This window comes from Ochotona princeps, chromosome 16, assembly GCF_030435755.1.
Source record: "Ochotona princeps isolate mOchPri1 chromosome 16, mOchPri1.hap1, whole genome shotgun sequence".
Classification (NCBI taxonomy): Eukaryota; Metazoa; Chordata; class Mammalia; order Lagomorpha; family Ochotonidae; genus Ochotona; species Ochotona princeps.
This window is the reverse complement of record NC_080847.1, coordinates 51,875,119-51,933,783: the sequence shown is the minus strand read 5'-3', so window position 1 is coordinate 51,933,783 and position 58,665 is coordinate 51,875,119. Positions and strand designations below refer to the sequence as shown.

Sequence of the window (58,665 nt, the reverse complement as noted above, 5' to 3'; positions counted from 1 at the left end):
AGAGACAGAGATGAAGATCTTCCATCCGATGATTCACTCCCCAAGTGAGCACAACAGCCGATGCTGTGCCAATCCGAAGCTGGGAACCTGGAACCTCTTCCAGATCTCCCACACAGGTGCAGGGTCCCAAGGCTTTGGGCCGTCCTCGACTGCTTTCCCAGGCCACAGGCAGGGAACTGGATGGGAAGCGGGGCCACCAGGATCAGAACTGATGCCTATATGGGATCTGGCACGTCCAAGGCGAGGACTTTGGCTGCTAAGCCATTGCATTGGGCCCCTTTCCATGAGCTTTGAAAGGTAGACTTGAGCCCAGCCTAGCAACTAAATTTTTGCCTTGCATCCACCAGGATCCCATATGGGTGCCAGTTCGTATCCCGGCAGCCCTGCTTCCCATCCAGCTCTGTGACTGTGGCCTGGGAAAGTAGAGAATGGCCCAAAGTCTTGGGACCCTGCACCCATGTGAGAGACCTAGAAGAAGGTCCTGGCTCCTGGCTTCAGATAGGCTCAGCTCCAGTCGCTGCAGCCACTTAAGGAGTGAACAAACAGACCAAGATCTTTCTCTCTGTGTCTCCTTCTCTCTGTAAATCTGCCTTTCCCCCCCAAAAAAAAAAAAAAAAAAAAAAAAAAAAGGAAATAAATCTTGGAATGGGAAAGAAAGGAAAGGGGAGAAAGAGAAAGAGAAACAAACAAAGGAAGGAATTGAGAGAGAGAAGAAAGGAAGGAAGAGAGAGAGGGAAAGAAAGAAGAAAAAACTTATACGGGCCTGGCATGGTAGCCTAGTGGCTAAAGTCCTTGCCTTGCCAAGATCTCATATGGGTGCCGGTTCATGTTCCAGAGGCCCTGCATCCCATCCAGTTCCCTGCTTGTGCCCTGGGAAAGCAGTGGAAAATGGCTCAAAGTCTTGAGACCCTGTACCCATGTGGGAGACCCAGGAGAAGCTCCTGGCTCCTGGTTTCAGACCCGCTCAGCTCTGGCCACTGTTCACTCTGGGGAGTGAACCAGCAAATGGAAGATCTTTCTCTCTGTATCTTCCTCTCTCTGTAAATCTGCCTTTCCAATACAGATGAATAAATCTTTTAAAAAGAAAGAAGGGAGGAAGAAAAGAGGGGAAGAAAGGAAGGAGGGAGGGAGCGAAGGGGAGAGAGAAATAAAGAAGGAAAGAGAAAGAAAAAGGGAAGGAGAGAGAAAGAAAAAGAAGGGAAGGAGGGAGGGAGGGAGGAAAGAAAGAGAGAGAGAGAGAGAGAGAAAGAAGGAAAGAAAGAGAGAAAGAAAGAGAAAGAAAAAAGAAGAAAAGAAAAAGAAACTTATACTCATTTCTGGTAAACTGCAGGTACATATGACACATAACTTCCACCTTCATGGGAACACACATGAGGATGTTAGGGGGACGGCAAGCTGAGGTAACCGAGGGGTGCCACCTGCAGGGAGCCCCAGCACAGCACTGATTACATAGTAACATGTTTCTTACCTACTTTAAAACTCATGCCTATGGAGCCCGGCGGCATGGCCTAGCGGCTAAAGTCCTCGCCTTGAACACACCCTGGGATCCCATATGGGCGCCGGTTCTAATCCTGGCAGCTCCACTTCCCATCCAGCTCCCTGCTTGTGGCCTGGGAAAGCAGTCGAGGACGGCCCAATGCCTTGGGACCCTGCACCCACGTGGGAGACCCGGAAGAGGTTCCAGGTTCCTGGCTTCGGATTGGCACAGCATCGGCCCGTTGCGGCTCACTTGGGGAGTGAATCATCGGACAGAAGATCTTCCTCTCTGTCTCTCCTCCTCTGTGTATATCTGGCTGTAATAAAATGAATAAATCTTTAAAAAAAAAAACTCATGCCCACAAAACACTGCTCATCCTGCAAAATCACACACCACAAGATACAGTAACTCCCTTCGAATAACTGCCTATGGGAAAAATAAGTATTGGGAGGGGGTTAGTGCAAATCACACTGAAAAATAGTATGAGAGAGACATCGGGACCCTTGGGACCCAGAGGTGGCCCAGTAGGAATCCTCAGCCCTCCACTAACTACCTGCCCCATCTCTAGCCTTCTCAACTACTCAGCGTGCTTCCTCGCCTTAACAATGAATCAATAATACATCTCACAGGGTCAGTGTGAAGACTAGAAAGATTGCTAATAGAAGCGTCCGCAAAAAGCGCTCGGCAGCCACCCACCTCCTTAGCCCTCACTCAGGCCGCTTCCCATCCCACTCCTCCCCTAACAGACACCAGACCACCTTTCCAGCATTATTTGGCCCAGCTAAAGGTCGTGTCTGACACCCTCTCCCAGTCTCCAACACCACACACACCATCAAGGCTCCATCACCTACACACCTGCGGCAGAAGAGAAACCCTGGAGGGCTGACCCAGGGCGACCACCTCAAGGCGCTGGGTCGATCAGAGGGGACCCCCCACGATCTGAGCAAAGTACAGGTGCCCCCAGGAAAAACCTAAAGGAAAATGCTTCCTGGAAAGCGATGATGATCGGAGGGGCTAGCGGGTTTGCCACCTTGAGGGAAAGACAAACCCGCAAGATGGGGAACTAACTGATGGAGTGGGAGCTGGTAAGGGGAAGGGGAAGCGCAGAAAGGGTCCTTGGGATCCGGAGTCCACTGGGAATGGGGGTCAGGGAAGGGTGGGGGTAAACCTCAGGGAGGGAAATGGGAATAAAGGGGGGTTCAGAAAGAGCATCCAAGGCCCCGGTTACAGAGCAGGACCCTTCACCCCTAGGCAGGGATGGCCAAGCCGGAAAAGCTATTACAGAGGAGTCCCAGGAAGCGAGGAAAGGAGACAGAGAGCCGGGCTCTGAGCCGACACAGCACCGAGAGAACCGAGAACGTGAACCCCCAAAAACAGGCTCCCCAAAACAACAGCGCCCACTCCCCAAAATCAGCAGGGCAGACAGGCGGAGAAACAGCAGGACACAGAGACCAACAGAGAGCGATCAGAAGAGATCGGAAGGAAAGGGGCGGAAGGAAACTGAGGCGGGACCCTGCAAGGAAACAGGGAGGACAGAGAGGGTGAGAGCGCAAAGGGAGAAAACACCAAAGGCTGCCACGGCCACAGTGCCACAGTGCGCCTGCGCTGAAGGGCAGCCGGCCAACGCCCAGGGGCGGGGCCGGGCAGGCCGTTCCTGGCAAGTGGGCGGGGCGTCGGCAATACTCGACGCCCCATTGGCCAGTTCCTCCAGAAGGCGAAGAACAGTCTGGAAAACCAAGGCCTTGGGGAAGCAGGGCATCGCGAGCGCGAGACTCAACTCGAAGCTCTATTGGCTGGCCCGTTGGGCGCGTGCAACCTCCGACAGCCCTAAGGGGGCGGTCCGCGAGGCTGGATCTCAAAGCCCATTGGCCTCCCACCTCGGCAGCCAGAGGCGGCGGCAGCTCATTGGTCGCTGAGAGAAGGGGTGAGAAACACTCGCGAGCGCAGCCGTTCCTCTCGTCACTTGCTTGTCCCTTCGCTCGGAGGGGGTGTCTCCTCTGGCCGAGTGTGACTCCACGGGAAGCTGTGGTAACCGCGGCGGGGCGGGCTGCGCGGCCCCTTCCAGGCCCTTCCTGTCCTTCCCCAGGCTGGGGTCGCACCCCTCGGGGTGTGGGCGCCAGGCTCCCCTCGCCCGGGCCCGCCCTCTCCCTGGGGCCCCTGGCCGGCAAGGGGCGCGCGGGCGCCCCTGCAGAGGGGCAGCTGGGGGGGACTGTGCAATGCGTGGGGCGAGTGAAGGAGAGTCCCTCGGGTGCAGGAGTGAAATCCCACTGGAGGCATGCAAGGGGTGGGGGGTGGGGGGCAGAGGAAGAGTCCAGGTAGAGGGTGCAGGCAGGTGGGATGCCAAGAAGAGAGTCGTCCAGATGAAGGGGGGACAGAAAGGGGACGTAGGAATGGATGAGGGGTGGTTCCCCGGGGAAGGGATGCATTTGAAACTAGGATTTGCCTCGGTGTGTGCAGGTGAGCCAAACAGAGTGACTTTTGGATGGGGTGAGGGGCGTAGGGAAGGGAGGATCTAGGAAGGGGTGCACCCCGGAGGGCTCCCCGGAGGCAGGAGGGCGGTTCCGTTCTGATCCCCCATGCTCCCGCCCTAGACCCATGGAACCCACCGAGATGCCCGCCGTGCGCCCCGCGGCCGAGCCCCCTGCCGCCCCGAGCACCGAGCTCGTACCCCGGAGGACGGTCAGCCGCTCTCCCACCTGCGCCCGCTGCCGCAACCACGGCGTCACCGCCCACCTCAAGGGCCACAAGCGCATGTGCCTCTTTCAGACTTGCGAGTGTCACAAGTGTGTGCTCATCCTGTGAGTCCAAGGCCGGAAGCGGAGAAGAGAGGGGTGGGGGACGAGGCGAAGGGCTCCCCCTCCCAACGGAGGCCAGCCTGTGACTTCCCGTCCCCAACCCGCTTCCAGGGAGCGCCGCAGGGTCATGGCGGCCCAGGTGGCCCTGCGCAGGCAGCAGGAGGCGCAGCTGAAGAGGCACCTAACTCAGGGGCTGATGAGGAAGGGGACAGCCCCCCACAAAGCTCCCAGCCGAGCCAAGAAGGCAGCGGCCCCAGCAGGGCTCTCCTGTGAGTGTCTCTGGCCAGGGTTGGGGCAGGGATGCGAGCCTGGCCCTTGCCCTTGAACTCCTGTGACTTTGGCCCATGCACCCCCTTCCTGGGAGACTGCAGGGAGAAGTGTGGTCGAAAATGGCCCTCAGGAGGAGCTCCGCCCCCAGGGTGGGGTGGTCAGAGGAAGGGCTCACTGGAGCCCCTGCTGGTCCCTCACAGCTGGAAAGGAGAACATTGCCCCCCAGCCCCCTCATGGGGCAGTCCCGCTGACGCTGACACCGCCCGGGAAGGTAAGGAGAGCCTGGCACCCGAGCTGCTGCCCACACCCCTACCCTGCATCCCTGGGTGGGCTCCAGCCCCAGCCCTGGCTTTGCCACACCTCTTGGGTGAATCCTGTCTGTCCCTTGGCAGGGTGAGAGGGTGGCACTCAAGGCTGCCCCTGCTCTGAAGTTCTGGGGTGCAGCCCCAACCCCAGAACATGCCCAGCCTGTGCCTGCTACCCTTGCAGGAGCAACCTCGGGGGCCCTTGCTGCTGAGCCGACCCCCAGAAGCCTTGCCTTTACCCTGGACTCCACTGCCTCCGGGCCCCTGGGCTCCCGGCCCCTGGCTGCCTCCCAGCCTCGCCATGCCAGCTCCGGTGGTGTGCCGCCTGCTGTGCCAGGAACCTGCCATCCCGCTGCACCCATTCCCTGGTGAGACGATATTTGACATCCCTGCCCTATGTTGGGGTCGGGGTTGGGGGCATGACCCCCGCTCCGTGTGCTCCACTCTCTCCTCCACAGGCTTTGACTCTGGCACCTCCCTCCGGCTGCCCACCCATGGGCCCCTCCCACCCTGCTCAGGACCTTGTTCCGTACTGACGGTTCCTCTTTCTGGGGAACCTCAAGGGCCCCCCAGCCTGCCCCGCACGTGAGTGGGGGGCTGCTTATCCTGAGCCCAACCCTGACCTTAAACAAAGGGCAATCAACTCCTCTTACGTTCATTAGCAGGGTAGGAGTTCTGCTGAAATGGGGCGCCATGTTGGGGAGTGCCTCAGGGGACAGGAGAGGAAACTTCACAAAGGGGAGGAAGGAGCAGGACGAAGGAAGCACAACCCCAGACCCTCGGAGTATCCTGTGGTTTTGTAAAAAGTGACCTGGACAGGTTCCTACAGTCCTCACTGAGACCCCGGGGGCTGGGGGCTCCTGTTCTCAGGACTCACAGCCAGTGAGAAGGAAGTCAGGACTGTCGGAGCGCCCTGCACCAGACCCACCAGGCGAACACCCGCCCCGGCCGCCTGCAGAGTCTGTCCACGGGCCGACCCCTGGTGTCTTTGTCCTTGCTTCCAGGTGCTCGACCCTGATAGTCCAGTCCTGTGGTTCCCCAGACCCGCTTCTGCTGCAGCCACAGGTGCAGAACCAGGACTCTGGAGGAGGCAGAGCCTGGGGAGGGGGCGGGAGGGGACTGAGGGAACAGAGTTGGGGTTCCCAGTCTGCTTCTCTCTCTTTGCAGGCCCCTGTAGCCCCTCGCCTGGCCTGGACATCTGCCTCCTCAGAGCGGCAGCTGCAGCGGGAGGCAGCTGAGGCCCTTGTGGGCCTGAAAGATTCCTCCCAGGCTCCCCGCCTGACCCCTTCTGTGCCCCCCAACCCCACCTGGATCTCCTTGCTCCACCCCTGTGGACCACCAGGTAACCTGCTCCCTGAGAGGAGAGGATGGGCAGAGGCTGGCAGGGCAGATGGAGGTCACTGATAAGCCGGGATTCAGCAGAGACGAGGGGCTAGCAGGCTGCAGGGCTGTGGGTCCTGGCCCTGTGTTCCTGAGCCCGGTCCTGGGACTGCAGCAGGTCCACCGCTAGGGACTTTCTCTAGTTCACCACTCTACCAACTTCAGCCTTGGCAGCAAACATCCAGTACCTTGAAGTCCAGGAGAGGGGGCTCAGGGAGAAAGGAGGAAAATGCCTATGCCAGAGGCATATGGCAAGACAGGGACAGAGCCTGGACCCCCACCCAGAGCTTTCTCTCCGGCTATGAGCTGCCTGCCCACACGTGGCGAGGGGCTGAGGAGGGCAGCGCCTGGCCTAGGAGGAGCCCAGCAGCTCCCACCCCAGTGGGGAAGCTGGACGCCTTCCCGCAACCCCCAACCTGGAGAACAGGGAGGGCATGGCAGGCCCGGGCCAGAGCAGGCAATGCTGCTCTCATTTTCATTTGTCCTACCTTGGTTTGTTGTTTGTTTGTTTGTTTGTTTGTTTGGCTATTATGCTATTATTTGAGAAGCAGCAGAGCAGAGAGAAAGCGGGAGAATGCTTGCATTCGGTGACTCACTCCCTAGATGCCCGCAGAGCGAGGCTGGACTGAGGCCAGCAGAGTGCTGGGAACTCAACCCAGGTCTCCCACGTGGGTAGCAGGAAGTTGGAGTTGGACAATGGAAACTGGAGCCAGGACTCGAACCTCCACACTCTCAAATGGGACTGTGGTATCTTACCCACCTGGACACTTGCTCAAGCCCAGGCATGTTTCTGGACCAGGCAGGGATGTGTTCAGGGCTCTGCATTTTCGACAAATATGATGGTTTAGATGAGGGATTAGAGGAGTTAAGTCTTAAGATGTGGAATTCAGTGAGGACATGTTCCACACAGAAAGCCAGGTCAACAACCAAGAGGCCTGGCTGGATAGGGTGAAGAGATGAGGGTTGGGACAGGGACGTCCCACCCCGTTCAGCTTCCCGTGGATACAGTAGATAGGCAGTAGACAACGTGCTGCACTCACAGGGAGCCTCTTCCTGGCTTCAGCCAGGCCTCGCTTTGACTGCTGTGGCCACTGGGGAGTGGACCAGTGGATGAGAGGCCTTCCTCTCAGTCCCTCTCTGTCACTCTGCCTTTCAAATACATGAACAGTTCTTTAAAAGCGGACGGAGTAATTGTGGGGATACGTGACCTGCTGCTGCCATCTCTCCCTTCCTGCAGCTCCAACAGGAGGACGCGGATTCCAGCCAGTCGGGCCCTCACTCTGCCCCAGCTCAGCTCCGTCCATGGCTCTGCACATCGGCCGCCTCGGGTCCATCTCCCTGCTGAGCTAGAATCCTGAGCAGAGGCCGCCTGGCGGGGCAAGAGGCCCGAGCCGCAGGCGCAGGCCAGGGGCAGGGAGTGAGTGTAGTACACATTCGGTTTAAGCTTCGGGGTGCTTCAGTAGCTTTCAGTTCCTTCCATAGTGTGGGCATTTCCTTGACCCAGGATGCATGTTCTCAAACTCAGCCTTACATCCTGAGACCTTTTAAATTCCCAACAAAGAGTTGTGCAGTTTAAGGCAACCAGCACCTGCCTAGGTTTTTGCGTGAGTTTGTGTTCCAGGGTATGTGTTTGACACACGATGCTGTATCTGTACACTCCTGCCTGTCTCCATGCATGTGAAAGCGGGAGAGTATTTCGTTTTGCATACCGGTTTATGTGAGTCAGAAATAAGTCTTCATGCTTTTTAAAAAGCCAGTGAGATTTGGGGGTTGTTATCACAGCGTAAATCAGCCTATCCTGACTGACAAAAAGGACTTGTTCAATCCATTTCTCAAAGTAAAAACCAATTATTCATTAACAACCTGAAATAAATATTTGTTCCTTAACTGTATGCCATCTAGTGCTTCTTGAGCCATCACACAAGTGTGGAGAACTGTTGGGTGATTTCAAGTAGAGGCGTCCTAGAGACCCCCAACCCTCATCCCTGCTTGAAGGGGGGAGACAAAAAGCTGGAGGGATTGGTTAATCACTGATTTCCCCCACACCCTTTTGTTTTTAAATTGACACATTATATTGGTACATATGGGACAATAATTCAATAAATGTATACATGTGTAATGATAAAGTGAGGGTGATTTGCAGTCCTTCTCACAGACACTCATCACTTCCGTATGTTAAGAAACTTTGGTCTCTTGAGCTATTTTGAAATAAATCCTAAGTTGTGATAGACTATGGTCACCCCATTGAGCCAAAGATCCTAGAACTGGGCAGGCACCACAGTATAGCAGGTAAAACAGCCGCCTGCAATGCCAGCATCCCATCTGGGCACCAGTTTGGATCTTGGCCTGTGTGGCAGGGCTAGATCATAGTATTCACCAGTGAGTATCAGAATAAGGAACTAGTCACATTAGGCTGAGAGAACCAGGTCTGGAGGCAGATTCTGTGGGGGATATGTGGGTATCACTGAAATCTTCCTCTGCTTTGCTTAAGAGCTAGGGGTGGTGATGGGCTGATCTAGGCATGTCTTGGAACCCACCCACCACCACCACCCCCGACATTCATGGGTACTGGGGTTAGGATCAGGCTGGGCTGGTCCAGACTGCAGCACCCTCACGTGCACCAAGAATAGGATGTGAAGTGAGCCAGACCACAACTCATACAAGGACTAGGATGGAGGGGGCAAACTATGCCCAGTAAGAGCCTAGCACCCACCAGTACATGTGAGATCTGAGTCTGAGAGTGGGGGAACTTGGGAAGCTGCCTTGTGGGATATTGCTCCCACTGGTGAACATGTAATTCAGGCCCGGGTGTTGGTCAAGGTAGCTCCACCCATCAGCAAGTGTGTGGGTTGGTTCTGGAAGCAGGTAGACTTGGCAGGGCGAGGCCAACCTTAGCTCACTGGCATCCACAGGAGCCAGGCTAGAGTGTGGGGTCATGCCGGGCTAGGATATCATATTGGTTTGCATGAGCCAGGGATGGGAGCAGACTGAACAGGGCTAGGCTGTTGCACGCACCAGCAAAAGTTGGGACTTGGGGCAAGCCAGGACAGGCCTGGCTGCACCACCCGATGGCAAAGGTCAAAACAGGGGAGGGACTATGCCAAGGTAGGTCAGAACAACAACCAGCACATGCAAGATCTGTGGCTTGGAATAGGCCTGGTTGGGAAGCTAAAAGGAGGGCCCAGCTGGGTTGTGGTTCCCACTAGTGAGCATGAGAGCCAGAGTGGGGGCAGCGATCTGGGCTGGACATGACTGCAGTTTCCCTCAGCACGGGTGTGTACTGGGTCTGGGGGGTGCCAGACTGGGCTGTACTCCGGCACCCACTGGTGCTTGTGAGAGCCAGGGAGGGTGTAGGACTGACTTGGCACCACTGAACCATGCGAGAATTGTGTCTGGGCATGGTCCAGGTGTAGCTGGGCTGTAGCATTCAACAGTAAGAGCCGGGATAGGGGTGAGCTAGTCAGGCACCTGTTGAAACCCATCTCTGGGGAAGGCAGTTCAGAGAAAGGATGGACACAGATTTAATCGTACGTGGAAAAAAAAAGCAGACAACACACATTGGGACCCTGGTTCAGCTTGAAAGAGAACACAAAGACATAGAAAAGCCCTCCCATGGGCCAGGTGTGATGGCCTACTGGCTAAAAAACTGGCCTTGCACTCACCAGGATCCCAATGAGTACCAGTTCTAATTCCAGTGTCCCCAATTCCCATCCAGCTCCCTGGGAAAGCAGCTGAGAATGACCCAAAGCCTTGGGATCCTGCACCCGCGTGGGAGACCCGGAGGACATTCTTGGCTCCTGGCTTTGGATCAGCGCCCGCCGTTGCGGTCACTTGGGGAGTGAATCACTGAATGGAGGATCTTCCTCTCTGTCTCTCCTCCTCTCTATATATCTGACTTTGCAATAAAAATAAGTCTTTAAAAAAAGAAAAAGAAAAACCCTCCCACAAAGCAAAAGTAGATCCTAGTGAGCAGTGGATAATGTTCTACAGAAAATTTACAAAGATAGGGATGATGATTTGAGCAGGAATCCAGAGACAAACAAGGCAAAGGAGACACAGCATGTTGAGACTTTTGGGAACTGTGATGTGGAAATACTAAACGTTTCCAGTAAGGGATTAGTGATGAGCTGTCTATATAATTGAGGCAGGTAACTTTTTGCACATCCTTCTTGTGAGAACAATGAATTCTCCATTTCCTACTGGAGGAGTTATTTACATAAAACATGTTTCTTAAACATTTCCTGGGGCCCGGCGGCATGGCCTAGCGGCTAAAGTCCTCACCTTGAACGCCCCGGGATCCCATATGGGAACCAGTTCTAATCCCAGCAGCTCCACTTCCCATCCAGCTCCCTGCTTGTGGCCTGGGAAAGCAGTTGAGGACGGCCCAATGCCTTGGGACACTGCACCCGCGTGGGAGACCCAGAAGAGGTTCCAGGTTCCCGGCTTTGGATCGGCACAGCACCGGCTATTGCGGTCACTTGGGGAGTGAATCATCGGACAGAAGATCTTCCTCTCTGTCTCTCCTCCTCTCTGTATATCTCTGTATATCTGACTTTGTAATAAAAATAAATCTTAAAAAAAAAAAAAAGATGGACTATGCCAATCAGTGGATTCTTCAACAACCTCATTGTGCTTGGAGTGGCGAGATTGGCAGTGATTCATAACTGTTGAACTATCAAAACCACTTGAGCAAGACCCTCGGAGCATGCCCCACATCAGGGACCTGGGGTGGGTAGGAGACTTGGTGGGGCTTCTCCCTTAAAATCCCATTTTACATCAGATATATGAAGGAAACAATATGGAACTAACAATATTACCCATTTTCCTGTAGCGCTTGAACCTTTTTACCCTAATTAACTATGTAAAGATTGTCAAACATATAATAAAAAATGGAAAAAGTAAAAAAAAATGGAATATGAAGAAAAAATAGATGGTTTCATTCATTCCATGGTCTTTTTCAGAAAGGGTTATATCACACATTCTCATGTAAAATAATTTATGACAATGCGGTTTGAATATATTTGTGTGTGGATGTAAATGTTTATAAATTTAAGCCACATTAGACAAGCATCTTTGTGTAGTCCTAGCAAAATTCCATCGACTTCTTTGTTCGATAAAACCGGACTTGTTAAACTTTTTAATATTTGAGGAAGACTTTTCTACACTAAAAAAAAAATTGTCACACGCATTTAAGTGTTTCCTTTTTGGCATCAAGTTATCACTTCATTGGACCCTAAAGTATCCCTGGTGTGTTGTTCTGGTTGCTGGGATCCACTGGGACTAAAAGACCAGAAACCATCCAATGGGCGTGCACCTGCGCCCGGCAGAGCGAACATTCCACACCAGGGTTGCTGCAATGTGTAACTCGCACTCGCTTTAGGCTGCAAGAGGGCAAGCGGACTGCCTGCAGCTGCACAGGCGGGCGGCGAATTCAGCCAAACGGACACGGTAAAGCCAGAAGCTGAGTGGACACCGCCGCCCGACCAGGAGGACGAGCTTCTCCGCAGGCCCCGCCTCTGCCTCTTTGTCTCTGCCCTTAACTCCTCCCCGCCTGCAGGCCCTCAATGCCCACTGAGGTCGCTTCCACTCTGCCGAAGCCATTGCCGCCCTAAGAAGGGCGGGGCTTCCGCCTGTAGGTCACGCGAATACTGGCTGTAAGGGGAAGACACTGGCAGCCAAGCGGCGTCCTCCCCACCAACGTCCCATAGGCTTCCGCAGCACTTCCGCCCTAACTAGTTTCACTTCCGGTCCGGAAAGGGAACAGCCCTCTAGAGACGCCGCTAGCGGCCACCCACCCAACCTCCCCTGCACTTCCGCCCGTCTAGTCTTCCCCGCCACGGCTCCTCCTGGCAATGCACGCCGCGAACACATCCAAGTTCCCCTAGGTCTCAGGTAACAGGAAAGACAAAAGGGATACACAAGCCTCCAGGGCGGCCTGGCCTTTCTCCTTCCCGCTCTGTGACGACACGCCCGCCCAGTTAGGTGGAAACGAAGCCGCCTCCGCCCTCAAGGAGGCGGAGCCACGTGCCTTAGCCCTGCTCTCGCGAGCTCTGGGCCTCTCGCGAGATTCTACGCCCGACTTGTGCGCCCGGGAAACCCCGTCGCTCCCTTTCCCCTGGCTGGCAGCGCGGAGGCCGCACGGTTAGCGGGCGCTCCGGGCCGGGGTGGGCGCGGGGCCGCCGGGGCCGGGTTCCAGCGGGCGGGAGCGCGCGCCTGCGGGTCCCGAGGCGGCCGGCGCGGGCCGCCCCGCCCCCCGGAGCCGCGGCCACGTGCGAGCGGCGGGCCCGGACATGCCCGGGCGGCGTGGTGCGGAGCCCGGGCGGCTTTGGGGGTGCGGGGCGCATGGCTTGGGGGACGTCCGGAGCCCCTGGGGCGCACGGCTGGGAGGCGCCCGGCGTGGGGCGTCTCGCCGCCGGGCTGGGGCGGGCGGGATCGGGCGGCCGCGGGGTGGTCATCCCGCCTGACCTTGCCCCGTAGATGCCCGGAGTTACCGTCAAAGACGTGAACCAGCAGGAGTTCGTCAGAGCTCTGGCAGCCTTCCTCAAGAAGTGAGTGAGGGGGACTGCGGCATGGGCGAGGCTGGGGAGTGGGGGGTTGCAGCGCGCCCCGGTTTCTGACTTCTCTTTCTCTGCCTACGCGGCCCAGGTCCGGGAAGCTCAAAGTTCCCGAATGGGTGGACACGGTGAAGCTGGCCAAGCATAAAGAGCTTGCCCCGTACGATGAGAACTGGTTCTACACGCGAGCCGGTGAGGCCTGGGGCCTGTGCGCGGGGAGGGGGCGATCCTAGCATTCAGGGGAGCCGTGCACCCCCGTGGACCAGCAGGCCGGGAGGGAGAGAGGAGAGTGGGCTGGGTGCTGGTCCCTTGGCGGGGTGCCCGAGGCCTGCAGAGTGGTGCTGGCCGTGTTTGAGGCCCTGGGTTCTGGGTGCAGGTGGCCCCAGGATGCACACCTCTCTTGGAGAGCCCAAGGCCCCTCTGACCTCCGTGGGCTCTGGCTGGCTGTCCCTCTGCAGGAGGCATCTAACGCCCCCAGGCTGGGATCTGGAATGACTGCCTAGATCGCCGTGGCAGGGTGCTTGGCAGCCCGTGCCCCTGCCCCCAGCCAGGGTCTGCAGGAGGTGTGGAGAGTGGGGCCCTCGCCAGGGTGCAAGACAGCTAGAGCTTTTGTTGTTTGCTCCCCAAGTGGTCACAGCTGTTCCACCTGGACCGGGCTGGCAGAGGGACCTCTTCCATGGCTCCCAGGCGCATCAGCAGGGAGCTGGATGGAAAGTGGTGTAGCTGGGACGCCAGCCGAGGAGTGGATTAACTTTGAGTGGGACTGCCAGTCTGGAGCGAGCAGTGGGAACCAGGCTGCCATGACCCCGGCAGCCATAGTTGGTCTCCCGGGTGCAGGAGCATCCAGCCTACCGGGCATAGAGGCGCAAGAACCACCTAGCATAGGGCTAGAAGTTCAGTTGGTAGCAGGCTGGCTTTTACCTGATGATTTGTGGGTCCTGCAGAAGGGCCACATGCCTGGCTTGGGCTGGCTGCCTCAGACAGGAGGGGTTGCCCAGGCAGTGGCCCCAGGCTGGCAGCACTTTGCCCACTAAAGGTTTTAGGACAGTGTTGAGGACACTAGCAGGTTTGACTGGGTCACCCCAAGGATGGGCAGTGCTGAGGTTCAGGTGCCCCCATGCCACACACACACACCCCTTCCTAGGACTGCCCAGGGCTGGGCCATTCCCAGCACATGGTGTCTCTGTGTATCTTCTCTGTCTGGAGTTTTTGGGAGCCATCCTACTCTCCTGGGTCTGGCGTTGGAACAGGATGGCGGGGTGCATTTCCATATGGAAAGTGCATGGATTTCACTGATTTGCACTAAAATGAACTCGGGAAGCTTTTGAACTCGCCTTGTGTTTTGAGTTTGATTTCATTTTGAGAATATGCCAGGGAAAGCTTTTCCAGCCAGGGTTCAACCCCCCACCCCCGGGAAGCTGCAGTGGCAGTGCTGAGGTCAGCAGCTTCGTCTGGGTGCTGGCAGGGGCAGGGGCCCAGTGCTAGGCACTCCTGCACTCCCAGCCATTAGCTGGGCCCATTGCAGTGGTTTAGTGGCTAAATTCTCACATTGAATGTGCCAGAATCCCATATGGGTGCTAGTTCTAATCCTGGCAGCTCCACTTCCCATCCAGCTCCCTGCCTGTGGCCTGGGAAAGCAGTAGAGGACGACCCCAAAGCCTTGGGACCCTGCACCCGCGTGGGAGACGCAAAGGAGGCTCCTGGCTTTGGATCATCTCGGCTCTGGTTATTGCAGCTGCTTGGGATATGAACCAGTGGACAGATCTTTGTATTTTCTTTATCTGTAAATCTGCCTTTTAAAAAAGAGGCAGTCTTAAAAAGCAAGTGGATCAGCTAGGACCCAAACCACTCCCTATGGAATGCTGGTGTCAGTGGGTTGGTTGTCTTTAGCACAACAACCCTGTCCCTGCTGGCCTGCCTCTAACTGCTGAACAGTCCTTAAAGGACTCCACTGTGGGGCCGCCTGCTGAGCCCTGGAGTCCAGGCAGGTGCATGGAGTGACAGATACCTCCTGCATCCGAGCCGCTGGCGGTCTGCTACAGCATCTCCCTGTTGGGTCGCCCACCTGACGGGGGAGGAGCGGGCCAGAGTGGACCAGGACAGATAGATAGCCTGTGTCCCCCGTGGAGTTCCTTGCTGCCCATCCCAGCAGGGGCAGGACATGAGCAGTTGGGCTGGACACGGGCAGTGTGCTGAGCATGGGTGGCCCTGAAGGAGGGCCGTGCTGTAGGTGCGCAGAGCAGAGCCTGCCTGCAGAGGCACCTCATGTGCTCCCCCACCCCCAGCTTCCACAGCCCGGCACCTGTACCTCCGGGGCGGCGCTGGAGTCGGCTCTATGACCAAGATCTACGGGGGCCGGCAGAGGAACGGCGTCATGCCCAGCCACTTCAGCCGAGGCTCCAAGAGTGTGGCCCGCAGGGTCCTGCAAGCCCTCGAGGGGCTGAAGATGGTGGAAAAGGACCAGGATGGGTAAGCGGGGAGACCCTGCCTGTCCCAGGTGGGATGGGGCCGCTGCCCTGGGCCCAGGAAGGTGGTCCAGTGACTGTCTCCTTCGTTAGCCTGCTCGTTAGCTTTTGCCAATTGATTTTCTTCACAGCTTTTGATCTAATGCTTGTGCAAGTGACATGTGGTCAGTTCTCAAGGGGCCTGCATGGTCCTTGGCTGGTGTCAGCTGGTGCTTGGGCAGCCTGGTCGGGGGGCGGGGAGACTGGGAACAGGTGCTCACCTCGGTGCACCCCCCACAGGGGCCGCAAACTGACACCTCAGGGACAGAGAGATCTTGACAGAATCGCCGGACAGGTAAGGTGCCTGTGGGCTCCACCAAAGCACTGCCAGAGCCCACCTCTGCTCGGTCTCTCCTTGTGCAGGGGTGGGAGGCAGACAGGGAGGGCTGAGCCTAGCTGCTAGACCTCTCCATGCCTGCTGCTCCCTCAAGGACTCCCCAGTGTGCAAGTCTGGAAGGGAGATACCTGCACGGGGCGGGGGGCTGTAGGACGTACTCCCCCAGGATGGACCCCACCCCTGACCTTGTCTCTCCTCCAACAGGTGGCAGCTGCCAACAAGAAACATTAGAACAAACATGCTGGGTTAATAAATTGCCTCATTCGTAATGCTGGTCTGGCTGTTGATTGGCTGCTCTTTGGGGCACTGCCCCTTTATAATGGGGTGTGGGTGCTGATGGCTGTGATGTGGGTAGTCTTGAGGCCCAGCCTTGGCAGTACCAGCGGCGTGGGCAAGGCCCCTGTGTCTCCCCTGCAGCGTGTCCTTACAGAATGTGGAAAATGAGAACGGAACACCAGTTACAGTGCTGGCCCCAGCTGGAAAAGTGGAGGGAGCCGAGAGCTGCCCCTGCATGCACCCTCCTCAGGGATACTTGTGCTGTGGGGAACAGGGCCCTGCCCAGGCTCCCAGCACCTGGGGGGAATGCTGATCCCTGCTGGTGACAGCTAATTCTGAACTGACCATACTAGATTTACTCCAGGTAGAGTTTGGACAGCATAGGGGGGGGGCAGCTGGCCAATGAGAAGAGCCTGCTTGGGGGTGTGGCGGAGCCCTCCCACCAGCTTGGAGGTGGAGTGGGTGCTCCCAACTGCATTTGATTTGCCACCTGGCCCCAGGTGGAAAGACTGAAGGAAAGTTCAGTGCCCAGGACTGCTCAGCAAGCTGGGAGTGCAGGCTGGCCCTTCCTGCAGCCACTGGGGGGCAGTCAGACCTGGGAAAGGATGCAGCTGCAGAGGGAAGACCAGGCAGCCGGTGTGGGTCCAGGCCTGAGCTGGGTGGGGACACTGCTAATGCTGCAGCAGTGCACCCTCGGCGGAGACACTGCTCAGAGGGGCAGGCAGATGGCAGAGCTGTGCTCACCATAGCGAACCTGGCGCAGCTTGGGAACAGGCCCTGGCTGCACCCTTCCCTGCGCCCCTGCTTGGAAGGGCCTGTGTCATCACCCTGCATGTGTGCAGCAGCCAACTGTCCACCCCACAGGGCAATCATGTAAGTGCCAGGGAGCCTTTGTGATGTATCCCAGCTGTGCTGGCACCTCATGGGAGCTTTGGTCAAGTGCCAGATGCCCATTTTCTTTGAGAGGCAATAGTGCTTGCAGCACTGGCATTGCATATAGGTAGTTCATGAACCAGCTCCCTGCTAACAGCATGGAAAAGCAGAGGATGGTCCAAGTGGTTGGGTTCCTGCGCTCCTGCCTACCAGCTTGGGCCATCCTTGCTCTGACCAGTGTCATTTCAGGAGTGGACCAGTGGGTGATCTTTGTCTCCCAGTTCTTACAAGGAACACACAAAGGAACAGGGCCCAGTACGGTGGTCTGACAGCTAAAGCCCTTGCCTTGAACGCACCTGTGTTCCATATGGGCGCCGGTTCTAATCCCGACTGCTCCACTTCCCATCCAGCTCCTGCTTGTGGTCTGGGAAAGCAGTAGAGGGTGACCCTAAGCCTTGGGACCCTGCATCCATGTGGGAGGCCTGGAGGAGGTTCCTGGCTTCAAATCAGCACGGCACCAGCTGTTGCGGTCACTTGGGGAGTGAATCATCGGACGGAGGATCTTACTCCATGTCTCTATATCTGACTTTGCAGTAAAAATTTTTAATGGAATGGGAGTGGGGGTTAGGGGGAACTGGAAGGGATACATTTCCTGCATGGTGGGAGGATTGGAGACTGCCTGGGAAGCTGACAAGATGGAGGATGGGGGAGAACCAGGTCGAAAGAGAAATAAATCTTAAAATCTTAAAAAAAAAAAAAGGCAGAGAGCTCTTTGACCTGCTGCTTCACCATCCCAACGGCCACAATAGCCCAGGCCAGAGCAGGTCTCCCCAACGGGGGCAGGGGTCCCAACACGGGCTGCCATGTGCTGCTTTTCCCAGGAAGCTGGGTCACTAGTGGGGTAGCCAGTGCCCACCATGCTACACTGCTGGCCCTTGGGTTATCGCTGTGCCATCTGCCACCCAGCTCCCTGCTAGTGCTCCTGGGAAAGCATTGGAGAATGGACCACGTGTGTTCCAGGCTCTTGGCCTCACAGCCACTGAGGAGTGAGCCACAAGATGAATGATCTCACTAAGCCTTTCAAATAAATCTTTAAGAAGAAAAACCTCCCTGCTGTGAACTTTGAGGTTTGTTTTTTTTTTTAAGATTTATTTGTTTTAATTACAAAGATATACAGAGAGAAGGATTTTCCATCCACTGGTTCACTCCCGAAGCAGCTACAATGGCTGGAGCTCAGTCAGTCTGAAGCCAGGAGCCAAGAACTTCCTCCAGATCTCCCAAGGCTTTGGGCCAGCCTCACTGTTTTCCCAGGCCAGAAGCAAGGAGCTAGATGGGAAGCGGGGCCCATATAGGATCCCAGCGTGTACAAGCCAAGGACCTTAGCTGCTAGACTACTGCACCGGGCCCAGCCCTTTGTTTTTTAAGATTTATTTTTGTCAGGCTCGGCAGTGTGGCCTAGTGGCTAAGGTCCTTGCCTTGATCCCATATGGCCGCTGGTTCTGGTCCCGGCAGCTCCACTTCCTCTCTATCTCTCCTCCTCTCAGTACATCTGACTTTGTAATAAAAAAAAATAAAATAAATCTTAAAAAAAAAAATTATTTTTGTCGATTGCTTCTCGGCCTTTTGGCTAAGATCAAGTGTAAGATTTATTTTTGTTGAAAAGGCAGACCTACAGAGAAAAAGATCTTCCATCTGCTGGCTGCCTCCCCAAATGTCTGCTACACCTGGAGCTGAGCTGATCCAAAGCCAGGAGCTCCTTCTGGGTCTCCCACCCAAACAGGTGCAGGGTCCCAAGGCTTAGGGTCATCCTCTACTGCTTTCCCAGGCCACAAGCAGGGAGCTGGATGGGAAGTGGAGCAACTGTGACATGAACAGGGCAACCAAATGGGATGCCAGCACTAATAGGCGGAGGATTAGCCAGTTGAGCCACTGTGTCGGCCCCCACATGGGTTTTCCATGTGGGTAGCAGGGATGCTAATGCTAAAATTGTCATCTGTCAGGCCCAGCACAGTAGCTTAGTTGCTAAAGTCCTCACCTTGCACGTGCCGGGATCCCGTATGGGCACCGGTTCTAATCCCAACAGCCAAGCTTGTGCCCTGGGAAAGCAGTAGAGAATGGCTCAAAGCTTTGGGACCCTGTCCCCGTGTGGGAGACCTGGAAGTGGCTCCTGGCTCCGGATCAGCGGAGCACTTTTGACCACTTGGGGAGTGAATCAACAGACAGAAGATCCTCCTCTCTGTATATCTAACTTTCCAATAAAAATAAACCTTTAAAAGACATGTACACATAGTAGCAGGAGGTTGGACTCAAATCCAGTTTCTTGGGATATGGAATAAGACATCACTAGCCATGTTATTTTTTTTATATTTGTTTTTGTCTAGACTTATATGACAAGAAGAGACACAGAGTGCAATTTTTATTCCACGGGCTCAAATCCTCGAGCCCCAATACCCACAAGAGGGGCCTGCGTAGTTCCGAGCTCCTGGCTTCAGCCATCCAGGGAGTGAACCGGTGTGTGGGAGACCTCTCCCATCTTACTATCCTTCTAATCAGTCTTAAATGCCAGGGCCTGGATGGGAGGGAGGCCTGCAGTCGGCCAAGGGCCACCTGCTTAACCTCTGGGGCAAGCCCCGTGCCTAGTGCTGTGCCCGTGTGGCCCCTTTATCTCCTCTTGGGACACTCAAGTTTGCAATGGCCAAGGAGGGCCAGAGGCCTAGGGGCAGTGGCACCCAGGCCCCATGGCTCCCTCTGGCTCACCTCGGGACAGGCTGTGAGCAGCCCTACCCCGCCCAGGCAGCTGCCCCTGAGGGAATTGCGGCCACCACAGGTGCAGCAGGGAACGGTTCCTCCCCTTTCACAACCCGGGAGCCCAGCACAGGGTCAACAGAGCCCATCTCCGCAGGGCTGGGCCGGAAGCAGGGTGGGGCTTGGCGTGGGATCTGGTACTCCAGGACTGCTGCCGCTCACACCAACCAACGCACGGGGAGAAGATGCCTGGGGGTCCCCATGTCCACCGAGGCCTGCCTGCCCCTTTCTTTGTCCTCTTCCTGTTGTCCCTGACCTGCCTGGGTACGTGGCCTAGGGCCAAGATGCGGGTACTGGGTGGGTGGGTGGGTGGGTGTGTGAGTGGAGGTTGGGGCACGGGGCGGGAGGAGGAGGATGGGCAGCCGAGCAATGCACCTGCAGCAGTCCAGGCCTGTCGCTGCATGCAATGCCCTGGACACAGGGGCCGCGTTCCTGAGCCAGTCAGGGTGAGGCCGCGGCAGCTCAGGGCGCCCACAGCACCGCTGCCGCAGAGAGACAGCCACACAGGTCAAAATAAGGAACTTCTGAGGTCGCCCTTGACAGAGCACAGGCTGAGGCAGGAAGGGGCTCTGGGGGGAGGGGAGGAAGGCCACCCCCCGCCCCCGTGGAGAAGCCAGGGCCTCTCTCTCCTCCCCCTTTCTCCTCACCACACCCGAGCTGATGGCCCGGGGCCAGCACAGGCTGTGGCCACTCTTGATGGAGGAACCCAGGGCAGAAGGTGGTCAGCTCCACTACACCCCTTCTAACTTCCCTCCCCCACTCCCGTGACTCCAGGAGGGCCCTGGAGCTCACATCTGGGTGAGTCAAAAGCCCCATGACCCGGGAAGTCAATCGCAGGGCCTTTCCCCACCTCCTCCTCTCTTCCCCAGCCCCTCTTCCTCAGGCCATGGGGACTGGCCTGGAGCACCGACCACTGCAGCATCCCATCTCTTTCCTGAGATGCCCCAGTCTCCACCTGACAAAACCCCCTCCCCTGACTCCCAGCTTGACCCCTGGGTGCACACATAAGCTCCAGAGGATGAGGGTCAGATCAAGGCCATGGCAGGGAGGGTCCAGAGAGCCAGAAATGCCCCCTACTTCACGGAAGCCTAGGTGAGGCCAGGCATCCTGCCTGACCTGAGGGACCTCAATCAAAGTGGGGCTCAACAGAGAACCTGCCTCTAAGGTTGGGTGATGACCCAAGATCAAATTCAGGGGCCAGCTGTCACAAGGACAGAGGGAGAGGGGCCTCATGCAGAGAGGACCAGGACCAGGACCAGGCAGCTGACCCTACAGGGGGCTGTCTGGGCTGGGTACTTCCAGGGTATAGCAGGTCAGACATCCACCATCCGGCTGTTCCCTTCCTCACTCTTCCTGGGGCATCTGTGTCCTTTCTCAGGCTCTGCACTCCAGGGCAGGGCAGAGGCTAGGCCAGTGATGTCAGCACACCCCAACTGACTGCTTCCTCCTCCCCCCATGCAGGCCCTGAGTGCCAGGGGCTGTGGGTGGACGAGGGGCCTCCATCCATAACTGTCTACCTTGGGGAGGAGGCCCACCTCCCCTGCAATAACAACGGCAGCAAGGACGCCAACGTCACATGGTTTCACATCCTGCCTGGCAACACCTTATGGCCCCCAAGTGCCCTGGGCTGGAAAAGCAACAATGACAGCGACTGGGTCATCCCCAAGGTGGGCAAGGATCACAGTGGCATGTACCGGTGCAAAGTGAAGGACCAGAACAGGGAGAAGGAATCTTTCGGTACCTACCTCCGTGTGCGCGGTAAGCAGCGCCTGACCCGGGGCTCCCCTGCCGCTGTGGGCACTGGGAGGTAGGCACACAGCCAGGGAGGCTGCTCAGCCCAGAACAGACCCTCCCCTGGGCAGACATAGGGGAGGTGGGGGAACCTAAGCGGAAGCCCTGCTCCCTCCTCACAGAGCCACCACCTAGACCCTTCCTGGACATGGCAGAAGGCACCAAGAACCGCATCATCACCGCCGAGGGCATCATCCTGCTGTTCTGTGCCGTAGTGCCCGGGACACTGCTGCTGTTCAGGGTGAGCCCCCCAGGGCACCCCCTACCCTGCCAGTCGGACGCCGACTGCTCCTCTAGGTCCAGGAGAACAGGTGGCTTACCCAAGACCCCACCCAAAAATGCACAGCTCGGGGCCCACATGAATTCATACCATGAAAGAAGTCAGAATGGTGCTGGACCCAGGGCCAGCATTCACTCTCCCTGCCTCCACCCCGTCATCTCCTCCCCCACAGTACCCAGGAGTGCAGCCACCCTCCAGATAAGAGCAAGGTGGGGCTGCAGGTTCAACCTTCACTTGCTGCACTCACATCCCACATCAGAGCACCTGTTTGGTCCTGCTTCCTGCTAACGTGCCCCAGGAGGCAGAGGAGGATGGCTTGGGATTGCCTGGGTCCCTGCCACCCCCAACCCCCATGGAGCTCCACACTCCTGGTTGTTGCAGCCGTTTGGGGAGTGAACCAGTAGAAGTAATCTCTCTGCCTCTCTCTGCCTTTCAACTAAGTTAGAAGGTGGAGCTGGTATCTTCCCAGCACTTCCAATCCATTCACCTGCCCCTCTTTAGCCACACTGCCCCCGAGGGAGGGCTGTCACTGGACAGGCAGGAGGCACGCCAGCTTCAGACAGCAACCTTCCCAGCACGCTGTGAAAAGCACTCTCCCCTCCCTTCTCCCTGCAGAAGCGGTGGCAGAATGAGAAATTCGCAGTGGATGCCCAGGATGACTACGAGGACGAAAACCTTTACGAAGTGAGTTGGAGGGGTTGGTCCTTGGTGGTTTGCCTATGGCTTCTCCCAGGGTGCCCGACCCCAGGACATAGGGTGCTGACACCCCCTGCTCCATGTCCTCAGGGTCTGAACCTCGACGACTGCTCCATGTACGAGGACATCTCGCGGGGCCTCCAGGGCACCTACCAGGACGTGGGCAGCCTGGACATCGGAGACGTGCAGCTGGAGAAGCCGTGACGGCGCAGCGTCCCCCGCGCCCTGCGCCGCCCCCTCCGCAGCGCCGCACACTCCACACTCTCTTGGGTTTTTTCCTGGGAACTTCCTTGAGTCACCGCAGCGTCCCGTTCCGTCTGCTTCCCTGCAGGCCTCCCCCTCCGTCTCTCCCATCCGCTCAGGCTCCCTCCCCCGGCGGGTAATGAGCCCTTAATCGCTGCCTCTTAGGGGAGCTATCGCTGCAGCCTCGTTAGCGTCACCCCACCCCCTCCCCACTCCGACAAGGCCACTTAGCGATAATAAATCCGTCCCCACTGGCACACCTCAGAGGCAGTCGTGAATCTCGGCAGTCCAGCACCCTCCTCCCCCAGCCCCAGGACACCCCTGGGACCAGACAGGTCCACTCGTTCCCACCCCCGGAGTCCGAGCACCCTTAATGACTGCTGCCCATTTAAGCCCTGGAGACGCAGACGGCCCGGCCCCGCAGGGCCTGTCCCGAAGGGGCTGGTCCTGAAGTCCCCGAACGGGGAAACATCACCTTCCTTGTCGGGGACATTCTCACACGGGCCTGGGGCCCTGACGTGGATGGTGGGAGGGGGACCCAGGAGCGATGACAGGGTGGCTGGGACAGGGAGAGGAGACTGATGGCCAGAGAGATGGTCAGGACCAAGACCAGGGAGAGGGAGCAGGAGGGGGGAGCGGGCAGGTGGGGAGGGGCCAGGGGCGGAGGTGGACAGCCTGGAGGGCCCCCCAGCAGCGGGGCGAGCCTTGGGGACGGGGACCCCACGCGGGACAGGCCGCCCAGCAAGGGCGCACGGTGGCGCACGGTGGCGCACGGCGGCGCACGGCCCCTCCAGCCAGCAGCGCGGAGCCGCCCAAGCCTCAGGGGTGACGGCGGCGGACAAAGCGGAGCCCGGGCCCGGGGGGCAGGGGCGGGGTCGGGCGGGGGCCCGGCCGGGGGGCGGGAGCGGGGCGGGCCGCGCCGGCTGCGGGCGGCGAGAAGGGGAAGGAAGCGGAGGTGCGGCGGGCGGGCGCGGGGCGCGGGCAGGAAGCGGGGAGGGGCTCCGGGAAAACGCCCCGACTTCCTGCCCCGCCGCAGCCAGGAAGCGGGAGCCGGGACGCAGGCCCCGGGATCGCCGAGCCCGACCCGACCTCGGGCGCCGCCGCCGCCGCCGCGCGGACTCAGGTACCGACCCCGGCCGCGCCCGGCCCCTCCCTGGGCGGCAGGCCGGGAGGGAAGGGCCGGGGAGGGAGGCCGGCCGTCGCGTGCCCGCCCGCCCGCCCGCCGAAGGGCTGAGGGAGCCCGGCGGAGCCCGCAGCCGCCCCCACCCCACACCTCCTCGGCCTCAGTCTTCCCATCTGTGAATGGGGGCCGAGAGGAGACGCGCGCTCGCCCAGGAGCCCCTGAGGCCAGGCCGGGTCCTTGTAAGGGCCTCCTCACGGCCCCGGGGCACCTCCCAGTTGGAAAGATGGGGAAACCGACTCCCTGGGTCCCAGCCGCCTGGTCTCCACCCGCCACCCGCCCCCGGGGTAGGGGACAGCTCTGCAGGAGAGACCGAGTGGAGCTGGGATTCGGACTCCCGAACACTCACGCCACCTCAGAGAGGCAAGCCCGAGAGAACGGCGCCGAGAAGCCCCAAGTGGCCGAGCGCCCTGGAAGGCGGATTTTGGAAAAGTTTTTTTTCTGGGTCATTCGTGAATTCCCCCTCACCAACTCCTCCGCCCCAGGAGATGGGGAAGAAATAGGGGAGCAAGCCGGAGAGAACTTTGCCCCGTCTCCCCCATTGCAAAGATGGAAAGACTGAGGCCCTGGGGAGAAGCGCTGGCCCCTGGCAGCTCACGCTGCGGGCCCAAGGAGGCATCGCGGGGGGACCCAGGCCACGAGGTGTACGTGGAGTCGGGGAGTCGGTCCCCAAGTTGGCGGGGAGCAACCTGACCCCCGAGAACCTGGGCTCGAGGAGGGCGGGGTCGCGCCCACAGGCTCCGCCCTCCGGCGTGTGGGGGCGGGGCTTCGGCCGGTCAGGAGAGTAGAGATGCGGAAACCCCGGACCTCCTAGGTAGGCCAGAGCGGCCCTATCGGGCCAGCGTGGCGTGATGGAGCGCTAGAGTGGCCGGCGAGGAGGAGTCGAGTCACCGAGGCCAGAGGCTGGCAGGAGGCCGGCTAGAGCGGCCGGCGGGAGGAGTGGAGCTGGCGCGGCTGGGCCGGCTAGAGCGACTGGGGCGGCGGGGGAGAGGTGGGAGGGGGATCTCGGTGCCAGCGCGCGCAGCTTTGGGTTCCAGCGGCGGCGGAGGCTTTATCTTCCCAACCCCGAGCCAGGTGAGAGACGTGGTCCTCTGAGGGCGGCCCAGCCCAGCATGCCCGGTCCGTGCACTCCGCCACGTCCCCTGAAGGTTGGAAGGCCCGTGTTAAGACTCGCCACGTCCCGTGAAAGATTTGGGGCTGGTGTCGTGAACCCTGTGCACGTCTCCTTTATAGATCACGAGGTCCTGTAGACCCCCTGGCTCAAGGCCCGCTTCGGAGGGACCTGGGGAGTCCCTGTACGTCAGTATCACCCTCTTAAATCGAGGAGGGGACTGTGGGCTGGGTCTCAGGACCCAACACTTATTCCTATAGAAGTCTGAGCCCCTTTTTAAGTCCCCGTGGGTCTCCTAAGCCGGCCGGTTTCCCTAAGGAATCCTGGTCCTCGGATCCTACCCCTCCACTCCCTGGGTGTCAAGTGGAATGTAGAGCTATTTACTTAACTTGACATTTGGACAGGCTCCATTTGGCTTACATACGGCTCACCCTGGTTGTCGGTGGCCTCGGGGGTCATCCGCTTGACACCTGCCCGGGCTGCACGGAGCTCCCACCCCTGTGGAGCTGTCAGCCTGGCCTTGGCACCCAGGGCTCCCTCTGCTGGGTGGCAGGCCCTGCTGGGCGGCTGTCAGTACAGCTTCCCCACCCCGTGCACCCTCCCCTCCAGCAGCCAGCGTCCAGTCTGCTCTTAGCTCCTGCCCTGCCCATAAGGGCCACAGCCTCCGCCCCGCTGCCCACGTTCCAGCGTGGTCCTCATGGGACTCCCAGCTCTGGGTCAGATTTTGCTATCCAGGGGTGGGAGGTAGTGGGGAGAGATGGTCTTTGAGGTTCCTGGCCCCGTCCTTCAGTTCCCTCTGTGGAACTGACCTAATGGGTGTCCCTGGGTAGGTACCTGTCCCTGCTGTGTACTTAGTGCTGTGCCTGCTGGCTACTGTTGCAAGGCACTGTTGCATTTGCTCCAGGAGTGTGTCCCTCCTCCTTGGTGAGAGGAGCAAGCAGGGACCCCCAAGGTCTTATCTCCCTCATGGGTTCGGGGCAAGTTGGAAACAGAACAGCTAGGGGTACTTCCCACTGTGGCTGTGGCCCCCAAAAATGAGTGAGTCTTTGCTTCCTGCCTGGCTTTGAAACTTCTGTGTGAGCGTTGAGCCGCGGGGCTCAGCTCTTGAATTAGCCCAGCTTTCCACGGACACATCCACTTCCTGGGAAGGGCTGAAAATGATGCCCACGCGGGTGGGGTGGAACCGCAGGAAGGCATTTGGGCGCTGCAGCGGAGTCATTGTTGTTCCTCCGTGGGGATCAAAGTGGTAGGGAGGAGGCGGTGCCCAAGGAAGGCTGGGAGAGGAGTGGGTCTCAGTTATAAATAGCTCACAGCCACCCCAGCCCTCCTTCCACAGCGCCTTTGCACCTGCCACAGCTTCCTGGGGCATTGGTGTCACTCAGATTAGCAGGAGAAGGGGAACTGGAGGGGGCACAAACAGATGGGCACTGCGGGGGTCATGGGGGGTGGGGGTGGCCATGATATCAGAGGACATGGCCGAGGTTGAAGAAATGGAGAAAAGAGGCAAGACTGAAGACAGATTTGAGGGTGATGGCAGGGACAGGTGGGGTGCAGGATTCAGATCCCCCCACCCCCGGGCGCTGTCAGAGAACCGTCTCTTGTTTTTCCAGCCTGAGATGTGGGAACCATAGGAGGTTCAGGAGAGGAAGAAGAGCCTCGAATGGGGGGCTCCCTGAGAGAGGAGGGCCCAGTTTCATTTCTTCGGGGTTGGGGGTTGGGGGTTTGCCATCGTGACTTCCTGTGACAGGAAGTGGGGCTGGTGGGTTCAGAGGCAACATCCTGACCTGGGGCTGTCACAGAGCGGGGAGCACCCCTTCCCCTGTACCCCATTTCTTCCCCTCCAGACCCTCCCTCTCCCTCTCCTTGCCTCCTGGCAGGTCCCCTCTGTAGCCTGCCTCTTCTGGGGACCCAAAGCTGTTCCAGCTCCACCCTGCCGTGGCCCTGGCTGCCCGCCCTGCTGGCCTCTGAAGGGCCCTTTGTGGCCACACAGAGGCCCCATTGAGCTGCGGGGCCGGCTGTTTACTCACCTTCTCACCTGGGCCAGGAATCCCTGAGTAATCTGCAAGCTTTCCCCATCCTGCACCCTCACCCAGCGCCCCCCCATCCTGCACCCTCATCCAGCACCCCCTACCCGTTCCGCTTCCCCCCCAACAGCTCTGCGGCGCCCATGGAGCTGGAGGACGTGGCCCGGGCGGCGGTGAGTGGGCTGCCCCAGGGGGAGGGACCTCAGGCAGCCAAGAGAGGAACACTAGGTGGGAGGTGACTGAGCCCATCCCTCCTCCTCTCCCGCAGGCCCCGGGGCCCCCCCGGCCTGGCCTGGTGCCCATCAGCATCATCGGGGCTGAGGACGAGGACTTTGAGAATGAACTAGAGACGGTAAGCAGGCAGGAGGTAGGTGGGTGGGGGTGAAGCTTCCGTCCCAGCCCCAGGGGGGGGCCCAGCTTCTTCCTCCTCACTTCTTCCTGATACTTTCTTCCTCATCTCCCACACCATCCTCAGGGATCCCCCTGCAGCTGGTCAACCACAGCCTTCTGCCCCTGGCCCTTCTCTCCTAATTCTTGTCGCCCCCTGCCCACCTGCTGCAGCTTCTCCAGCTTGGGGGCAGTGGGAGGTACCAGGAGGGGGTAGGGCTGAGCCCAGGAATGCTCCCTCCACCCTACTGTTCTTGTCTCTCCCCTCACCCAGAACACAGAGGAGCACAACAGCCAGTTCCAGAGCCTGGAGCAGGTGAAGCAGCGCCCGGCCCACCTGATGGCGCTCCTGCAGCACGTGGCCCTGCAGTTCGAGCCGGGACCCCTGGTGAGGGCACGGCGGGGTGGACCAGGCTGGTGCTGGCCAAGAGCATCAGCCCATCCAGATGCAGAATGCTCCATGCAAAAGGCCCCCAGTGCACGGCAGAGGCCTCCAGATTCCAGTCTCACTTTGCCACTTAGTAGCTGTGAAGTGGGCCCGAGGCTACCTCTGAACAGGCTGAATGAGAAGCCAGTTGGGAGGGGGGGTTGCTGAGAAGCCCCCTTAGGCTTTGCATAGCAGGAAAGTGACAAAGTGAGAGTGAGGAGGGCTGGATGTCATTCCCTCTGTCTCCCCCAGCTCTGCTGCCTGCACGCCGACATGCTGGGCGCCCTGGGACCCAAAGAGGCCAAGAAGGCCTTCCTGGACTTCTGCCACAGCTTCCTGGACAAGACTGCGGTGAGAGTGTCCTCCAGCAGCCCTGGCCTTCCCCACTCCTGCTCGACCCAGGACAGTCATCCTGCCCCTTGCGACCTCCGCCCACCTAGGGCATGGAGAAGGTGTCCCCGCCTGTCAGGGCTCGAGGCTGCACCGCTGTAACTCCTATATCACCCCTGTGTCACCGCTTTTCTCCTGTGCAGGCCCTACGGGTACAGGTCCCTCCCCACGTGGCTTTTGAACTTGGTAAGAGGAAGAAGAGGGGACTCCCCAGGGTGAGGGTGGGAGAACACTTTGGTCCCAGCCCCTCCTGTGTGCCTGCAGACCGCACGCGGCCTGATCTCCTCTCCGAAGATGTCCAACGGCGGTTCGTGCAGGAGGTGGTGCAGAGCCAGCAGGCAGCAGTGAGCCGGCAGCTGGAGGACTTCCGCTCCAAGCGGCTCATGGGCATGACGCCGTGGGAACAGGAGCTGGGCCAGCTGGAGGCCTGGGTGGGGCGGGACCGCACCAACTACGTGGCCCGGGAGCGGCACGTGGCTGAGCGGCTGCTGGCCCACCTGGAGGAGATGCAGTGAGTACTCTTGCACCCCACCTGGGCGCCTTCTACCACTCCCAGGGTGCCCGTCTGAGCACCACAACTCACCCTCCCACCCCCAGCCCTGGCCTAGAGTTCTTCCTCTCTGGCTTTGGGGTTCTCTTGCAGTTTCTGGGTCTTATCCATAGTCCCAGATGGAGAGCCTCCTCCATCAGTCTCCCCTGGTCCTCCCCAGGGGACAGCAGCCTGCAGATGCGTGCTGGGTGGAGGGACCCAGACCCTGGAATTTGTTACAGACTTGTGCCTTGTCCCTTGTCCCTGCAGGCACACCATCTCCATGGATGAGGAGCGCAGGTGAGGGAAGCAGAGATGCTGTGGGCCACATCCTGTCCTCCTGTACCCCATCCTCTTCCCTTGGAGCCACAGGAAGTGGCTGTGGGTCGGGAGGGAAGGCTGGGCCTGGACCTGTGGAGCCTGCGGGCTGCATGCAGGACCCTCAGAGTCCCCTCCCCGCAGCACTGCTGTGGTGGGCGCCATCAGCCTGTACATGCGCCACCTTGGGGTGAGAACCAAGAGCGGGGACAAGAAGTCGGGGAGGAACTTCTTCCGGAAAAAGGTACCCAGCTCTTTTTCTCCAAGGGACCCCATGTTCACAAGGGAGCCCTTGGGCTCTGGGTGAAAACACTTGGCTTCTCACCCAAGATGCCACCCCACCTCCGTCTTCCCACAGATGATGGGGAACCGGAGGTCCGATGAGCCCCCCAAGACCAAGAAAGGGCTGAGCAGCATCCTGGACGCTGCCCGTTGGAACCGGGGTGAACCCCAGGGTGAGATGACCCCTACTTCTGCCCACCCCGCCATCTGCACCACTCATCCCAGGCCACCCCCTCACTGTCCCCCTTTTCCCTTTCAGCCCCAGACTTGCGACATTCCAAAGGCGAGGTGGACGGTAATACAGGTGTCCAGGACTGGGGGGGAAGTGGACCCTGGTTCTAAGGAGGAAGGAACTGGCTATGGTGTTCCAGGGCCTGGGGGTGGGGCCGACATCTGGGGTCTCTGGGAGCTGTGACTGTAGCTGCTGCTATTCCCCCAGGGGAGAAGCCAGGCCCCATGGATCGGAAGGGAGGCCTAGGGGTGCCCTCTCGGGACCGCAGTGCTGGGACTTCCAACCAGGACACCCTTGGAGTCCCTCTGCACCCCATCTCTGGGGACAGCCCGGACCGCGAGCCAGGTGCGTCCCTGGGACAGGGCAGCAGGCACCACTGCTGATACCTTCCCCCTGCTCCCCTCCCTCCAGCCTCAGCACTCCAGGGCGCTTAGATCACGAACTACCAGCCCCACCCACTTCCCAGCTCCTTAGGGCCAAGCAGGGAGGGTGTGAGACTAGGCCCAGGTTCAAGTCCCAGCCCTGCTGCTTTGCCATCTGAGCACTCACTTCCCTCTCTGGGCCCCCCACTCCTTCTCTCTTAGTGGGGTTAGTCCCAGCTCCTCTCTGCTGCCATGGGGTTGCAGTCTGGATGGGTGAGGGCTCCGCTGCCAGGACCAGGGCCTGCAGAGCAAGGGGCAGGGCTCTGACCAGCTCTTGCCCCCTCTCCTCCGCTCTGCAGGTGTCGACAGCCCCCAAGATGTGAGCGACCTTCCCCAGCAGGGCCTAGCACTGGAGCCCCTAGCACCCCTGGACAGCACGGAAGAGGGTGCTGACACGGAGAGGTACCTGGGCCAAAACTGGGAGGGCTTATCTGCTTTTCAAGGGCTGGGGAGGGTGTGTGGGTGTTGCCTCTGCGATTGCACCTGCCTGCCCCTCGCCATCTTCCTCCTCCTCCTCACTGCCAGCTGCTGTCTTCCTCTCCCGTCTTCCTCATCTCCCCCTCCCCTGTCCTGGTCCCCCCTTGGCTCTCCCTCTTCTCTGGCCAGGCTCTCTGCCACTCGCCCCTTCTCCTTTTCCTCCTTCCCCCTTCTCTCTTCAGCCCAAGCCTCACAGCCTCGCTCTGCTCCTGGTGTTCCCCTCCCGATGCCCCCTGCTCTGTGCCCCGGGGGCCTTGTGCCCCTCACTGTGGGGGGCCCTGCCCCGCCTGTCCTTGTGCTGCTCCAGGTGCCCCCTCCCCAGTGCCCGCTCTGCTCCATGCCTGGGGGCCCTGTCCCCCTCACCATGGGGGGGGGCTCTGCCCCCTGCCTGTCCTCGTGCTGCTGCTTTGGGGCCCCCTTGGCAGATTTGGGGAGGGGGAATGGGATCTTCCCCGGGTCCACCTCTGACCCTGTGCCCCTCTCTCCCCAGAAGGTGGAAGAGGTGGGTGTCTGGGCCCTGGGTCGGGAGAGGGCTAGCCCCTCCCCCATTTCTCCCAGCCCCTCCCCCTCCCCACATGACCACCCCCTCCCCTTCCCCCCTACCATGAGGGGTGGTAGGGACGTCATCCTCCCAGTTGAAGAGCTAAGTATGGGAATCCTGCCCACCCCATCTCGCCCCCATCCCTTGCCCCTGCCTCAGGGAGGGAGGGGTCAGGCCATGCTCCCCCTGGGGTGCCCCCCTCTTCCTCTTCCCCTTCCTGGCCCCTACCACCCCAGTACCCCTAAAATCCCAATAGCCTTCCTGACACCTCTCTCTTCTGTTGCATGTTTGATCCCTGTCCTGGTCTCTCCCCATCCCTTGCTTTCTGCTCTGGTTTGTCCCTGTCGTGGTCTGTCCCTATCCCTGTCCTGGTCTGTCCCCATCCCTGTCCTGGTCTGTCCCCATCCCTGTCCTGGTCTGTCCCCGTCCCTGTCCTTGTCTGTCCCCATCCCTGGCCTGGTCTGTCCCTGTCCCCGTCCCTGTCCTGATTTTCTCCCGTCCCTGCCCTGGTCTGTCCCCGTCCCTGTCCTGGTCTCTCACCATCCCTGTCCTGGTCTGTCTCTGTCCCTGTCCTGGTCTGTCCCTGTCCTGTCCTTGTCTGTCCCCATCCCTGTCCTGGTCTGTCCCAATCCCTGGCCTGGTCTGTCCCCATCCCTGTCCTGGTCTCTCACCATCCCTGTCCTGGTCTGTCCCCATCCCTGTCCTGGTCTGTCCCCGTCCCTGTCCTGGTCTGTCCCCATCCCTGTCCTGGTCTGTCCCCATCCCTGGCCTGGTCTGTCCCCGTCCCTGTCCTGGTCTGTCCCCGTCCCTGTCCTGGTCTGTCACCATCCCTGTCCTGGTCTGTCCCTGTCCTGGTCTGTCCCTGTCCCCATCCCTGTCCTGGTCTGTCCCCATCCCTGTCCTGGTCTGTCCCCGTCCCTGTCCTGGTCTGTCCCCATCCCTGTCCTGGTCTATCCCTGTCCCTGTCCTGGTCCCTCCCCATCCCTGTCCTGGTCTGTCACCATCCCTGTCCTGGTCCCTGTCTCTGTCCCTTTCCTTGTTTCTGTCCCTGTCCTTGTCCCTGCTGTGATCTCTTTGTCCTGGCATCTGCCTGACTGTGTCCTTGGCCTCGGGGTCCAGGCTGTCGGGGCGTCTGGGGCGCTCAGAGAGCCTGCGGGTGAGTGACCGCCGCCGGCCTTCCCGGGGCAGCCTCGGGGCTAAGGGCCGGGGTGGGGGCCGTTCCCGGAGCGACGTGGACATGGACCCCAGCTCTGCCGCGGCCGTGCTAGGCCCTGCCCGACGAGCCACGTACGTCACTTCCCCATCCGTTCATCTGTCCGTCCTCTGAAGCAGCTAGAGAGTTAGGGAGGGGGTTGTAGGAGCCACTAGATGCTGAGGCCTGGAGGGGGTGCTCCTGTCTAAAGACCCTGGGGACATAAAAGGCCAAGGCCACAGAGAGGTTGGAAGCTGCTTCCTGGGCTGCCCCAAGTGGGCTGCTAACAGGACCTCTGTCCACAGCCCTGAGCCTGGCGAAGAAGGCGAGCCGGGACGGTCAGGACTGGAGCTGGAACCGGAAGAGCCCCCTGGCTGGCGCGAGCTTGTGCCCCCGGACACCCTGCACAGCCTGCCCAAGAGCCAGGTGAAGCGGCAGGAGGTCATCAGTGGTGAGTGCCACCCCCACAGAGGAAGAAAGCTGCTGGTTCACACGCCATTATGGCCACTAGAGCCCAGGGCTGGGCCAGGCCACAGCCAGGAGCCCGAAACTCCATCCAGGTGGCAGGGGCCCAAGGACCTGGGCCGTCCTCCGCTGCTTCCCCAGGTGATAGAACGAAGAGCTGGTTCAGCAGCAGGGCAGCCAGGACTCGAGCTGCTGTGCCACACCACCAGCCTCCAGAATGAGCATCCTTTAATTCCACTTTCCGAAAGTGGCTCTCTTTAAGTATTTATTTGTTTGCTTAGCTTGAAAAAGAGAGAAAGATGGCCTTCACACACCCAGTTCACTCCCTAAATGCCCACAGCAACTGAGGTTGGGCCAGTCTGAGGCCAGGAGCCAAGAGCTCCATCAGGGTTTCCCACCCTGCTGCCCAGGGTGTGTGTTCATCAGCAGGAACCAGGATCAAGATCAGAGCCAGAACCAGACGTGAGGCACCCTGATACGGATGCCCATGTGCCACGCCCCTCCCCTAATCTTTTTCATGAAATTCTTGAGGTGCCCCCAGGTGAAAAGTGCATTTTTGGTGGAAGCTCAGGTCTGTAAGGTGGGCGCTCACAGCTCTGGCCTCCAGAGATGGCCATGAAGATGGGAGGAGAGGCGGTGCGGGGTGCGGGGTGTCTAGCATGGCGCTGGGCACAGAGCAAGGAGCTGTGAGTGTTAGCGTGGTTTCTCCTAACGAGAAAGGACGCTCACAGGGAGAAGCCTGCAGAAAGATCACCGTGAGCAGTGCCGTCTCCTGGGCAGTGACGGGGAGGGCGTGTGGCCTTTGTCTGGATTCTTTTCTGTTTTCTCGTGGGAAGGAGACGGACAGTAAAAGCTGAAAGCCACACTTCTTTCAAAACACAGATAGCTCGACTGAGGATTGTCTTACAGGTCACTGAGCAGTCAGAGCTTTTAGGGTATGGGGTGACTACTTTTGGGGTCACAGACTTCAGCAGGATATAATAAACAAACGGTGCTCTCTGATGGAACTTTGTGGAATGATAGAGATGTCCAGCTTGGTCATCTCCAGGGCAGTTGACCTGTGAAGAGATGCCTGAGAGCTGAGTTTGTGCAGCGCATCCTCTCTTACTTGAGTGGCACGTGCAGAGGTGTGTGTGGCTCGCAGCTGCCCTGCTGGACAGCACAGTAGGTTCCCTCAGCGGGGGACACTGTCCTGCATACAGCATCGTGCCTCTGGTCTCCAGGGCTTCCGGCTGTGCCCGGGACTGAGGCCACGGACTTGTGCCAGAGGCAGGAGTGGACCCTGGGACTGGGAAAGCCTGGAGAGTTAGACCTGGCACGTGCTTGGCCAAAACTTGATTGTTAAGATGCATGAGGGACAGGCAGAGGGGCACCCTTGTCACCCTGGCTGGCTGCGCTACAGAAAGAGAAACGTGGCCTGTGGAGGCTTTTCAAAGCTAATTAAGGGGACGAATGGCTCCACCCCCGAGCCTGCCTCTGAGGCTGCCCCGGTACAGGGTCCCAGCCCACTTTGGTGCTTCCCCTGCAGAGCTGCTGGTGACCGAGGCGGCACACGTGCGCATGCTGCGGGTGCTCCATGACCTCTTCTACCAGCCCATGGCCGAGGGGGGCTTCTTCCCGCTGGAGGAGCTGCAGAACATCTTCCCCAGCCTGGACGAGCTCATCGATGTGCACTGTGAGTGCAGAGCCGGTCCCCCACCCCCGGGGAGGAGCCCACCGCCCTGAGCTCCCCCTCCACCCAGACCTCACAGAGTAACTCCCCACTTTCTCTCACCGCACCCCACAGCTCTGTTCCTGGATCGTCTTATGAAGCGGAGGCAAGAGAGTGGCTACCTCATTGAGGAGATCGGAGATGTGTTGCTAGCCCGGGTGCGGCCACTGCCCCCCAAGCCTATCCTCCTGCCCATTCCCCTCCCCAACCCCAGACCCTGCTCTTGCCAATCCCACCTGACAAGCCTCCTCCGGCCTGAATGTCCCGCAGTTCGATGGTACGGAGGGCTCCTGGTTCCAGAAGATCTCCTCCCGCTTCTGCAGCCGCCAGTCATTTGCCTTAGAGCAACTCAAAGCCAAACAGCGCAAGGAGCCTCGCTTTTGTGCCTTTGTGCAGGTATGGGATCTGCAGCCCTGGGAACCCCCACTTCATCCCATCCCACCCACGCCTGCCCCGTAGCTGAAGGGGCTGGACCCCGTCCAAGGAGAGCCTCAGGCTCAGGCCGCCCAGCACTGGCTGCTTCCTCACAGGAAGCCGAAAGCCAACCGCGGTGCCGGCGCCTGCAGCTGAAGGACATGATCCCCACCGAGATGCAACGGCTGACCAAGTATCCCCTGCTGCTGCAGAGCATCGGGCAGAACACAGGTACCCCACTCCCAGCCAGGCCCCACGCCCGCCGGTACCCCACTCCCTGACCAGGCCCCACGCCCGCCGGTACCCCACTCCCTGACCAGGCCCCACGCCCTGTAGGCAACCCACTCCCAAGTGCCCTGTGCCCCCCTCCCCTGGCCAGGAGCTTCCAGGGTGAGAAGGCTCACTGGTTGACCTCTCCTTTGACTTGCAGAAGAACCCGCTGAACGGGAGAAGGTGGAGAAAGCGGCTGAGTGCTGCCGCGAGATTCTCCACCATGTCAACCAAGCCGTGCGCGAAATGGAGGACCTGCTGGTGAGCCAGGGCAGGGAAGCGCATGCAGGGGGCTGCGTGTGCTTGTGCCTGGCCTGGCCTGGCCCTGTAACACTTCTGTTTTCTTGTCCCAGCGACTCAAGGATTACCAGCGGCGTTTGGATTTGTCCCACCTGAGGCAGAGCAGCGACCCCATGCTGAGCGAGTTCAAGGTGGGTGCCACCTGCCTTTCCCTTCCCCTCCCCTCCTAACATATCCATGATCCACCCTGCCCTTGTGGTATGGCTCCCGGGGAGCTCTGAGCCCCTCACCTCATTGCTGGTGGGGTATCCACCAAGATCCCTGATGAAGGCATACCCCAGGATCACCCCCATTGTCCTCCCACCCCTAGAACCTGGACATCACCAAGAAGAGGCTGGTGCATGAGGGGCCCCTGGTATGGCGGGTGACAAAGGATAAGGCCGTAGGTGAGTGCGGGCCAGCAGTGGGGATGGAGGCCCGGCGGGGTCGGGCAGCCAAGCAGGTGCTGAGTGGCTGCTGGACCTGCCCGCAGAGGTGCATGTGCTGCTGCTGGACGACCTGCTGCTGCTGCTGCAGCGCCAGGATGAGCGGCTGCTGCTCAAATCTCACAGCCGGACGCTCACACCCACACCTGACGGCAAGACCATGCTGCGGCCAGTGCTACGGCTCACCTCCGCCATGACCCGCGAGGTGGCCACCGGTGAGCTGCGGGAGCGTGGCCTGCGCTGAGGAGGGGTGGGGCCATGTGGGTTGTCAGATTGACAGGAAGGGGTGGCAGGTGCTTGTGTGGGAGTGGGGCCAGCTCCCCTCTGTGTTCTGTGTTGAAAACCTCTAGCTGCTGCTGGGAAACGGAGGGGAGTAGGGGTGGAAGCCGTGCCAAGAAGTCACCCCAGGGCCAGTGGAAGTGCTGGACGGTGGGTGGCTTGAGGGGCTCCTTGGGTAGAGCCCCCTGGGGAATTTGCTGCGTGATGGTGGGGGAAGCTCTGAGGCTTAGCAAAGTTGAGGGAGGTTTCCCTAGCGCCCCACCTGTGTTCAAAGAGAGGCACACATTGGGGTACCTGGCACTCAGCCATTCCCCTTCCTCCCCCCACAGACCACAAAGCCTTCTACGTCATTTTTACCTGGGACCAGGAGGCACAAATATATGAGCTGGTGGCACAGACCGTATCAGAACGGAAGAAGTGAGGGCTTCCCTGGGGGCCATTGGGGTAGAGGGGTGGAGGCGGGAGATCCTAAGAAGATGGGGCAGGGGTGTGGGTGCTGAAGGCCTTGGGGCTCTGCCTGCCTCCCAGCTGGTGCACCCTCATCACGGAGACCGCCGGCTGCCTGAAGGTCCCTGCCCCCGCTTCTCGTCCCAAGCCCCGACCTAGTCCAAGCAGGTGAGAGGGGCCAGGGACCTGGTGCCCCAGCCCTGTTACATGAGTGTACCTGTCCCCAGACCTCTTTGTCAGCTCCCCTCCCATCTCCAGCCTCAACCCATCTCTCCTGAACTTCCCTGACCCTCCCACCTCCACCTCTCTCTGTCCCTGCCGTTACCCGCACCACCCCCCCCGCACTGGGCTAGGGGTGCGGGGTCACCTAGCACTTCCTCCCCCTAGCACCCGAGAGCCCCCGCTCAATAGCTCCGAGAATGGCAACAGTGGCGGAGAGATCCCAGCCACAGATGGTGAGACCAGACAGGGTTGGTGGGGGGCGAGTGGGGCCTCAGGGACTGGGGTGATGAGAGGCAACCGGCCATGCACCCTTCCTGGCCTGTCTCCCCAGCAGCCAGGACTGAGAGACTCCTCAGCGACCTCCTGCCCTTCAGCCGACCCGGCCGTGAGGGCCAGCTCGCTGCCATGGCCCTCCAGAAAGGTAAGCCCAACCCTGCCCCCCCAGGCTGGAGCTAGAGAAACTAGCTGGAAGACCAGTACACCCCACCTGCCACGCCCCTCTTCTCCCTCTGCAGCCTCTGTGCCTCTTGCTAAGTTTAGCTCCCCAGGCACATCAATCCTCAGAGCCCTCTCTCACCCTGGTACCCCCCCCACACACGTACACCTCTTTTGCATCTGTGGCATCCCACCCAAGCCCCTGGCTTGTCTGACCTAGTCCCCTTTGGTCCCTGTCAGTGCATTCCCTGAAGCAACTGCTGTGTCCCGTGGAGGAAGAGAGTGGAGCGGGGCCTCCCCAGGAAGAGGATGGGGTTCCAGGAGGTGGCCCCCTGAGCCCAGCACAGATGCAGGATATCCAAGAGAAGCTGCTTAGCCTGGAGGAGAGCATCCGGCAGCTGGAGGTGTGTGTGGGGTGTGGCTGGGGTGGGCCTGGAGGGGGTCAGGGTGGGACCTGGAACCAGTAGGGGTGTGGCCAGGAGCTAGCCGGATCCCGGGTAGGCCCCTCCTCAACAGACTGTCCCCAGCAGGAATTGGAGGAGGAGGTATGCCGCCTGCGACCCCTCCTGTCTCAGCTTGGGGGGCACCATGTCGCCCAACCTGGCTGCACATGAGGATCCTGCCCAGACAGGTGAGGGGTAGAGGGGCCAGACCAGGGGCCACCCTGGGGGTGGGTACCGAGGCACTCCCTTGCTTGCATTGCCATGCAGCTCCTGCTCCTGACCTCCCTCTCCTGGATTTCGACTGTGTCCGCCCCCCACCCTGTCTCCCTTCTCCTGCATTGCACAGGCCTTTCACAGAGAGGAAGTGGGGTGCGGACACCAAGGGCTACCCCAGCCTCGCAGCTGCCGCCTGCCGCATCTCACACCTGGGTCTGAGCACACGGAGCAGCGCTGCCTCGGGGCCACCATGTGTGGGACGGGCTGGCAGGGCCCCCCCACCCCCGTGCCCCCTGCCTTCTGCTTGGGGGACTCAGGGCTTCATTCTGGGGTCATCCACGACCCCCTTTCCCAGGTTGTCTCAGTATTGCCTGTGGGGAGCACCCTTCCATCCCCCACCCCCAAGTGCCTTTGCTCTGTTTTTATACCCGGAATTGGAGGTTTATTTTTTAATATATATTATCTAAGGAAGACTCTGGTCTTGTGAGCCTAGGGCTGGGCGTGCTGCCCAGGCCCCTCTAGGCTGTCTGACATCCACTCCCAGGCTCTGTCCTGCACTTGATCCTCTGGGCACTCCTCAGGCAAACACACACACACACACACACACACACACACACACACACCAGGTATATGGAAGTCTTCCCCCAGGCTTTATCCCAGCCCCTACCCCTGAGCCCTCCTATCACCCACGACACTGGGCTCCCCATCTCTCCTTTTATTTTTGTAGTAAACTCTGGAGGTGGCGGGGGAGGGACATGGGGAGCTGGGACGGAGGGGGCCCCTCCTGGGTGGGGGCTGGGGGCGGGATTATTGCTCTGAGCTCCCAACCCCAGGGGGGCCTGTGGGGAAAGGGGCTGGGCGCAGGGGTCTGACACGGCCACACAAACACAGGTCACAGCACAGGGATGGGCGGGCAGGCTGGGCGCCATATTGCACTTGAGGAGTGGAGCCAGGCAGAGCCCCCTCCAACTGGAGCCTGGGGAGAGGGGCTGGAGGCCATCATGCTCCATCCCCTCTGTGAGGGGGTTGAGACCCCACCCTGGGGTTGGGGAAAGAGACTGGGGCAGTGACATGCCCGGCCCAGGGAGCAGGGCTGTGGGCCAAGCCTGGGCATTGGTGGGCATCGAGCACACAACAGTGGGCAGGCACCCGGGTCCCCGCCTCCCAGGGTCCACCAGCCTGCGCCTGCTCAGCTGCCAGCACCCCCTTTGCCTGCCTTGGCTTTGGGGGGCACCAGAAGGCCCTCGTCGCCCTCACTGTCGGAGCTGCAGCCGCTGACGTCAGTAATCTCCAGCTCAGAGTCGCTGTCTTCCTTCCCACCCAGCGTGGCCTCCGGGCCTGCAGCCCCTGGCAGTGCCAGGCGGGGGGCTGCTGCCAGGCCCGAGGGACGCTCGGGACCCAGGCCCTCCCCTGGTGTGGCCAGCAGGGGTGTAGTCGTGGGGCCACTTCCTGCCCCTGCTCCTGTCGAGGGCAGGTGGCCCAGAGAACTGGCCAGAGGGTTCGGGTAGAAGTGTGGGGGGTATAGGGAGGGGGGCAACTTGGGGAAGGGACTTGCAAGGTATGGGTTAAAGTTCCAGGGGTACTCGGGAAAGGTGCGGCTGTAGGGACCCAGCAGACCAGGGGGCTTGGAATAGCCAGTGGCACCTGGGGAGATAGGGATGGTTCAGGCTGGGGCCCTCTACCATTGGGGCCTGCTGGTACTGCCTCCCCCTCGCCCCGTGTCCTTCCCTTCATCCCTCCCCACTCATCCATCAGCCCCCTTGGAAGCCCCAAAGACCCCTCCCTGTGTGCTCCCCTCAGGTCCCTCTGGCTGTTAAATGAGCACACCCTGGCCTTGGGTGTGCTCCCCGCGCCCCCCATCCCCTCACCAGAGCCCAGGAATGGGAAAGGGCTGTCCAGACGTAGCTTGTCCGTTTCAGGGGTGAAGAGCGGCGTCCGAGCCCCGTGCTCTCCCAGGCGCGGGGCAGAGAAGAGGGTCTGCAGGGTCTGGAGAGGAAGTGGAGGCACTGCAGCTCAGATTCCTGGGTCTCCCAGGGCAGGGCCTTCACAGTGCGCCCTCACCCAACTCACCTCAGGGGTGAGGGAAGGAGCATCTGGCCCAGGGGTCCCAGCAAAGGGACTGGGGGTCAGCAGGAGTGGGGATCCCGTAGCAGCGGCAGCCACATCCAGCAGTGGGTAATTGACAAGCACAACTTTGCTGAAGTTGAACTTGTAGGTGAACCTCTTCCCCTTGGTCTTGTGGAGAATCCGCTTGTTGTAGTAGTAGCTGTGGGGAGAGGGAGTGGGAGCAGGAGGATGCTGGGGGCCTCAAGGCCTACGGACAGCCCAGGGCAGGCCTCGGGCACAGCATGTTGGCTCCCAAAAGTCCCATAACCAAGCCTCTAGGGCAAGGAAGGGCTGAGGAGCTGGTAGCATGCCCTGTCACTCAGGAGAAATCCCAACAAACATGGGAGGAGAGGGCAGGCAACCCCAGGGACTGGCAGGAGGGGACAGGGCAGAAATCTAGGCTCCAGCCCCTCCTCACCGCAGGGCCCGGCTCAGCTTGTCATAATTCATATGTGGCTTGCACTTGCGGATGCCCCACAGCCGGGCCACCTCGTCAGGGTCCTTGATGACAAACTCGCCGTAATCCCCCTGCCAGGCAATGACGCCCTGGTACTCTTCCTTCTGCAGCAGCTCCAGGATGAAGTGCCACAGCTGGATCTGCCTGGAGCCAGGGGATGACTCTGGCTTGTAGGCCCAATCCGGGAAGGCGAACCCTGAGGAGGGAAGGCAGGGAGTGGCCCTAGGGTCAGGATTCCCCTGCTGGGGCTGTGGCTCCTGCTGGACTCAGCATCCCAGGAGGTGGCCATGGCATTGGGAGGACCCCAATGCTGTGCACCGCAGGAGAGAAAATGCAAATCCACTCTCACCGCTGCCCTGACCTGCTCACAAGGTCTCTGGTCCATCCCCTACCCTGAGCCACCCCTGACACTGGCAGTCTTCCCTTCTGCCTTGTCTGTGCTCCCTAGTCCATCCTCCCATCCCACCCTGACTTGTCCTGGCTGGCCTGTGTGCACATGAGTTCCCTGTGTCTTCACATGCATTTGTGCCTTTCACACCCCACATCCTTTCCCATGCTCAGCTGTGTGACAGCACCATTTGGAACAGGCTGTGTCCATGCAGATGTGTGCGTATGAGTACGTGTGTGCACACACTCTCATGCCCCCCAGCAGGTGACATCACACAGACATCCATGCACCAGACACCTATAGGCTGCCCCAGACCCGGGTCATCTCCACCAGCCAAGTGGCACATCTGTCACCACATATACAAGCATACCTCCAACCCCAAAACGTCGGGGTCCCTAGCCACACAGCCGCACAAGGCGACAGGAGTCCAAAGAAGCAAAGGACACAGTGTGAGGGACATGGTGAATGTGGCGCCGACACTCATCCAGTGGGGGGGACACACAGGTAACAGTGCGCATGGCCCTGGCTCACGCAGAGCAGTGTCCTGGGCCCCATGTCCACATATACCCAAGGCCAGATGCAGCTGGGATGGAGAGTCTCACCAGCCCCTCAGCCTTACGCCCATCCACAGACTCGGACCCTGAATCCAGCTTCTCAATGAGCTCCTATGCCACGTCCTCCCTTCTGCCTGCGTGGCACCCCCAGACCCAGGTATGAACAGGCAGCAGGATTTGTCTGTAATCAGCTGAGGGTGTGGAAAGGCAGAGGGCTGCGGACGGAGGCCCTGGGCGTGTGGGGTGGTGCTGAGCCAAGAGGCCAGGCTCCCACACCCACTGGCACATGACCACAGGGCAGTCCCTTGGACTCTTAGGGGCAGGAGATGGGGTCCCACCATGCAGCTTTGTCCCTGAAGGGGTGTTTTGGTTTTGTTTTGTTTTGTTTTAATTTCAAGCTCTTTTCGAGGACGGAGCTCAGTTAAGACTGGCTCTGGCCCATTCCACACCCAGCACACATCCTCCCCGGGAAAGCAGCTGCATCTCAGGACCCCAACCTAACTGTGAAACCCACCGAACAAACACCGGTGTGCTCCAGCTTGTCAGCCAGGAAGGGACTCCCAGCCTTGGCAGCAGGTGCACACGTGTAGCAACATAGTCCCACACACACTCAGTCGTGCACACAGACACAGACCCCAACACTAGAGCCCAGGAAGCGTCCGCTCATAGAGCCCTCCATGCACCAGGATGACCATTTGGAATGCCACACATACCACGACAGTCAGGTGAGGCCGTCTCCTGGCCTCACTGGGTGACTTGCTGGGCACCTCCATCCCAGAGATGTTTGGACTACCCAGGTGTGCATGCACAAACAGGCACCAGTTCTCACAAAAGCAGCATTGAACAGACACACCCAGCAACCCCTCTATCTGAAATGAGACCCCAAGCTACTCCAGCCCCTCCCTCCATTACACACATGTGCAAACACACAGGGTCCATCTGTGGATCGTGTGCCTTCAGCTCACAAACACCCTGAGCCAGCCTCACTGTCCCCCTCCGCCGTTCAGAGCATCCACTCCCAGCTGGGTGTCCTTGTGCCGCTCCTAACCTGGCTTTGGGGCCCGCCTCCCCACCTTCCTTCACCCCCCCAATGTCTCTCCCAGAGGGAGCAGGCTGAGGAGGACCCGGAGCCTGAGGCTCTTGCATCCTCATCTCCCTCCAACTTAGCCCCCTCCCGCAGCGGGCAGGTGGCAGGGAAGTTTTTCCGCCAAGTTTTTCACCAAGGCATTTTATTCTGGGGGCTCTGACCAAGTCCGGGGGAGAGGCAACCGCGTAGGAAACGACAAGAAGTGACACACAGTGGGGTACCGAGAGAAGCGGGTGCGGCTGCTCCCCCCTTCTCGGGTGGACCTGGGGAGGGGGAGGTCCGGGCGGGACAGTTACCGGGGGTCCAGAGAGCCGGCAGGGCAGGCGGGGCGAAGAGCAGGTCGGAGACGCAGCTACAGTCCATGGTGGAACCGGCCCTGCAGAGGCCGCGACAGACGGCGGGGACGGGGCAAGCGGGAGAGATAGACTCGGGTCAGTGGCCCTACCGGGTCAGGCACCCCGCAACCCACACCCCCAGTGCCGCCCAGCCGCCAAGTCCCTCCCGCAGCCAGCCCTCGGTCCCGCTCGCTCGCCAGGTCCCTTCCGTCTCAGCCTGTCCTTCCTGCAGCCTCTTCCTCCCTCTGGTCCGCGACCGCTGACCACGTCGCCCGGCCTCCACGCGCGCTCTTTGCCACGCGCCCGCCGTGTCCGCACGGCCCTGCTGCCATCCCTCCGTCCGCGCCTCTCGCCCGACCTCGAGCTCCCTCCGTCCGTCTCGGGCTGCCCCCATCTCTCTTCTCCGGAAAACTAGCCCCGGTGCAGCCCCGCTCCCCTCCGTGGGCTCCCGCCGCAGCCTGGAACAGGCTGGAGTGGGCAGTGGCCCGCCCGGGAGGGGCAGGTGCAGCCCCTGTCCTCCCTGCCTTGCCCCCTACCAGCCCCGCGCCTCCGCAAACCTGCTGTCTAGCCAGAGACCCCGGCCATGCGCCTCCGCCTCCTCCCTCAGAAGCCCTCCCCCACTAGGGTGGGCCCCCACCCATCCCGCCTACATCGCTGGACCCCCCCATTCTTGGTTGCCTCCTCACCCCTTCCTCAGCCCCTCATGCACAGACTCCCCTCTCTCCCACACAGCCACTACCCCCTGGCACCCACTCTTTGAGACACCTCCTGCCCAGCCCCCGCGGAGCCCCTCCCCTCAGATTCCAGCCCCTTCCCCCATTTACCCACTACACCCCCTCAGACCTCACCTCTCCCAGCACTTTGGTGGACCCGCTGAGCCCCTCAAGATGCCCACCCCGTCAAAGTCCCTTAAACAGAGGTGCCTTCCTCACCCAGGCTCTGCCATCCCCTCCCCACAAGCCCCACTTCAACCCCATGCCGGACAGGCCTTGTCCCCTGGGCATCTCCCCACAGACGCCCCAGCGCTTTCCCCCAGCCCTGACAACCCGTTGGGCCCCCCTCCCTCTTCCCAACAGTCCAAGGCTGGGGCCACCAGACCCCTGTGCCTGCCTCTGTCCCCTCCCCAGCATCTCGGGCGCCCTGTCTGCCGCCCCCACCAGCCCACTCCCCACCTGTCTCTCCCACCGTCTCCCTCCAACCTGGGGGTTCCTCCCCTCTCTGTTCCTCTGCCCCTCACGCTCTGGTCTCCTAGCCTTACCCTTCTTGCTGCGTCTGCCCTACCTTCCGTCCCTGCTTTCTCCCTCCCTGTCTCTCCCTCTCTGTACCGTCTCTGTCTCTGGCTCCCCCCACCATCTCTGTGCCGGTCCATCACCCCCTCCCCCGCACTCTCTCTCCCGGCCTCCCTGGGTCCTCCTCCCTCCTCCACCCCCCCTCCCCGCGCACCCCCACCCCCATTGGCCCCTCTCATTTCCGTGTTGGTTTTGATTTCTCTTCCCGACGCTTTCAACTCCCCGCCGCCTCCTCCGGACACGTTATAACGAGGAGCCGTGGGATCGGCGCTCCGGGCCCTGCTCCCACGCTCCCCCCGCCGTCTCGCGCATCTCTGGGTCTCTGCAGTCACCCTGCCCGTCTCCGGGCCTGTCTCTGACCCGCGTCGGGCCCCTCGCGCTGGGTCCCCTCGCCCGTCCCCTGCTGCCCTGGGCCGGGCCGCCGCGCATCTCTGGGTCCCCACCTTTCACGGCCTCCGCGCCCGCATCCCTAGGGCTCAGGGCTCATGCCTCTGCCGCCCCTCGTTCTGTCTCCTGTCCCCCTGTCACACCCCTCTCGCGGAGCCTGTGTCTCGGGGTGTCCCCGTACCCCACGCCCCGTCTCTGCGTCTCTAACCTCCCCCCATCCAGTGTCCACCTCTTGGGGCCCCTTTGATCTCGTCCTGCCCCTGGCGCCCCCCTGGCCCCATTGATCGTCCATCGACCCATGGTGGGAGCCGGCCTCAGGGCCCGGGGCTGCAGGGGCAGGAAGGGGCCTGGCGGGCGACTGGACAGACAGACGGACTGAAGGCCCAGCCCGTGGCTGTGGCGGGGGAGCCGCCGCAGCCTCAGCCCCGCCCCGCCGGCCCGCGCGGTGCGGATGGGGACTCCGGGCGAGCTTTAATTTTTAATTTTATTTTGCTTCCTCCACCCCCCCTCACCCCCCATCTCCACCGCCCGCAGCCATGGCACTGGATGTGTGCATGTGAGCGGCTCTGTGTGGAGAGGGGCTGGGCTGAAACAGGCTGCCTTCCTCCTTGCCAAGCACAGCCACACAGGCCTGCACACCAGCCCTGGCATACACACCACCACGTCCCACAATCCAATTCACAGACACACACACACAACAGGATCACACCCCACTATGTCCCACAACCCATCACACAGACCCATACAACAACAGGATCACAGCTCACCACATCCCACAACCCATCACACAGAGACACACACACACACACCAAGATCACAGCACACAACCCACACAGCCTAGACACACAGGTCCACAACACATTCACAGGCATATGATATCAGCAGTCACACATGCACACATGTGCATGGACACACAACTCTGCACAAATACACACCAATTAGACCCAGGACTAAAACTAACACACAACCACTTCCCATGTCTCACAGAAACAGAGACCTATCATCATGCAGCCACAGGATCACACACTGAGACCATGTCATGCAGCCACGCCAAAAAGACAACAGCACGCAGGCACACACGGGCAGGTGCTACAGACCCTCGCACGTGGACCAGACAGGTGTACACAAGAGTCAGATGGCCTATGCACATGGCCTGCACACACACACACACGGGGATTGTGCTCCAGACATGGCTGGCACAGCCGGGAGCCTGCCCTCTAGCTGCACAGGGAAAGCAAAGCTCGAGGCACGCATGGCTCCTTCTGCCCTGTCCCTCTGTCTGACTGTCCCCCTATGCGTCTATGAACTCCTCAGTCAGGTGTGTGTGTGTGTGTGTGTGTGCGCGCAGGGGGCGAGCACCTGTGCCAGGCCTCCTTTTGTTGCTGCCTCTCCAGGGTGTCTCTCTGGGTCTGGTCCTCTCTCCTCTTCCTGGCTGTCTCCGTCTCTGTATCTCTCTCTATCCATGTCTCCCTGTCTCTGTCTCCTCACCCCCCTGGGCTGGGGTTTAACCAGTTGTTTTGATTCCTCTAAGCTGAGCTGGCAGCCTCCGGAGCTGCCTCGGGCCTCACATCCCCCCACCCACAAGCCCCTTCATCCCTCACCCAGGCGCCCCCCATCCCCACCTCCCCTTAACACAATCTGCACAAGTGGAATGAAAATTGATTTTTTTTTTAAATTTCATATCTTCTCCGGGGCTCTGTCTAAAGAGGAGAGAGACGCGGCCCAAGACCCCTCTCTCAGCGCTGCCCCCACAAGCACACATCCCTCCCAGATACACACACCCTGCCTGCCCCCGCCCCCCATCCTCGCCCAGGACTCACACCCTCTCCCACGCACCGCACCTGGGTAGGGCACACCTGTGCACACGGTGGAGGTACAGGTACCTCATGGCTCCCCTCACCACCTGTGTGTCTGCACACAAATGCATGAGCCCCCACGTCCCCAGCCCTGCTCCCCACTGTCACACACATGCCCACCCGGGTCATGGCCATGTGCGTGCAAGTGCCCACACAGCCAGGCTCGGGACCCTCTGGCACAGGCACCCAGGAGACCCTGTGGCTGTTCCAGGGAAAAGGGGGTTGTGGGGACTCTCTGTCCTCATATGCCCACACCCACCCTATCCTTCCGAGCAGTCTATGAGGGGCATCTATGTTCCTGGAGTATACATACAGTCACATCACAACACACACACAACATAAAACACAAATATCCTATACCACACACACACACCTCATGTCACACACATCACCAAGCCACACACGCTACACCACAGATCACACACATACCACAGATCACACACATCACACATGTCTCACACACATCCTACACCACACATACACACATGCCACATATCACATACACCACGCATACCATCATACACACCACACCACAGATCACATTACATGTCACATATACATATACCCCACATCATATACATACACATCACATACCACACACACCACACATACCACATATACACCACACATTCACATGTCAGTGTATATACATCCCACATCATACCACCTATCATATCACACACATGCACATCGCTATCATAAACACACCACATGATATTGTACACAGTATCATGTACATTACATATATCACACCATACATCTCATACTGCACATCACACCAACATATAACAAATATAACACATATAACATATCACAGACCATGTAACACTACATATCACACATATATGCCACCTCACATGATACCACACACACCACACATCACATGCAATATACCACACATACATCACAAACACTCTCGCCACAAACCACACACCACACAACACCGTATACCCACCACACAACATACACACATAAGTTATACAAACCACACACAGGATACATACAAGCACCACAGACACTATATTCCACAGACACATCACACACACACACCAAATACATGTACCACACACCACACAAATGCCACACACACTATAAATTGCACATAACACACCACACCGTATACATGTCACACATACCTCATACTACATGGATACACATCTCAGCATCACACACTAGAATCCTCAGGTGGACACACACACACCAGCAGAGTTTACTTGAGTTTACATAAATTGAACACACATGCTCTAGCCAACAGCGGCCCACAAACGCACACCCACCAGTGTACATACACACATACTTCAGGGTTGGCCACACACAGCACCGCTCGCGATTGTTACGAACTAAACTCTCCACACAGCCTGCTACAGTCGGCTCCTGAATGCCCACATACACACACACACACCCCGGGTCTGAACCCAGACTCCACCGTGAGCTGCCACACATGACCAGGGCACTGGGATCCTCACAGCCACACCTCTCAGGGGTCACTCTCGTGCCCCCCCAGCTTTGGAATAAGCCACTCTCCTGGCTGTCAACGGTGGCCACTGAGGTGCCCCCACACATCCACTTGAGGTGGCCACACGGGACATGGATCACACATTCATGCTTGGATCACATGCCCACACACACACTGTCATGACAGCCCGAGGGTCCCGAGCGGCCAGGACACACACACATAAACTCATGTGATACCAAGGTGCTGCATCTCACATACACACACAACCTATGCACCACACAAGTCACACAGAGGGATAGTGGGTCAGACTCCTGGCCATGATTGGGATACTGGGTTGGGGTGTCTACAGCCACTAGGCCCAGACCAGTGGGGGAAGGAGACCCACACCCTGCTCCCCGTCTCTCGCTCGCCAGCATCTGTGTCTGGGGTCCACGTGTTCTCCCTGGGCTGCGGCCAGCGCAGAGCCATGTGAGTGGGGGGGTGGTTGGTGAGGGAGCGTCCCCGGGGAGGTGGGAGCCGCAGTGCCACGCACCCCGCCTACCAAATAGCTGGGGGAGGGGAGGGCAGAGGCGCCTGAGAGCCCAGGCTGCCCGCACCCCAACCCAGCCCTGCCCAGAGAGAGCCAGAGGGAACACAGAGAGTGAGAGGAGGCAGCAGAGGCAGAGATGGGGGGACAGAGACAGAGCCAGGAGGAAAGAGACCACCAGAGACAAAGGGGGGTCATGGGGGGCAGCACGAGGCTGAGATGGAGTAAATTAGAGAGCCAGAGGTTGCAGGGAGCTCAGGTGAGCCGCACACCCACTCGGGGTCAGGGAGGAAGGGGGCAGAGAGGCGGAAAATTGAGGGATTAGGACCGAAGCAGAAGAACACTGCTGCTGCAGATGTATCCGGCACCACCGCCATGAGCCCGCCTCGCCCTTCTCCATTCCTGGGTGAGGGAGCAGGGAGGCAGGCCTGGCTCACCCCAACTCCCAGACCGTCCCCAGCGCCTCACCTCTACTGGCCAGAGCCAACCCCAACCCCAGCTCCTAGTCTCTCCCTGACCCCAGCCCCCTCACCCCAAGCCCCGCCTGTGTTCTCTGACTACACCTGTTGGCCTCTGTCAGGGTCACAGTGACAGCTGGGCTGGGAAAGGAGCTCCTGCTGCTGCAGCTGCAGGAGCCTGGGACAGCAGCAGGAACCAAGAGGGCTCAGCCCTGCCAGGCTCATGGCCAAGGGCCGGCAGCTTCTGGCATCCTGCTTGTGGTAGGCCAGCATCCATGAGACGCTTCTGGGAGTGGGTTAGAGGAAAGGGCAGGGAACAGAGAGGCCAGAATTGGGATGGGAGGTGGCAAACACGGCAGGGAACCGGAGGTTCACAAATGTGGGCTGTGACATAGGGACAAGGATGGGCATATATAGGAGACACCGAGAAATGGGGTCAAAGAGCAGGAGGACAGAGCGCAGGGGCAGAGCAGGAGTCAGGAAGGAGCCGCAGAGGGAGCCAGGAACAGAGGACAGCTGGGCAGGGCCAATGCCCGGGGCCAGCAGAGGGCCTAGGCTGCTGGGCTGCACTAGGGCCAGGGTCCGGCTGGCCTGGGGGAGGCTCGGGGCTCCCGGGGCACCAGGCACGGTGCTAATTCAGCGCCATCGATCAGACGGGATGAGAGCAATAAATTATTGTGACAAGATGCAATCCTGGCCCGCACACTGCCGCCGCGTGGATCGATCCCTGTCCCCAACCCCACACCGGGTCCCCTGCCCAGGCCGTGCTGGCTAGGACACCTCTGCCCACATCTGCCTCCATTCTCCCACCCACTCAACTCCCACAAGCAGCTGGGCCAGGGCAGGGGGTGGGCAGTCCCAGGGCTGGCAAAGGGAAGTTCAGGCGCTGTCTGGGCCAGGCCCTCTCACTTCCCTCAGCATCCCCATCTTCACTACCCCCTGGGAAACAGGGCGGCCAGCACATGCCCATTTCACAGATGGGGAAACTGAGTCCAAGATAAGCAAAAGAACTTGATCACAAAGTTCCACAGGGTGGAGGGAGGGAATCAGAGTGAGGGAGTTATAGCCACAAAAGCAGGAAACTGAGAGGGGGAGAGACAGAGGGGCAGGGAGGCTCGGGGACGGGAGGCGGGTGGTAGGGTGGGTAAATGCAGCTAGGGAACCCTGAATGGATGAGCTGCAGTGAGAAGGAAGCAGTCTGCTTCCACAGACCAGGGAGCTTCTGGGGAGGCAGCAGGTGGGCTGAGGCTGGGGGTGAGGACCTCGGCCCTCGGAGCGAGCAGTGGCACTGGGGTGGCCCCTGGCTTAGTGGAGGTAAGAACGGAGAGACTGGAGGGAGATGGAAAAGCAGTGCCAGGGTAACCAGGTGACCAGGCATGCCTGCAGAAGAGAGAGGTGCCCCATCAGGCAAGGGTCCTCGGTGACCAGGAGGGCAACCTTGGCTGCAGCGCCGTCCCACCAATGCCCACCAGTGTCTGGGACCTCCAGGAAATGACTTCACCTGTCTGTAAAATGGGGTTCAGCAGCAAACCCCTGCCTCAAGAAGTTCCCAAGATGATGAAGATGCCAGGGACTGTCATCACTGCCACCATCATCCTCACCATCGGCGTCTAGGGCAGAGGGAGGTCCCACGCGATGACATGGCTCTGAGGGGGTCCCTGGACATATGGAGCCTCAGGCTCCACCCCAGAGCCTGTCAGGCCCAGGAACCTGACTCGGGGAGTCCTGCTCAGTGCAGGGGGCTGGGTAGGGGAGGGCCTGGCAGCAGTGTCCACATGTGTCATCAAGGAGCTCCCTGAGGAGCTGGCTGGTTGGAGCCCCCTGTGCCAGGAAGACAGCAAGTATTGCTGGACCAAAGGTGGTGAAGGGCTCTGCAGGTGTCAGGTTGCATGGGCCACAGCAGAGGTGAGGTGAGGGTAGCTGAGGGCCAGGAGGGAGGGGCGTGGATTGTGAAGGGACAAACCTTACCCCTTACTGGACAGCTAGGGGCAAGAGCAGGAGTTGAGAGGAGACAGTGTGACAGCCGGGGGCCTGTTGAGCAGAACAGGAGGTTGGAAAGCCAAGCGTGTGGCATCCCTGTGAGCAAAGATGGAAAATGCAAGATCAGTCAAAGGGACTGTGGAGAGGGGGCGCAGGAGGCAGTAGTCTCTACCTATTTTGCTGAAGAAATGGGTCAACTGGGTGATGCCAGACAGGTGAGGCCTGAGGCAAACCAAAGAGACCGCTGCAGGTAGGTGGAGCTGCCGGTGTGACTTCATACAGCAAAAGGGAGAGGAAGTAAGACACTGGGAAGTGGGTGTGTGAGAAGAGAAATGTACAGACAGCACCTGAGACGCAGGTGGGGGGGAACAGGTGTCAGGTGAGGTAGTGGCCTATGACCAAGGGCAGATGCCCTGCCCCAGGATGGGTTAAGCAGGAAGTGGTGCTGTGGAAAGGAGGGACTGAGAGGCCTAGGCCGAGGAGATAGGTCAGACAGATGTGAAAGGACCAGGATCTGCAGGAGGCGCTGTGGTGGCACAGGAAGGGTACGAGCCAGGAGACACCTGGTACATGGAGACCAGGGCTGGGGAGTGAACAGGTGCCAGCTGCGTGGGGCCCCTGTGCAGGTTAAGTCACAGACAGGAAGAGTAAGAATAGGAGGACAGCTGGAAGTAGACATGTTTATGTAAAATGGTGGGGGGTGGAGTATGAGAGTTGGGGGAAGCCAGGGAGTGGTGGGCAAGGCAGGTGGGTTCCTGGGGAGCTGGGTGTGTGGAACCCTGCTAGGAGGCCAGGTGTGGGGGTGTACTTGGAAGTGCAGCACTGTATGGGGGCTGTGTGGGGTACAGCCAGGTAAGCAGAGATGGGATGGGAGTGTAGTATGTGCTAGTATGCAAAAGAGAGAGAGTGAGAGAGAGAGAGAGGTGTGCTTAGAGCTTTAGGGACCAAGCAGAATGATGCAGCCACAGGTAGCAAGGGGACGATGTGGCCCCATGCGTTAGTGCCTCTAGTGAAAGGGAAAATTTGGGAGAGCAGGTGTAACAGCCGGAGGGGTGTTACCTGTAAGAAAGGCATCTCTGGGATGGGTTTGAGGGGGGACAAGCTACCTGGAGAGACAGGTGAGAAAAAACAGCTGTCACCTCCAGGAATACAGGGCAGAGCAGGTGTGGAGGGCAGGTGTCCCCCACAGCTAACAGGTGTCAGGAGACAGGAAAGAACATCACCTGGAAGCCCAGATGTGAGGAAGGGAAGGAGGAACACGAATGTGACGGTATGTCACCAGACAGGTGGGAGTGAGCCAGTGCTACCTGGGCCTACAGGTGTGTTGGTGGCAGGACTGTGCTGTCCCAGTTTCTCTCCTCACTCCCTCTCTTCTCCCCTCCCTGGACCACTTCCAGCTCTCAGCTCCCTCCCCAGTCTCCTGTCCTCCAAGGGGCCAGCCGGGTTAGCCCAGGGCTGGGCAGGGCAGGGCAGGGCAGGGCCGGGCGGACCCGCAGCCGGGCCCCTGAGGCTGTTTGGCGATGCGGAGCGCGTCTGTGCCTCGGCGGGCCGGCCGGGCGGGGAGAGCGGGCGGGGGGGGCCGTTTAGCCGTGATAGATCCGCGCGCCGCTTGTCTCTTAATCTCCGGAGCGACCGATCGATTCGCTATTTCCCTTTGTTGCCAGAAAATTCGATCCTGGGCCTGGAATTAGGTCCCCGGCTTAATCTGAGCGGAAACCAGCGAGGGGGAGACAGAGACACTGGGAAGAGCCAGAGACCGGAGAGAGACTGGGAGAGACAGAGAGGGGCGGAATCGTCGGGCGGGACAGAGAGACCCGGGGAAAGAGGGGTGCAGGCCTGGGGTCGGGGAGAGACCTTGGATCAGAGACAGAGGAGGGAGATAGGGACAGAGACAAAGAGACAGAAGGGTCAGGGTGCCGCAGCAGGGAGTCCCAGCAGCGCCCTGTGAGGGGGGCAGACAGCCCCATGCGGACCTCAAGTTGTCCCTCATGTCCTCGAAGAACCTGTGACCCCAATATCCAGACTCATATTAGCAGACCCTCCACCTTGCACTTCAGCTCCCAACCCAGGTCCCATAGCCCCCCAACTTCAAACCCCCTGGACTGACTCCTCCCGCAGTATCCACACCCCCTACTCCTGAGCCCCTGGGCCCCAGACAGCCACCCAGCTCCAACTGTCTAGTTTTTCAGCCCCAAAGATCTCTTTCCACACCCACCTTGCATTGGTCCCAAATATTCCATTCCTCAACTCCAACCAAAGCGCCCCCCAAAGTCCCCAAACCAGCCCTCTGCCCGCCAGCCCCCAGCCCCCTGCCCCAAATACCCAGGTCCGTGTCTCAGCGGTCCCATCCCCACGCAGGCCTTCCGCACTTCCCCGGTCCCACCTCTAGGCCCGGTTCCCAAGGCTGCACCTGCCGCATCCTCTGCCCCGCGTCTCCAGGGTCGTGCAGACTCACCCCACCCCTCAACAGCCCACGCGGGAGACCCCGTCCGCCTCCCCCCCAACGCCAGGCTGTGGAACCGAACCCCCAGCCCCGCGCCGCAGGCCCACCCCCCTTCCGGGACCACCTCCCGCGTCCCAGCCCCTGCCCCGGGCAGGAATCCCCGCCCCCATCCCCGCCCCTGCGCCGGCCCGCGGCGCTCACTCACTTTGCGGGCTTTGCGTATCCGCTCCGGTCCGAGAAGAAGTGTTCAAAGTTCGGATCCCACAGCCATGGCCCCGCAGCGTCCTGGGGAGGGGGCACCGGGATAGGAGTGGGGTGGGGAGAGATGCCACGGGCGTGGGGGTGGGAATGGAGACCCTAGGAACAGGGATGAGGACAGAAAGTCCAGAAGACTCGGTGACCCGGGGAGACAGAGACGGAGGGGAGGTAGGGGAACGCGCTGAAACCGGGGAGTGCGAAGAGACGCGAGACCCGCACGCACCGGGAGCCCAAGGCCCGGAGCGGGGACCCGAGCTGCGGGCGAGCGGGCGCCGGGGCGCGGGGCGCGGGGCGGCCCTGCCTCCAGCGCCTCCTCCTCCTCTGCCTCCCGCTCCTCCCCCTCCTCGCCGCCCCCTCCTCCCCTGCTCCTCCTCGGCGCGCCGCGCTCCCGCCCTCCCGCCGCCGGCCCGCTCGGCGCGCAGATATATGGAGGCGGCGGCGGGCGGCGCGGGGGAGGGTGGCGGGAGCGCGATCGATGGAATATAATTTTCCTCAAACTCGGAAAATAAAGTTCAGAGCTGATCAAATTTGAAAACAGATGTAGAATCGCGACTCTAAATAAGGTTCGATCCCGGGACTGAGGGAGTGGGGGCGGGGCGGGGGCGAACGCCCCCTCCTCCCGGACGCCCTCCCGAGGAGGACGCGCGCGGACACACGGACAGGCGCGAGGCGCAGGCGGCAACGGCGCGGCCGGGATGCCTGCGGGACACCCGAGCTGGCCTCGGGCTGCACCACAGACCCGCGGCCCGAGCATCACGCGCCGACGCAAAGGCGCACAGCGACCCAGCACACAGCCGGTGGACACGCCCGCCCGCCGCAGGGCAGAGGCGGCGCGCAGCCGGTACCCCGAGCCGCACGGAGGCGCGCCCCCGCGCCGGCCTGCAGCGGCTCGCCAGCTAGCAGACACTCAGACCCGAGGTCACTCCAGGCACACTTCCCACCACACACAGGCCCTCCGACAGGCGCGCACAGACACAACACGGAGCGGGCAGGAGACAGCGCCTACATCTGCGCACACGTCTGCACACCTGCGGTGACATGGTAGGGTCTCCTTGAATTTGTGAATATCAAGGGGCATCCGCCAGGGCCGGCCTGGCCCCTGAGCCCTCCTCCCCCACACCCCACCCCTGCTTTTCTCTCCCATTCCTCCAACAGCCTGCTCACCTAGGCCACATTCTGGAGGCAGTGGCAGCCTTCTCCGCGTCAACCCCGAGTCGCCTGCTGCAGGGAGCACAGGGGGTCTTGGTGGGTATGGGTGATCAGGACCCTCAGGGGCTGGAAGAAACCTCTTCTTCCTGTACTGCCCACCTGCCCCAGGCAATGACGAGACACAACCCTGAGCCCCAGACAAACCAGTAGCGGGACACAGGAGGGTAGCACAGTGACACCTGGGCCGCCCGAATTGCTACTTTGAAGTTGTTTGGGTTTAAAATATTCCAGCTTGGGCTATAAACCAAGAAAGGTCTCGTCTGTCCTTCCCTGCACCTATTGGAGGGTATCCAACAGGAAGCCCTCCTGCCCTGGGCATCTGTTCCACATCCCCAGGCTACTCTTAAGGTCCACCGTGCCCTGGGCACACAGCCTGGGGGAAAAAGAGCATTGAAACTAACACGTGCTGAGCTGTGGAGAATACCTCCCCCCCCACCTGCCCAGAACATTCTGGAATCTTTCCCGGTGTGTGTACGTGTGTGACGCGCATATTCCCTGGTCTGCCCAGGATGCCCTCTGGGAAAAGAATAGCTCTCTGGGTAAATGTGACTCCCAGGCCAGGAAGGGAGCTGGAACCCCTGGTGGAGGCCACCTGAGCAGAGTTCACACCCCACAGACCCTGATCCTGCTCCAGGGGTGTTACTCATTCCCTGGTCCACCATGATGGCAACTGGTAGTGACAGTGGTCAGGACAGTGGTCAGCAGGGTTGGGTAGCCTGCCTCTAGGACAGAGGATGCAGTGGAGGGGCTGCAGGACCCCCACAAGAGTTCTGGTGTGTGTCTGACTTCCGAACACCCCTCCCATTACTGTGGTGCCCTTTGCCCCTGTGCGCTGTGCACCTCTGGGCAACTTGTGCTCCCTCTCTGAGCACCGCCCCCCCCCAGGCTGGGAGAATCCCCAGAAGGCAGCACCAGGTGAGGCGCCCCCTAGATCTTCTATGGAAGTGAGTGTCCCCCCACTGGCTGAGCCCTGAGGCTTGGCAGCCCACACACCAGCCAGGTGGGCGGGGCTTCCAGGCTCAAGGAGGTGTAGTTAACATCCCCACCCCCCAGGCTGAGCAGCTGAAAGCTGAGGCTAAGACCCTGCTGGGAGAGGACGTCCTTGGGGTTCAGAGTAGCACCCCCTAAGGAGTGAGGGAAGGGGAAGGGGGACTCTCACCAGCCTGTAACACCCAGTGGATTGAACTTATTACCTATGACGGAGAACACACACCTTGGGGGTTTGGCGTGTCACCCCCAAGAGTGGGAGGACTCCAGCAAGTGCTGAGACCTCTCCACTGCTGTGCACTCCGCAAGTGCAGCCAGGGTGAGACGGGGTGAGGTGAGACAGTCTCTCTGGAAGGATCTGTCTCCCACCCCCTCCCCACCTGTTCCCAGCAGTCCAGCCCAGTGGGAACTGCAACGGGGTACAGGGCGGGGCTCCACTCGGGTGCCTGCAGGAGCAACTAGCACTTTAGAGGCAGGTGTCTGTTCTTCAAGTACCCTGCATAACTTTGCACCTCTGACCTGTTACCAAAGAGGAAACTGAGGCACAAAAGTCCCTGCCCCCCCCAAAAAAAATCCCTGGCCCAGGCTTACACAGCGAGTTAGTAGTGTGGGCAGCAGGCCCGCAGCTTAGGCAGCCAGGCTGTGGCGGTGGTGTGTGTGTGTGTGTGTGTGTAGGGGATTGTGTGTGTTTCTAACCATTAGGCTATCCTACCACCAGACGCTTCGTGGTCCTCGGGCTCTGACGGCCACAGCTGCTCTCAGTGTGGAACCCACAATCCCCCTCACCCCTCCCAGCACACCTCTGAAACTGACCCAGCCCAGGCTGGGAGTTGGGGAGAACAGAGAGGCTGTGGGGGACACAAGTCTGCTTGGGGGGGGCGGTTGCACCCCTCCAGTCACCCACATCTAGCCCGGCAAGAGGGGTTGCTGAGGAGGCCCCATGTGGGGGCAGGGAGGAGGAATGAGCACACAGATGAGGGGCCAGCTGGGTGTGGTGGGGGGTCAGACAGACCGACAAAGGAGGATGGGGGAGGGTGTCAGAAAGGTGTGTAAAGGTGGGGTCCCTGGAGCGTGAGAGCCAGACCCACGGACTTAGGGCTTGGGCTCAGGCAGACAGGCGAGAGTGGGTGGGTGGGACGGGCTTCCAGGAGAGGGAGGACCGACGGAGGGAGTCCCGGGGGACCCGGTGGACAGATGGACGGAGGGTGCAGGCGGCCTGGGAGGCCAGGGCCAGGCCGAGGGCGCGCCGCGGCGGCCGGCGCGGGGAGGCGGAGGCTGAGCGAGCGGTGTGTTTGTGGAGCTGTCGGCTGCGGTGGAATTATGAAAAATAGCAGGCATCGGAGCCGGCCTTCAACTTCGATTAGGGGAGATGGGACATGACAGGTGCGATCAATACGCAGCCGTTCTATAAAGTGTCAAGTAATGAATCAATTTCGACTAAATTTTCCATTTTTCAGAGGCCGTTCTCCGAGAGAAGAATATCCTCTTTTGTAAAGATATTATTATCGATTTCGGCGGCAATTTGACATCAGGGGTAGTTAATTCCACTCAGAATAAAATTGAAAACACTTGAGAGAGAAAAGAGAGAGGCGAAGAGTGAGACAGAGAGGGAGAGAGGGGGAGGAAGGGAGGGGCAGGGAGGGAGGACGAGATGGATGGACAGAGAGACAGAGATGGGGCAGCGGGGGGCAGGAGAACAGAGAGACGGAGCGGGCGAGAGGGGACCCCGAGATGCAGAGACAGGCCATGGTAGGCAGAGTTACCCCGAGAGAGACATACTCAGGGGACTCAGAGACAGGGAGGGAAGTGAGACAGAGAGAGACCACGCGACAAACTGTCCCAGAGAGAAAAGCAGAGACGCCAGCCCCTAGCCACAGAGGACAGAGTCCCGGACAAAGGAGAAAGGCAACGAGAGAGACAGACGAAGAGGCAGAGAAACTGAGGGAGGAACCAGGACAAGAGGGGCGGGGAGGGGAAACTTGGCAGCTGGGGTATGAGAGGCTGAGGGGAGTGCAGGGGTTGGGGAGGGGCCAGGCAGAGGAGGGAGGGAGGGGCTGGGCTGAGCGTGAGACTGGGAAGACACCCCCGCCCCCGGCCGCCGCTGCTCTGACTTCTGGCGCACGTGTGCACCTGTGTCCGGGAGTGCCTCTGTGGGGCTGGGGTCAGAGCACAGGTGTGCACCTGTGTGTTCCTGCCTGGAGGAGGGTCTTTGGCCCTGCAGCCCCTGTCCTGGGTTGGGAGGGTGGGGGTCCGGGCAGTGGTGACGACATTGCTGGTAACAGCCTGTCAGTCCCCAGCTGAAATCTTTGAGTCTTGAACAGATCACACAAGATGGGGGACAACATGGGGACATTCCGCCCGCTCCCCGGGGATGGGTGTGTGAAAAGATCAAGGAGGGGTCAGAGTCTAGACCCCCAGACCTGAGGGGGTTAGAACTGGGAGCCTTGGACTGGGTGGGGTCTGTGGGAGGAGGCAGGGTGGAGGCTTAGACTGAGGTTTTCGCCCACAGGCAATAGGGCAGCCGGCTGGGAAGCTCCCTGCCCAGCAGCTGCCTCCCCTCGGGAAAGCCTGCACCTGCTGCCCCCTAGAGGACATGGAGGGTGGGCCAGCGAGGGACCGTGGGAGGGACAGAGTCCAAGACCCCAGTGGGAGTAGAGACGGGGAGGGGAGAGGAGTTAGGGATGGATAGAACAACAATGGCAGGGGTCAGCACAGAAGGCCTATGGGGAAAACAGAGGGCATGGAGAGGGGGGAAAGGTTTAGCGAGGGACCAGGGAGGAAAGGGAAAGAAACAGGCACACACACCTGAGCGACGGGAAATGTGGACAGCTGGGTGGACATTCCTGGAGACACAAGTGACCAGCTAGAGGGACGCAGAGGAACCAGGACACCCAAAGCCAAGTGGACACTCCAAGATGGAGCAGAGTGGTATGTGGGCATATCCAAGACCCGCCCCCCTCGAAAAACTGGGGCCTGGCAGGGTGCCAGCCTGAGGGCAAAGCTTAGCCAAGGAGCAAGGGGACAGGGCTGCCCTGGCCGGGGTCTCTACCACCAGCCACCCCTTCCCAAGCCACCCCCCCACCCGGCGGGCTGCCCGGCGGAGGCGACAGATTGAGCGATGAGACGCATTACGCACTTAATCCGCCTGATTGAATGTTTTGCTT

General features: G+C 60.1%; 5 protein-coding genes across 12 annotated transcripts; 4 read left to right on the top strand and 1 right to left on the bottom strand.

Moving 5' to 3' along the window:
* The first annotated feature begins 3,366 nt into the window (after window positions 1–3,366).
* On the top strand, window positions 3,367–8,114 carry DMRTC2 (DMRT like family C2). 3 transcript variants are annotated; one of them, XM_058675161.1, is made up of 9 exons: window positions 3,367–3,505; window positions 4,069–4,275; window positions 4,384–4,541; window positions 4,743–4,813; window positions 5,032–5,215; window positions 5,306–5,432; window positions 5,852–5,912; window positions 6,015–6,189; window positions 7,465–8,114. In XM_058675161.1, exons 2-9 carry the CDS (start codon window positions 4,073–4,075, stop codon window positions 7,575–7,577), a joined length of 1,092 nt encoding a protein of 363 aa, XP_058531144.1. In that variant the 5' UTR covers window positions 3,367–3,505; window positions 4,069–4,072; the 3' UTR covers window positions 7,578–8,114. The 3 variants fall into 3 exon arrangements, with proteins under 3 accessions (XP_058531144.1, XP_058531141.1, XP_058531142.1); XM_058675158.1 differs by having other exon boundaries at window positions 5,994–6,189; XM_058675159.1 differs by lacking the exon at window positions 3,367–3,505 and adding an exon at window positions 3,916–3,934 and having other exon boundaries at window positions 5,994–6,189.
* A 4,029-nt stretch (window positions 8,115–12,143) lies between these two features.
* On the top strand, window positions 12,144–15,891 carry RPS19 (ribosomal protein S19). Of its 2 annotated transcripts, none has more exons than XM_058675163.1 (6): window positions 12,144–12,368; window positions 12,705–12,775; window positions 12,873–12,973; window positions 15,067–15,250; window positions 15,526–15,580; window positions 15,827–15,891. In XM_058675163.1, exons 2-6 carry the CDS (start codon window positions 12,705–12,707, stop codon window positions 15,851–15,853), a joined length of 438 nt encoding a protein of 145 aa, XP_058531146.1. In that variant the 5' UTR covers window positions 12,144–12,368; the 3' UTR covers window positions 15,854–15,891. The 2 variants fall into 2 exon arrangements, with proteins under 2 accessions (XP_058531146.1, XP_058531147.1); XM_058675164.1 differs by lacking the exon at window positions 12,144–12,368 and adding an exon at window positions 12,510–12,533.
* A 3,770-nt stretch (window positions 15,892–19,661) lies between these two features.
* Window positions 19,662–22,850, top strand: CD79A (CD79a molecule). Its single transcript, XM_004597968.2, has 5 exons — window positions 19,662–19,840; window positions 21,038–21,334; window positions 21,490–21,608; window positions 22,263–22,331; window positions 22,434–22,850. The coding sequence occupies exons 1-5, from the start codon at window positions 19,762–19,764 to the stop codon at window positions 22,545–22,547; spliced, it is 678 nt and encodes a 225-aa protein (XP_004598025.1). The 5' UTR covers window positions 19,662–19,761; the 3' UTR covers window positions 22,548–22,850.
* A 1,898-nt stretch (window positions 22,851–24,748) lies between these two features.
* Window positions 24,749–38,196, top strand: ARHGEF1 (Rho guanine nucleotide exchange factor 1). 5 transcript variants are annotated; one of them, XM_058675153.1, is made up of 30 exons: window positions 24,749–24,840; window positions 27,032–27,074; window positions 27,170–27,253; window positions 27,563–27,676; window positions 27,968–28,066; window positions 28,249–28,291; window positions 28,370–28,616; window positions 28,905–28,934; window positions 29,097–29,196; window positions 29,311–29,407; window positions 29,494–29,538; window positions 29,674–29,811; window positions 30,188–30,290; window positions 32,026–32,193; window positions 32,404–32,549; window positions 34,092–34,238; window positions 34,350–34,432; window positions 34,545–34,670; window positions 34,805–34,919; window positions 35,119–35,219; window positions 35,312–35,389; window positions 35,569–35,644; window positions 35,731–35,898; window positions 36,292–36,379; window positions 36,491–36,577; window positions 36,797–36,864; window positions 36,963–37,052; window positions 37,307–37,470; window positions 37,583–37,697; window positions 37,856–38,196. In XM_058675153.1, the coding sequence occupies exons 2-30, from the start codon at window positions 27,045–27,047 to the stop codon at window positions 37,942–37,944; spliced, it is 3,039 nt and encodes a 1,012-aa protein (XP_058531136.1). In that variant the 5' UTR covers window positions 24,749–24,840; window positions 27,032–27,044; the 3' UTR covers window positions 37,945–38,196. The 5 variants fall into 5 exon arrangements, with proteins under 5 accessions (XP_058531136.1, XP_058531137.1, XP_058531139.1 ...); XM_058675154.1 differs by having other exon boundaries at window positions 29,494–29,529; window positions 36,966–37,052; window positions 37,597–37,697; window positions 37,856–37,873; XM_058675156.1 differs by lacking the exon at window positions 32,026–32,193 and having other exon boundaries at window positions 29,494–29,529; window positions 36,966–37,052.
* Window positions 38,197–38,914: 718 nt separating this feature from the next.
* ERFL (ETS repressor factor like) lies at window positions 38,915–42,689 on the bottom strand. The gene is made up of 5 exons (XM_004598059.2): window positions 42,614–42,689; window positions 40,250–40,484; window positions 39,796–39,991; window positions 39,594–39,711; window positions 38,915–39,369 (listed from the first exon to the last, which is right to left on the bottom strand). The coding sequence occupies exons 1-5, from the start codon at window positions 42,678–42,680 to the stop codon at window positions 38,915–38,917; spliced, it is 1,071 nt and encodes a 356-aa protein (XP_004598116.1). The 5' UTR covers window positions 42,681–42,689.
* Between the last annotated feature and the right edge of the window lie 15,976 nt (window positions 42,690–58,665).

Coding starts and splice junctions, on each gene's coding strand:
- ARHGEF1 (XM_058675153.1), top strand. CDS start 27,045: ATGGAGCTGGAGGACGTGGCCCGGGCGGCG. Junction 29,408..29,493: donor GAACCGGGGTGAACCCCAGG/GTGAGATGACCC, acceptor TTTCCCTTTCAG/CCCCAGACTTGCGACATTCC. Junction 34,239..34,349: donor CGAGCTCATCGATGTGCACT/GTGAGTGCAGAG, acceptor CGCACCCCACAG/CTCTGTTCCTGGATCGTCTT.
- CD79A (XM_004597968.2), top strand. CDS start 19,762: ATGCCTGGGGGTCCCCATGTCCACCGAGGCCTGCCTGCCCCTTTCTTT. Junction 19,841..21,037: donor GTTGTCCCTGACCTGCCTGG/GTACGTGGCCTA, acceptor CCCCCCATGCAG/GCCCTGAGTGCCAGGGGCTG. Junction 21,335..21,489: donor TACCTACCTCCGTGTGCGCG/GTAAGCAGCGCC, acceptor CCCTCCTCACAG/AGCCACCACCTAGACCCTTC.
- DMRTC2 (XM_058675158.1), top strand. CDS start 4,073: ATGGAACCCACCGAGATGCCCGCCGTGCGCCCCGCGGCCGAGCCCCCT. Junction 4,542..4,742: donor GGCCCCAGCAGGGCTCTCCT/GTGAGTGTCTCT, acceptor GGTCCCTCACAG/CTGGAAAGGAGAACATTGCC. Junction 5,216..5,305: donor CCCGCTGCACCCATTCCCTG/GTGAGACGATAT, acceptor TCTCCTCCACAG/GCTTTGACTCTGGCACCTCC.
- ERFL (XM_004598059.2), bottom strand. CDS start 42,680: ATGGACTGTAGCTGCGTCTCCGACCTGCTCTTCGCCCCGCCTGCCCTG. Junction 39,992..40,249: donor AAGCTGAGCCGGGCCCTGCG/GTGAGGAGGGGC, acceptor CTCTCCCCACAG/CTACTACTACAACAAGCGGA. Junction 39,370..39,593: donor TTTCCCATTCCTGGGCTCTG/GTGAGGGGATGG, acceptor CTATCTCCCCAG/GTGCCACTGGCTATTCCAAG.
- RPS19 (XM_058675163.1), top strand. CDS start 12,705: ATGCCCGGAGTTACCGTCAAAGACGTGAACCAGCAGGAGTTCGTCAGA. Junction 12,776..12,872: donor CTGGCAGCCTTCCTCAAGAA/GTGAGTGAGGGG, acceptor TACGCGGCCCAG/GTCCGGGAAGCTCAAAGTTC. Junction 15,251..15,525: donor GTGGAAAAGGACCAGGATGG/GTAAGCGGGGAG, acceptor CACCCCCCACAG/GGGCCGCAAACTGACACCTC.